Genomic DNA, 72,089 nt, shown 5'->3' with positions numbered 1-72,089 from the left:
TTGATTAAATATTTTAAATAGCGTAATACGTTACTACAGTTCAGAATATTTTAATGTATATTTTTAATAATGATTCTGGTGTTCTCTTGATTTTCTCATATCTCTTTGTTATGGATAACTATTACGCATGTTTTCATATATTGGGTTCAGTTTTCAGTGAGAATGAAATGGAATTTCAAGACATGAGTCTCACAATAGGTCTGTAGAACACAGGAGATAGACCATTAATGAAAGATAATTATTATGAAGAAAATTGTGGAATGAGAATATATGTGCAAACGGTAGAGGTGTAAAACAATAAACGCATACACACTAGATTATATTGTTTACCACAAATTTGTGTGTTAGTAGATCGAACCAAGAGTTTCTTGTACTCGAGCTGATCGCACAATCATTTCTTTTTCTTAATAGCTAACACAATTCAACAGAATTCCCAATACGGTATTATTAGCCTATAACGAAAAGTTGTCCAAAGCTGAGACATATACCAATCATATTGAGATCTTATTGAAGAAAATGGTATGCATTAGTGTAAAATTTCGTGAAAAGTTTTCGCGACAATGGAGGACAGCCAATTATTGATATCGTACGCGAATTGTACTATTTATTGAGATGAAACGAATGCTTCAATATATTTTCATTAACAAGGTACGTAATTAATTTTCTATTTACTTTATGCAATATGATTATGTACTATGCATTTTCTTCATTGAGGAAAGAAGTATTTCAGGGTTTATGATTGTATGTACGCGCATATAATGTCACGTCATATTATGATATTAGCAACAATCATTTGTAAATGCAAAAAAGTAATGAAGGACAATGCCTGTAAATTAGCTTATAATGAACATACAAACAGGTTCATGAATGAAGAGTGCTAAACACTATGTTTCAAGAAAAGTATATAGGGAATTAATCAACTTGGATTTCGGGGTTTCAAAAGTCCTCCATGTGTGTCCTGCAAATATATAGGACTGAGTGCTTGTTGACCTATTGATGAAATTCTGCGTACGTCGCTGCCACAAGAACATTTGAAAAAGAAACATTTCCTTCCTTAGAAGTGAAGATCAGTCTAGTATTTTATCTTATATTTAGAACGTTCTGGTAATATTAAACTGGTATATTATAGAATATAAAAGAACTTGTGTTAATAGGATGTAAGGTGATGTACTACTTCCCATCTTCTCTATTGTAAACATATCCGGCTGGTCGAGTTTGATTGCTAGGACCAAGAAGACCAAATACAAGCCTGAATCTAAAAACGAGTTGGTAATATATTTTGATAACTGCAATATCCAGTATCATCAAACAACAAATTTTATTGACAGATCTCAGTCAAAATGACAAAACCGCGGAAAAGATGCCTTGAAGTTGTGTTTTTTGTAACAATGAGAAGATGGCTTATTGTGAAAATTTATAGCAAAGTTGATGAAATCTGAAGTCGGGACTTAAAAATGAATTTATCATAGGATAAAAGAGGAATATTATTGCATAAAAAATGTTTTATGTATTACAACTTAATAATATAAGTAGTATGGATCTAATAACAAATGTCAAACGAGCTCACTACATTATATATATAAATACTAGTTTGCAACAAATATTTATAATTACACTGGTTGGTATTATATTGAAAACAACACTACCCAACGCACATTTGGTAGAATTTTGGGGAATGGCTGATTCTGATTGTGTTCTCTTTCCTGATATCTGAAAACATTGTAGAAATTTTCTGGTATCTAAACTTTTTCTTTTATTACATGTTACTAGTAGACACCGGCCATTTACTTTACGTTTTGTGGACTGCTATTTATCGTTCGTCCTTGTTCCTCTTTTAATTTTCAGAAGGCCACGATTCATCGTCTAAAAGATGCTGGAATATAGATTTCAATGGTGTAATATTAGTGTCAATTATCCTCTATTAGAAGAAGAAAAGAAAGAAGAAAAATGTTTAAAATTTGGGAAATTAAGAACTTGTCAGAACATGACAACATTGCAGAAAAGAGTGAAACAACAATATTTCACTCATAAATACACTATATATTCATACGTATCGTATTTAGAATTAACCCTTATTATACCGAATTATTATTTTTTTCGTGAATTGTGTTTACGTACTTTTCTAACAACATAATACAAAAAATAACGTTTTTCATTTGTTACTTGTTCATTTATTAGTTAAGGAATTAGATTTTATTAGTTAATGAACAAGGCAAATGAGCAGATATTTAGCGTTGGTTTTCTGAACCTTGTTTCTCGTTGCCATATGGCATCAGGGGGATAAAACGGGTTAAAACAAACAGGCATTATACATTGTAAGAAAAAAGAGCAATGTTCAAGAAACCTTGATGGATTTTAAAATTTTGGAATCCCACCCCACAATGTGCCACTTGTTTGCTCTACCCTTATTCCCATTCTAACTATCACAATGCCATTAGCATGCACAGTTTGCGAATCTTGATTTCGTTGGTGTAACATGTGTGCCCATTTTATCCTATTTGTAAGAAACAAAGACAAATTTCAAGAAAGTGAAAATTCACTCGTACGACATAAAAATGTACGTATCCAGAAAACGTAACTTTGTCTCATACAATAAATATGGAAAGAAACTCATATAATCTGTTAGGGTATTCCATTGCTATTACTCATGTCAACTATTATTATTGTGAATCATTTTGAGTACTAGATAGAGGTCTAAAAAATGACTCGTACCACTTATGTATCAAACATTGTGTGTGCTGTATGCAAAGCACTCACAGTGTTCTATATGTGTTGTACTTATTTTTATGTCTATAGAACAGTGACTAGTACTGAAACAATAATCTAGTGTGTGCACTGCTCTCCCAAGTCCTAGGTGGCGTTACCAGATTTATTTGTAACCATAACAGTGAGAGTTATTGTTGTGAGATTAAATTGTCTTTTCTGTTAGTGATTTTTCGTAGTAGCATGAAGAAGAAAAGAGGGAGACGTGGTAAATATTAACCTAATAGTTACTGTCATGCTAGTGCATCATTTGTTCCAAAATCACAGAAAAGACCTATCCGACGAACTATTAAAACAGCTTACAGACTGCACTTCGGTTGTAAAGCTTGTGACCAAGATAAAGACAGGGAACCTTACTTTTGCTGTAAGATGTGTGAGGTCAATGTATCAACGTGATTTCATGGCAATAAAAACGTAAAATGGCATTTACTGTCCCTGCAAATTGACAAGAACATACCAGTCGTTATAATGTACTATTTTTGTATGATATATTGTAAATACTTAAATGATCCTATGGTTAAACGCAGTTAATTTCCACTTAAATTTTGCAATCAGCAAAACATTTAAGTTTGAAATAATAACTCTTTCGGAACACCAAATGAGGGGATAAATACCAAATGTATGATATAACTTTTATGACATCCTGTGGATAAATAAGGGTGACGTGATAAGACCAAATTATTTGATTTTTAGACTTAGCGAGTGGAAATCCTTCAAGAACACTCATCTCTGTGACTTCTTCGTAAAAAAGGTAAAATTAATTGAATAGTGTAATTTAAAATGTTTTTTCCAATTATTTTTTTTGGTTATTCGTTAATATTTTATGAGGTATACATGGCGCCCGTTTCATAAAACTTAGTTGATGAGTACTTCAAATTATATGCCCATAGCCAATCTACCTCTATAAAAATTCTTATGGAAATACCGAAGGATTCTGAAACATATATTTTTGGATAGCGCACGTATTAGTTCCTAAGTGAAGTCTTGACCCGACTACGATAGGTGCCATAGTATTGGAACTATGGACCTTTAAAGTTCATATTTCATGTTTTCGGCAGCCTAAAACTCCGAAAGGAAGCATTTGTGCATCTAGGTTGGTCTATACTTTTTGTCTTATCTTCGTGTCAGGAATCATTTCCAAAATTTTGTCGGTGTTGTTTTGAAACACCCTGTATATATAAATGTAATTACGATATACAAATAATTTGATGTTCTTAGTTAAAAGAATTTATATTTCTATTTTTCCTGTATACATGTATTTCCATTTTACATTCTTTCCAAAGACAGCGCCTGTCAGTAACCATGTTCTACAATGTACTAATATGTTATGGCTACACCTTAATAGCTAACGTATATTTATCTAGTAATATATTTACCTGGCAGGTATCGGCTAATTTCCCAGCACAAAAGTTTCCTTTCTCAAGCTCGTCGTCAGTGTATTGATATGACCAAAGACATTCGTGCCTGCTGATTACTAATATATCTGCTGTTTGTAGTTCATCTCTGATTTCTTTTACCGGTATCATTTTTGTGGTATTCATTTTAGCAGCATATCCCCATCCTACAACCTCTACTGTTGTCTTTGAAATACCTCTAGCTGCAATAAATAGTAAACATATTACACTTTAGACTAAAACATAGAATTATGTATGCACGCGAACAAAAGTACATTCACACTTCAATTTTTTTCATCTTTTAACGGTAAACAACCAGAATTTCACAGAAGATTGATCGGTTGAAATGAAAAATGAAATTTATGAGTTTTATGTCCCACGGTTATGCCGGTTAGGCTAAAGGAGACGGTGATGATGAGTAATGAATGAAATGGTGGAATGAAGAAAGTGGGAGGAAACGGGAGAACCCCGAGAAAACCCACGCACACGGTGTTTGTCCACCACAAAATTCACTTGGCGGGAGCAGGGTTTGAACCCGAGACCCTTTTTGATCGGTTGAGTAAGGCGTTCTACAATAGATCAAGTTTGTTAAAGAAATCAGTGGAGCAAAACTGCAAAGAAAGTGGATTAGAATCAAAGCCTCAGCAAGGAATAAAAATCGAGAAGAAGACATCGTTTCATATCTACAGAGTAATTGATAATTGACATCATGGGAAATTTACAAAGTGATTTTATTTAACCTTAGACATAAAAATCAATGTTGTTCAACGTTCAATTTGTTTCACATGATACAGTCTGTATTTTATAAAATGTCTAAATGTTTTAACTTATTCGTTTCATCGTTACCTACAATTGTGTTGTTTTCCAGTATTAATATCTCTACTGAAACTGTATGAAAAGAAATAAATATATCACGTAGTGTGGGGTGATTTCACTCCCATCCTTGTTTTCTGAGACAAATATCTGCAAAACCACCGTACTTTTCATTTACAAAAGAAAGAACTATTATTATGTGTCGTTTATACATTAAATCAAACTAGAATAAAGCCCGGTGTTATATTATTCGTTTCCAGTGTGTTCGAAAAATGCATTAGAAAAACAAAACAACAACGCAAGAAAGTGAGAACAAGATGTGCCGTGAGTGACAGTTTCATTTGTGAAAACCATTATATCAACAGAAAACAAGTCATACGTTTGAAATATGACAAATAGTAAAAAATGGTATATCTTTAAGTATTTTGAGCACATAACATGAATTTGTGTAATTTCATCTTCATTTTATAATATAAGCGAGTCTCGAGTAGATGCATTTACGATTTGAAAGAAAAACTAGTTCTATCTTGTAGAATGCCGGGAAAAAGTAGTCACTATCCCTTGCTGTATTCTAAGTAACCGAGAACTGTAATTTCGTAAGGAAGAATAAACCGAAATGAACGATGACATTATCTAATATGAATATGAATAACTGTTCCTGATAATATTTTAATAAGATCTATCTCCACTCTCTGTTGGTTAATATGTGTATGATTATTACATCTCATGTTATTATGGAGAACTTTGGGCAAAGATGATTTACAATTCATCTTGTAAGAAGAAATTGGATTTAACAGTATCATTTGGATGTAGAATGGTTTCGAACTAAGAATCATGAGATTATTAAAACCAGAACCTACTACACCTCGACTACTCTTCTCCTACTGGCGATTTCTTCTAACTAAATAGTTGTCTTCATAAAATGAAGGTTAGTGAGAGAACAATGTTTGAGTGAAAAGAAAACGGAAGTAACATACTAGATAGGGGACACTTGGAGCTGTTTTTTCTACTGCGCATGCGCAAACTCTGCACGCTGATTGGCTGGCGCAGGTCACGTGACCCCGCCCCTTGACCACGGCCCTTAACTCTGATTGGCTGGCCACGCCCCTTGACGCTGATTGGCCGGCGCCAGACCAACCCTTTCACGCTGATTGGCTGGCATCAGCCACGCCCCTTCACGCTGATTGGTTGGCCATATCCACACTCTTTTACGACCTTCATTTTAGGAGTATCTACTGCGCTGACTGCCTGGCGCGGGACCCCGTTCCCCTTCACGCTGATTGGCTGGCACGGGACCACACCCCTTGACGCTGATTGGTTGGCCACGCGCCCTTGACGCTGATTGGTTGGCCATACCCACGCTCTTTTACGACCTCCATTTTAGGAGTATCTACTGCGCCGACTGGCTGACCCTGGACTCCGCTTATTGGCTGGCGCCGGACCCCCACATGCCACATACCATAGCAGATAATACATAAGATTCGTTCCCTTTTATGAGCACTTTACGAACACATAGCAGAGCAGATAAAACTTTGTCTATACACCTATTTAACATAACATAGCAGGGGTGTACTCGTTCCCTTTTATGAGCACTTTAGGAACACATAGCAGAGCAGATAACACATTCTCCATCCACCTATTTAACATAGCACATATAACATAGCAGAGCTAATAAAAGAGTATGGCTTATTTGAACATAACAGAGATTATTTTCTTTTACGGGGGTAACAACCCCCAACCCTCCTACTTTCTCATCCAGAGCTCGGGACCGGCAATGGCGGAGTTTAAAAAAATAACATCATCATACTCTCATAAATGAATAAAGCATAATATCATTAGCACCAATAGTGGTGAGTGAGAATTTGTTTAAGAAATCGTGCAGTGAATAACCAGATGCACGACATGCTACATATAGAAAACAGTAATGTCCAGAAAATTGAGACAAATCACCTTGAATACATCTATTATTCCATGTATAATACAGACAGTTACGTTTTAAAAACCTTATATGATGTTGTATATAGGGAGGTATACCACAGCTATCGAAATACTCCCCTACACGCATATTAGTTACATTAACCGCAACCCAATGTTCACCAGACTTATCACTAGAATGTGTATTTATAATTATGGCGGATGGAAATGTATGAATAAACAGAGGTAACTCATCTGCAGCATATACTCCAATAAAATGATTTTAGGCAGATTTTGTTGTAGTGCCTCACAATGTTCAATTGTATTTAACATTTTTTTTAAAAAATTAATTGATATATATTTTTCTCTGGAAATCAATTTCTAATTCTGAAGAGAATTCACCATAAATAATTGTTGTTACAGGAAATTGCTGTGCTTCTTTAAAATGAACCTCTAGGCGTACATTTCCTTGCCGTTGTGGACTAGTATGAAATGCAGCACTAGCACTAGAATCGGGAGTTAAATCAAACACCAGTAGAGTATAACCATTAGGATATTTGGCGAGTGAAATATTATTACCTTGATTAGAATAATAAATACCTGAACCTGTAAATAACGTGGAATATGCTTGTATATATAGCTTATTATCAAAATCAGGTTGTAGTGCTTTGGATAGCACAGGCGTTCCATCAACATACAATGTAAAATATGGCATATTAAAATGCTGAAAATTGAACGGATTTGTCTGATAAGTACCATTAAAAGCAGTATTACTAACAAACCCAATAATGATACGTTTAGGCACTATGCCTTAAAACAGATCTGGATGTGTACTATCCATAATTCCTTGTGGCAGAGTTTCTGTCTTCACCTGCACTTTTGTTATAGATATTTTATTCTAAATTTAGGATTTTGTAATACTTTATTTTGTGCTATTTTAACGGCTGGTGATACATCAACCTTTTTCACAAGCAATGTTGTATCTGTAATTACAACTTTTCCATCAGTATTTGCGTCACCCATTAGACAAAATGTAGGTTTAGCTGGAATTAGTTTAATACCCAGTTGTACACCATACAGTAAACATTTCTCCTGATTAAATATATCAGCATGAATATAACCCAATAATTCAAATGACTGACTTAAAGTAGTGAGAAGAAAACGCTGTTGAAATCCTACATTACTATCGGCCACACTGTCCATATGCCCTGCAGTATCTTTAAACCATATTGATGTTTGAAGATGCGTTGATTTAACTTCAGCATTATAATTTAGTAGTTTTTTAATATACGATCGATATGGATGTGTATGTGAAGAGTAGGAAATAAGTTGATTGTTTAAATATAATTGCAATTCACTGAGCATTGCATTGAGAAAATCATTTACAGGGCCGATTTTCTTATCAGTAGAAGTTAAATTAGAACCATCTGATTTAGTAATTTTACCTTTAATATAAAACATTGTGTGCGGTAAGTCTATATAGTCATCCCCATGGCCGGGGACAACAAATTCTATTGGCGCATTATCAGTTATCGAAGCCACAGGCTTATATGGAGCTATTTTATTAATTATAATACTGGTTTGATTGGGTAAACCAGCAAATAAATCTAATTCTGATTTCATACACTCACACTGCATTTTTCTTACTATTAATACTCACACATGGTAAAATTTATAATACCGTATTACGTTTGCGAAAATGTAATTTTACACATACACTGTCATGTTGGAAAGGAAGTGGATTGCCTGTACTATCTCTTGAATCAATAATAATTTGATCAAAAAGGTTTACGTTGCACGGAGACATAATGACGATTGTCAAAAATATGTACATTATTAATACCATACTCTGTAATATTTGTATTTATAATACGTAACAATGGAGCTATGGTGTCACCCACCATTTGTGGTTCTACAATATCGCTGTAAATATACATAAGTGTAGATATCGATTTTTGTAAATCAGGTGGATAACGAGCATGATGCACAACTGCAATATCTTCTTGTTGTATGTGAACAAAGCCTAGTATTCTGGCTAGTTCAGGAGATAGACGTACTTTTATATGCTTCTCTTGATCTATTATTACTCTACTGACTTCAATTCGTTTTACTGATGCTTCAACTTTTAATTGTAAATTTAAAATATCACTTTTATGATTAATTTGAAATAGAATATCATCAACATTATAATAGTGTCCTGGTAAGATTTTAGTTATGTTCCAGCTTTTTGTATTCATGAGACGGTAATAAATATTATTAGTATATTGGAAACATTCTGAAATGAATTTGTAGAATGTACTTCAACAACTGGCGTCTCCCACTCACCTTTCTCTAGCACCAATGGATGATATAATTTGGTAGTATAACATGACAAAGTATCTTGTGGAAAATACTCCATAGAACTGTTACTCGGTAATGTAAGATAAAAGCTAGTAGTACTCTGTTCCATATTAATCAAAAATATCACTCTCCCACTTCCTTTTCTTTTTACCACCAGTCTTTGCAAAATGAACTTTTTTCTTTTTCTTCCAGATCCTTCCAATACTTGATTTATTTTATTTTGAGCTTTAGTTTTTAAATTATTTTTAGCTTCTTGCCAACGTGATGTTAAAGCTTCGTCAACAGGTCTATTATCACCTAATACATCTCCAGCTACATTAATTCCTGTACGTAACAATGCTTTACCAACAGTTTTTGCTCCTTGTTTAATTAATGGAAATACACTTCGAAATAAACCACCTAAAAAACTTCCAATACCATAACCTTCTTGATATGGTGCACCCCTATACACGTTATAACCACCTCCTGCTTGATGCGTATAGTATTTAAAGTATGGATCATTCATTATTATTTTTTCCTATATTCACAAATATAACAGTCGTTTATAATATTGTATTGTGGCTAAATGTTTTTTAAATGCGACACAGAAATCCATGAATTAAAGGAAGGGGGTATCCCCACCAACGAACAAGTACACGTTTACCTTTAACTTCTAAAATTTCGTCTATTTCATAAAGTTTCGGCAGAGGCACTCCTTGTAATTCCTCTTCGTAAAATGTACCCTCAATTACTTCACCATTTAAGTCCTCCAACACATAAACCACTTTCTTTTCCTTATGTTTCACCTGTTTTATTTTAAATATTTCTACAGTCTACTTTTCTTTGTACCGTTTTTCAAAATACCGTTTTGCTTTAGTAATGCGTACAGTATCACCTTTTTTATATTTTGCAATGCTAGTCTGTTGCAGCGGTTTCATTAATTTATTCCAAACTTGTTCAAAAGTGTCCTGGTTCACACTGGCGGGTGGTAATTGATGAGCTCTATGTGGTCTAGAATTATATGCCTGAACAAGTTTCGATAGCACATCTATGTATCAGTAAGTCTTCTTTGCTGTAAAATATTTCCACATTCGTTCTTTAAGAGTTCGATTGAAACGTTCCACTACACTTGCCTTAATATCGGAGTTTTGTGTTGTGAAGAATTTAATATTTTGCTTCTTTAAGTATAACTGAAATGGTTTATTAACAAACTCTGTACCTTTATCTGTTTGTAGACGTAAGGGTCTACGACGGGAAGATGCAAATATTTGCTTAAATGCTTTTATAATGTTTTCACCATTTTTTGTACGTACAGGCACTGCCCATGCATAACGACTAAACAAATCAATCACTGTTAAAGTATACCTGTAACCATCATTATACTTTTGCAGTCTTTGCATATCGTTTAAATCAGCCTTCCACTGATCGTCAATGTTGAACACTAAATAGGGATTACGTGGAAACTTTTTACGTACTGGCTTACGCAGAGCATAAGTCGGCTGTTCTTTTACCCACTGTTGCACCTTGTGTAAAGGAATTGATTTCTTCACAGCTCTCCATAATGTCGTAGCAGTTGAAAACGAGGCAGGGTGTGAAGGGTTATAATAAATATCGGACAGCTTCTTCATATTTTATAATCACGCCATCTGTTGACAACTTTACGTTTACGTGGTGGCTCCTCTTCTTCTTCCTGTTTTGGATCAGCAGCTGCGGCAGATGATAATGTCAGCTTACGAATATATTCTATACGCTGTGGGTTACCTATATACTCTAAAGTTATATTGAACTTTGCTTACAGTACAGCAAAGGGTTCCCAACCTGTAGGAGGAATGTAGGGGGAATATTTTTCTTGCGATACCTGACAAAATCTGCTATTAGATCTACTATATTAGCACCAGGAATTAATTTATTATAAATATTAAAATTATAATTGTCATCCCAATGAATGTTGGAATTTTGTTTTAATTTACGTAATAAAGGTCTTGCTTTACGCAGACAATTTTCGGGGAGAGTAGATAGTATTTCATCCTCCTCCTTCTTAGTACCAACACTAGTTGATGTTGTTGCAATAGGTTTTTGCACAATGTGTAAATATCCTTGTAACACCTCTTTATAGCGTATCCATTTTTCTTCAACACTCATATTTTTATTATTTAAAATATTTTTCATCTCATCATCTAAATTAGATATAGTTTGATATTGGTGCAATTTTCTGGCGCAATTAAAACAAGCTTTTGTGCATGCTGCATAATTATTTAATTAAACTAGATAGTATACCTCCAATAATAGGTGCAAGCAAAACAGTAACAAACCCACCTTTTTGTACAATTATTCGTTTTTTCTTTTGTTTTAATGATGGACCGTTTTTCATTAAATACCTCAATTCCTTTCTAGATCTTTTAAATCTATTATTCTCTTTTTTATTTTACGGAACATTTTCTTGTAATACGTTGTAGGACATTCACAAATAGAGCGAATTAATTCGGGATCAGCATTTTGTAAAATCCCTTGGCGTACTTTAGGTTTTGCCGTTGCTAAAAGTTTTAGTAAATGTGCACTCTCTTTGCTAATAATTTTTTTGTACCTGTTATACTAAAATTGAGTATCAAAATATAAAAGTTATGGAGATTATTTTTTTTACTGGTACATAAACATAATTGTAAGAATCTGAGGGGTAAATTTTTGTTCGAACACGATGTTCGTCGGAAGTGCCCTGTTTTAAATCAAAAACCAAATAACTATGAGGATCTCGTGTTGCGTCCTGATAGGCCTCCTGCACAAATTTTGTGTTACCAGGATATAATTGGCGTGCTAGATAATTAATTTGAGCCTGGTTCTTGGGGTTTTTTAAACATATTATATAAAGGCAATTTAATGATATGTCACGCATACCTTTAGCTTGGTGAAAAATATTTTGCGTTATAAAAATAACACTTAAATTTAGGTGGTGGCTACCTTTAGTAAAAAAGTCAACAACTCGTGTATCACATTCTCGCATTAAGTCATCAATAATTACAAGATGTGGTCCAGCTTGTGCTGAAAAATCATCTATTTTGGGGAGCCCTTCTTTAAGTGTACAGCCTGAGAATAGAGTTTCATACAGAGGTTGCCACTCACCATAACACCATACTATATTTTTCCATTTTTCGGCATAATGTTTTAAAAACTCTTTTACAAAATATGATTTACCACATCCTGTGGGGAAGGCTATAATACAAGTAAATGGATGTTGAAACTCCATATTCTGAGACAACACAAAATAATTATGAATATAATAACCTATTATTATTATTACGATTCAAAAATGTGAATACTTCTAGTGCAATACGTTCAGACGGTAGATTGGTAGTAGTAGTAGTAAATTCTGGAATGGTATTAGTACTCTCTTTCAGACATGTTGAGCATACTTTGTTACTTCTTTACATAATTGAGAACAAGTAATGTTACTCTCACTTTGTTACTCTCACTACTTTAAGTCAGTCATTTGAATTATTGGGTTATATTCATGCTGATATATTTAATCAGGAGAAATGTTTACTGAATGGTGTACAACTGCGTATTAAACTAATTCCAGCTAAACCTACATTTTGTCTAATGGGTGACGCAGATGCTGATGGAAAAGTTGTAATTACAGATGCAACATTGCTTGTGAAAAAGGTTGATGTATCACCAGCCGTAAAAATAGCACAAAATAAAGTATTACAAAATCTTAAATTTAGAAAAAATATCTATAACAAAAGTGCAGGTGAAGACAGAAACTCTGCCACAAGGAATTATGAATAGTACACCTCCAGATCTGTTTTCATGCATAGTGCCTAAACGTATTATTATTGGGTTTGTTAGTAATACTGCTTTTAATGGTACTTATCAGAAAAACCCGTTCAATTTTCAGCATTTTAATATGTCATTTTTTACATTGTATGTTGATGGAACGCCTGTGCCATCCAAAGCACTACAACCTGATTTTGATAATAAGCTATATATACAAGGATATTCTACGTTATTTACAGGTTCAGGTATTTATTATTCTAATCAAGGTAATAATATTTCACTCGCCAAATATCCTAATGGTTATACTCTACTGGTGTTTGATTTAACTCCCGATTCTAGTGCTAGTGCTGCATTTCAAACTAGTCCACAACGGCAAGGAAATGTACGCCTAGAGGTTCATTTTAAAGAAGCACTGCAATCTCCTGTAACAACAATTATTTATGGTGAATTCTCTTCAGAATTAAAAATTGATTTCCAGAGAAAAATATATATCAATTAATTTTTTAAAAAATGTTAGATACAATTGAACTTTATGAGGCACTACAACAAAATCTGCCTAAAAATCATCAATTGGAGTATATGCTGCAGATGAGTTACCTCTGTTTATTCATACATTTCCATTCGCCATAATTATAAATACACATTCTAGTGATAAGTCAGGTGAACATTGGGTTGCTGTTTATATAACTAATATGCGTGTAGGGGAGTATTTCGATAGCTATGGTATACCTCCCTATATACAACATCATATAAGGTTTTTAAAACGAAACTGTCTGTATTATACATGGAATAATAGACATATTCAAAGTGATTTATCTCAATTTTGTGGACATTACTGTTTTCTATATCTAGCATGTCGTGCATCTGGTTATTCACTGCACGATTTCTTAAACAAATTCTCACTCACCACTATTGATGCTAATGATATTATGCTTTATTCATTTATGAGAGTATGATGATGTTTTTTTTTAAACTCCGCCATTGCCGGTCCCAAGCCCTGGAGGAGAAAGGAGGAGGGTTGGGGGTTGTTACCCCCGTAAAAGAAAATAACCTCTGTTATGTTCAAATAAGCCATACTCTTTTATTAGCTCTGCTATGTTATATGTGCTATGTTAAATAGGTGGATGGAGAATGTGTTATCTGCTCTGCTATGTGTTCGTAAAGTGCTCATAAAAGGGAACGAGTACATCCCTGCTATGTTATGTTAAATAGGTGTATAGACAAAGTTTTATCTGGTCTGCTATGTGTTCGTAAAGTGCTCATAAAAGGGAACGAATCTTATGTATTATCTGCTATGGTATGTGACATGTGGGGGCCCGGCGCCAGCCAATCAGCGGAGTCCAGGGCCAGCCAGTCGGCGCAGTAGATACTCCTAAAATGGAGGTCGTAAAAGAGCGTGGGTATGGCCAACCAATCAGCTTCAGGGGGCGTGGCCAGCCAATCAGCGTCAAGGGGCGTGGTCCGGTGCCAGCCAAACAGCGTGAATGGGGGTGGTCCGGCGCCGGCCAATCTGCGTCAAGGGGCGTGGCCGGAGGCATGGCCAGCCAATCAGCGTCAAGGGGCGTGGTCACGTGACCTGCGCCTGCCAATCAGCGTGCAGAGTTTGCGTATGCGCAGTATGAAAAAAACATCTCCAAGTGTCCTCTATCTACTCATATAAACGTTTGATTTGCCGAATAGAGGTTAAAATAGCCAAGTCTCATTTAGCACAACGTTTTTTTTTTAAAAAAAACTTGTGGATTACTACTAAACGAGCAGTAATTCGTACTTCCCTCGTTTTATTCATACTTCCCTCTTTTGACCTATTAGGTAAGGAGAAAATTGTCATTTTTTTCACAAACTACTCGGTTTCTTTTGTAGAAAAAACATGAAGTATGTTTACAAGCTTTATAACTCTAAAACAGTCTGTTTCATTCATTGTTCTGAAATGCCTTTGTAGAACCTGAATAAAAGGTAATAGAGCCACAAAATGTTCCCACTGCTTCATAAACAATTTTATTTGCGTTCTTTCTTTTTTTCAAAGACGGCATATCTATCGAACTATGAAGACACTCCTTGTCAAATGTGTGGAAATTTTCAATCACGGAAGCAGACTTTGTGCTTCCGAAAGTCTGTAATTCGGACGCAGAGCTATAAAACCCATTGACAGAAATGAGTGTTATTCAATGATTGATTTCATTTTGTTTCCCACTAACTATAAGCAAATTTTCGAGGGGCGTCGTTTAGGAAGGGCAGGAGGGTGTAATTCTTCGCTCCCTTAGTGTACATATTGCTTGAACAAATGTATAGTAAAATATTGATATAAAATGTGAAACTCTTATGTCGGCGGGGAATCCTCGCAGAATAAAATCTAAAATGACGCTGCTCTTAGCAACAAACCTATAGAGTTACAATATCACATTGCTAGAATGCTTACATTTAGTTTCAAGAACTTTTGGAATTCACAGTATGAGCATAACTGAAAGAAAAAAATAAGAACGATTGCGATTCGAACCTAGCACTATCAAAGTACGAGTTATTTATACTAACCATTCCTCTAACACATCATATCGTAAACGCGCTATTTTTTAAAGTTCTGAGTTTGGACCCAAATGACACACGCTCCATTCCTTTGTTTTCTTGTAACTTATTCTTTTCAAAAGTCTAACATATTTACTACGATTTGTCCCATTTTCTCCTAGTGCTCCGCAAAAGGTTATTTATGTCTGAGTATTTGAATAAAATAATCGAAAACAACCAATATTAGTGTAGACTCAATAGTCGCTCTGATGAATAGCAACATTCCCGACGCAGTTAATATTTAAGTCCACCCAGATTAGTACCCCTGATGCTTTGGGAAATGGTGGCATGAGGAAAATAATCAAAACGATTGATACTAGTATCGAATCCATAGTTTACGCCACTCCCTATATCATTTAAATCTACTTCTTCCATTACTACCTCTGGGGTTGTGAGAAGGGTTTGACAAGTAAAAATAGTCAAAACAACCTATATTAATATCGAATCCATAATTCTTGATGTCGCTAAGATTAATAATTACAATCTCGACCGTGTTAAAATCCAAGTTCAATCCCCATCAGTATGAGCGTAGAAGATGGGTGAAAAATATTTCAAATGCCTAAAATTAGTGTCGAATTCATAGCTTGAGTTTGTCATGCTATTAGACTTCAATTGCAATTACATTTAATTCAAATTTGGCTTAGGAATTTTCAGAGGCAATGCCGCAGGTGTTGTTTGCATAGCTATAAATATTTGTATGAATGTGTATGAACATATATTCCAGCGAAACTCTGGAATGTCTCGATCAACTTTACCGAAAATGACAGACATGATTTTCAATGTGAAAGAAAGAAATGCTGTAGTATAAACACACTCCAATGGATGGGAGTCGGAGGGAGTGACATGTAAAAATAAATGCTGCAATACATCTGATATTAATCAGCGATCCATAGATTTTTTAGGTCGCTGAAATGAAATGTGAGGTTCTCAATAGATTTTAAGTTCAAGTTCATTATTATATGGGGAGGATGTGCGGAACAACAATAGCACTCGAGCGATGTGATTTGCATGAAATGATCTATTACGACTATAAGTACAGTTTAACCCAATAGCATTACCAGGATCGTTTAGAAAATTATCTCGAGAACTCTGCTCATTCACGCGTAATCTTCCAAAATCGGAATTTAAATATTGCTGATAAAGCCTGAGAGATGAGCTTTGGACGCCCTAGCACCGTATTTAAGGATGAAAATGTCGCAGCGTTAAGAAATTTTGTGAAAGAGTATCACTGTATCACACGCGAGCAAATGGAGTCAATTTTCAAGACTTCATCGACTGCAGCCCAGACGATAATAATAAATCATTATCTCGGTCTTCAAAACCGTTGCAATCGCTGGGTCTAATATGCACATACGCATGAGCAAAAAGATGACTGCTTGAGTGGTGCCGCTATATGCTTAAAAGAGTTTCGCAGGGAGAAAGAAAAGACGTTTATAATAACGTTACAGGTGAAGAAACATGGATTTACAACTATGACTTCGAAAGAAAACAGCAGTCGACAATATTGTGTTTTCAAACTGAAACTCCACTTTCGGAAGTTATATGCGGACGTAGCGTGGGTAAAGTTATGGTGGCATCTTTTTCTCTAAGACTGACCATGTAGCACTATACAGTTAGCTAATCGACGTATATTGACAGCATAGCGGTGCATTAGTTTCCGAGTAACTTTGAAAATCAGTAATCTGTCGTCCAAAAGTATCTATTGTGTCACTATCTTCTTCTTCACGATAATGCCTAACCCCACACAGCAGAGTAAACTTCGGAATTTATTTTGGAAATTGGAGACGGTATTTTACCACACCAAGCTTATTCCCTAGATTTAGCTCCATGCGACTTTTTCCTTCTCAAACCTCGAAAGCATCGAGAACGCTCCTTTCAAACAAGTGAAATATGTATCGCAACCGATAATAATGAAATTTCTGATGTTCCAAAAAAAAAAAAAAAAACGAATTTTTAAACATATTTGGCTCGTGGTGGTTTTCAAGAATGCAAAAATTGTTGATGTTTTAGGAAATATTTTGAGAAATTGTAAAAGGTATTATGCAAAAAAAAAAAAAAAAAAAAAAAAACGATTTTTCAAAGAGTAAGTGAAACTTCCTCTTATATAGTTATCTGATATTATAACCAATCTCCTTTCATTCTAGTTAATTAATTACATTATTGACTATTTAACAAATCTGACGGTGACGATGGCTCCTACATATTATGGTAAACTTAGCTCCGAACAACTGTTAAAATTAAGGCCTATTTACGGGGTATACCTTCTGAATAGAATGCTTACTAACACTCACAGTAAAGGAGGGTAGGAACTACAGGGTGACCCAAAAGTAGGTATAAACCTCTGCAATGATCAAGTATAATATTCTAGTTTATGGGTTTATTTGCTTCGGCTCCGAGCTTAAGATGTAAGTAAAATACATTAGGAACAAATAATAAAGGAACTAAGTCTACCTGATAGATAACAATAAGAAATTATATAAAATGCAATGAGCTGATCAGTAAGGTACTGTATACCTACTTTTGGGCCACCCTGTATTTAATTTGAGTAACCTAGAGCTCCACTTCGATGCTTTAATCTTATTTCCTTATATATGACAGTGTTAGGGTCACAAGAACTAAAACTTGTCATTATTGTCCTAAAGGGTGTCAAGTTTGATATTCGTTAGGAACACAAATGTTTCCACGTTGAACTGATGGTTCCAAACTTAGAAGTTCAAAACTTCCTCTGAATGGAACACCTGTCATAATCATATTATTAGCAAAATTAACTAGTGTGCTCACCATTGCGTTGTTTCGCTGCTTAATGCATATTTCCAAGCGTCAGAATTGGATAATCGGCTGCTTTCCTCACTTATTTCACGCAATTAACCGGGATGCAGCGGCACACTAGTAAGTCTGATTGGCTGTTCAAAGCCACGAATCTAAAGTCATTAATTGTCAATCTGCTGACTAATATGAGCACACCAATGAAAATTCCCGCGTAGTTATCTCTTCTAACATGAAAATAGGTCTGAAGACTATTGCACAGTTTAACAGAAATCCTTTGATGATTATACTCTTTCGACTATACTGCCTTCCAGTCTTCTCTATTACAAATTGATATAATTCCCTCAGGGATACTTGTGAGCTTGAAAGCAAACTTACGGGCGTTAGGGGCGCCCCAAAACTAATAGAGTGCCTTCCACTACTAGGTTTTTAATAGCAAATCTCGAATGTTCAACGCATTCGATATAAACGGAATATTCCTACAATATTCTGTGGTATGTGTGTAGTTAAGGCACCATCATGGAGAACGTCATTCAAGATGAAGGGCAGCAGGTAATACCAATTCGGAGACGAAGCCATTAGACCACAGGGTCAGGATAGTACGGTTTGATCTTTTAATGCATATGCGGTTTATTAAAGATTCAACTCTTTAATAAATTTGATTTTTCAATGGTAGTTTGTTACATATTTGTTTCAATGATAGAGAACCATGCAATCTTAAGGCTGCTGAACCATTTGCACCTTAACCGTAGAATTTGAATGTAACTTTTATGTTCTTTAGGCAACATTTGCTCTGGCGGGAAAGATGATGAAGTGATGAATGGGAGGAATTAATATGTTAATGAAAACGGGAGAACCGTGGGGAAACTCACGAACACGGTTTTTTTCACACGAAGTCCACACGCCATGAGCAGGGATCAAACCGACAACCCATAACACCAAGTGTCAGTTGTACTACTGACACTATACAGTAATAGGCCATATACAGTAATCATCTGCAATCTTAACGATTCTGATAGAAGTTAGAATATATTTGTGTCTTATTGACTAGCAGGAAATATACTTAAAAGAACCAGAACTCGACCTTGTAGTACTACTTCAGAAACCAATTGCCTTACCGATGAGTTATTTTTATAACCGAAGTCATATGGCTAAGATTTGTCTTTATAGAACACCATTAGATTGAGTAACGCTAAATGAATAATTTTATTATATATAAGAAAAAATAGATTAGTTGAGGTTAGTAGTAATGAAACAAACTTACTGAATGAGTAGGGAAGAATTTTGATTTCCATCTTTCATTTTCATAACAGAACAAGCATGTGGATACTTTTTCAAGTTTAAATCTAGAATGTATAGTTTTATACGTTTAAAAGCAGTATAACAATTTACTTTAATAAAACAATTTCTTTCATGTCACAAAATCTCAGGTTGGAAGTGTTTAGCGAAATATAAATTACGTATGTCTCGGTTTCCCGCGTAAAGTGTAGGTGGGAATGCTAATAAATTTAAAAGAGTAGGGCATACAGCTTTACTCAAATTATACAACAAATAGTGCATTTTACTCTGCATAGTTGTGGTCATGTACTAGATAAGCATTTCCCAACCTGGAGATACGCCCTCCAGAGGTGTGAATAATGAGCAAGAGGATGCAAGCTGTGATGGAAATAAAATGTGAAATTATGAATAAAACACAACTTGTAATAAGTATTTCGCTTTAGCTTTCGCAAAGTTCAAAACCTATATATTTGTTATTTTCTCCTTCCTATCACTATGCAAGATTTCTACTTTGTTTAAAACCAAATAATTATGCAAATTATATTATTATTATTATTATTATTATTATTATTATTATTATTATTATTATTATTATTATTATTATTTACAAAATTATTATGAGTACAAAATGCTATTAAAGTGTATAAAATGGAGTTCAAAATTTTATCCTGTAAGGATAGAGGAAAAATTCAATGTGATTGCTGATATTGATTTTCCTTTACAAGTTTCTTGACATTCGGTAATACATTCGATAAATATAAGTATGTTTGTGTTTCTACCTTTGTGTTTGAGATTTGGACTATTTAATATTTGAAGACACACATAAGAAAAAAGAGGTAAGGCAAGAAATGACCGAAAATGAGATAACAGCAGAATAATGTAACCTGAAAGGTATAGTTTGCATAGACTAAATCCCTCAGTTAGAAGAAGGCTAGTTCCTGAGAAATTTAATGCTAAAGCGTTTCCGTAGAGGCGAAGAAGTAGGTAAATCAGTGTGAAACAGGGCAATTGTATAAAGTTATAAAAATCTGACTTGCCTTCTTTTTCCCCCAGTAGTCTTCATTTCAAGAATGCAATTAAGATATAAAAGTCAAAATACAAATATCTAATTAGTAATAGAAATATGAAGTTCACCTTTTCCAACACTTAAGAAAAATCTGTCTTAAACTCCTACAGCCTCTTAACATATTACCTTTCGAAAACCAACAAACTTTGGAATGGAAAAGTAAAATTTTGCATTGTACAAGCTTTACTTTAGTAGACTTAAATCCGATTTAAAGTACTCGCTGATCAAAATAATACGTTTGTTGTACAAATTATTAACGTGTAACAGTTTCGTCAAAATACCCATTTGGCTTCATCAGTCACTGTAAATACACAGGTAATCTGTATTTGAAATATTTATGTATATTACATCGACTTGTATTTTATTTACCAATGTGCAATAGGTGAAGTCTGTAATATTATTTAAAGTTGTTACAATTGACTTGTCCCTTTAAAAACCAAGTTGAAACTCATTTAAGATATTTCTTACATTAAAATATGTGTTTATATGTACAATTAGTTGAAATATCTTCGAGAATGCATCGACAAGAACTATTGACCTGTAGTTCTCGGCTTCTGTCTATCATCTGATTTATATATCGGAACAACTTATACTTGCTTCCACATTGAAGGATATAGACCTGTACGTAAAGAAACTTTAAATATATTTGCCAAACTAGTTAAAAGAACAGTTGCACAAGCTTTTATTACACAGTAAGGAATATTATCGGGACCTGGAGTGATGTTCAGTTTAATTAGTTTAATTGCTTCCATTACATCTAATTCAGTAACGGGAGGAATTCCGATTAGGGCACTGTTACTAATGATATTTTCAGTCGATACATCTTGACGTATGTCTAAGTTAAAAGCTTCGTAAAGTACATTCTTAAATGCCTCAGAAATTTCCATAGGTCTTGCATTAGCGTTGCTTTGGGACTTGTTACAGTCAGACTTTTCAAAAATGTTCCAAAAATATGAGCTGGTCTTAAAAATACTATTTTCTAGCTTGAATATCTGTAATACCATACATCATCATTTGTTGTGGCTTTAACAGAATATATATATATATATATATATATATATATATATATATATATATATATATATATATATATATATATATATATATATATATATATATATATATATATATATATATATATATATATATATTTCCTCAGTGTTTTCAACTCTCGCATCATCCTTGGATCCTTATAGTCAATAGCTTCTTTGAGACTGTTACAACAATAACTTTTTGCGTTAATTAGGAAATCAGAAAAGAAAATCAATACGATGCTATAAAATTTGAGAAAGAGTTGTGAAGAATATGGGATAAAATTAAGTATTAAAAAGACAAGAGCCTTGATGATTGGAACGAAGGAGTCGGTGTCAAATGAACGAAATGAAATCCAATAAACGAAATTGTGAAAAAAAGAAACAGAGTGGCCGTGTCATTGTTTCCATTTACCATATATAGAAATAAATCTTTTGAGCTCTAAAAGAAGTTCTAGGTAAAGATCCTGAAAATAATAATAATAATTATTATTATCAGGATCCCATCTAGGTTCGCTATTATTTCTTCTTGTAATTAATGATATTTCAACCTATGTTAAAAACTCTCACTTTCTCTTGTTTGCCGATGATCTCAAATTATATTCTAAAATAAGCACAATAGATGACTGCACACAACTCGAGCAGGATTTACAGGGTGTTGGGCAGTGGTGTGACAAAAACAAACTTTCATTGAATATCTCTAAATGCAAGTCTTTATCGTTCTCAAGGAAAGAAACTCCCATCAATTATCCGTATATAATTAATGGCATATCTCTGTGTAAGCCAAATTCAGTTAAAGATTTAGGAGTAATTTTTGATTCAAAATGGACATTCTCTCATCACATCGATGCAATCTCTGACGCTGCATTCAGAAACCTGGGTTTTTTCTATAGAATGGGTAAAGAGTTTAGAAACGAGTCAACATTCATTAAACTTTATAATGTTTTCATAAAGTCCCGATTAGAATATGCGTGCGTTATTTGGACACCGAATGTAAATAAATTCTTACAAGCAATAGGAAACATACAATTTAAATTTCTAAAAATGCTTACATACAAGAAAACAGCTTTCTATCCCACACAGATTCCCTACGTGGACTTAGTAAGGAGTTTGAATTTCCTAACATTGACGAATCGACGAAAGATGATTGATTTACTATTTTTATATAAAGTATTAAATAATAAAATTGACTGTCCAGAGCTACTCACGAAAATATATCTGAGCGTTGCAACAGGCAGAACAAGACCAGGGAATACTGGTATATTTTTCTGTGAAAGAGCACGAACAAATATTCTCAGCAAATCTCCGCTGTGGAGAATGTCTGACTCCTACAATGAATTAAATCATAAAACTGATGTATTAGATATATTCAGTATGTCAGAATATGTATTTAGAAAGAGGATTATTTCCGAGTACCTGACACTCGAAGTGAATTGATTAATTGTACGGGCAAATGTATATATGTCTATGTATGTATTATACGACACTATAATTAGGCATTAAGCCTGTTGTGTTGTTTTCTAAATAAATAAATTGGCAGGCAGGTCACTTGCCACAACAGAGAATATTTCATGCTTCACGGTCTTCTGGTAATCTCTTCGTCTTCATGTACAACTTTTCTGGATTTTTCTCGATTTTTTGATATCGTTCATTAATTGTAGTCTCCTTCGCCCCCTCCCTCTCTCGCCTGCCATTATACTCTCTATCACGTCATTCATGATATAGTTCCTGCTTAGGCAAATATTTAAAAATGTTCTTTTTGCCCATCATTCTCCTATTCGTTTACAGCTCGAACCATCTAATTTTCTCCATTCTTCTCCATACCCACATTTCGAAAGCTTCCGACAGTTTTTCATCTTTCTTGCATAATGTGGATGTTTCAGTCGCACAGAGTACAAACCTCCACACGAAGCATTTTATGAATCTTTTCCTCAACTCTTCATTGAAGGTCCCAAAGAAAATAGCATTTTCTTACTCAGAATGCTTCTTCCGCCATTCATATTTTTGGTTTTATTTCACGTTCAGCTTTATACCATTACAAATAATGCTACCCAGGTATCAAAAACTTGTCATCTGTTCTATTTTCTCAGACCTTACTCGTATATTTGACAGCGACTGCTTCCTTCTAATCACCATGGCTTTTGTCTTCCTAACATTTATTTTCATTCCGTATTACTCACAGCCCTTCCTCACGTTTTCTAACACATTATTCATGTTCTCCTCAGATTCCGTCATATCATCTGCAAATCGAATCATTCTACCTCCTACTTAAATGCCGTCCTTCATTTTGTAGGCTCTTTCTCCCTATATATTCTACACAGATCTTAAATATTTTTGGCGAGAGACAGCATACCTTTCGAACTCTCCTTCCAATTGCATTCTTTGTCGTTTCGTCCCCTAATCTAACATATTCTTGTTGGTTCATTTACACATTTCTTATGAGTCTTCGAGCTTTCCATTCCGACCCAACCTTATTTAGAACTTCCAATAACAATTCACAATTCACGAGGGAAAAGCCTTTCCTAGATCAATAAATACAATATACACCTCTTTCCCTTTTTCTATAAACCTTTCACTGATTACCTTTAATAAGCCAATCCCATCTTTTGTGGACCTACCTCTCCTGTACCCGAACTGTTCCTCCTAACTTTTGCATTTGTTTTTCCATACAATCTTCTGTTCAGCATTCGAAGCAATACTTTTGCTGTATAAAACATGAGACTACTATCCATTTCATAAAGATAGGCCCCTGACTTCGCGGTGCTGCCGTGACGTCCAGTCAAAACTTATACTGCATTGTCGTACCTCGTTGGAATTGTTGGAATGTTGTCTTTTCAATACTTAAGACATACAAATTTTCTTTGTACTGTGTAGTGAGAAAAAAATAGAAATTAATGAAAAAGTGCGTATTTTTTCGTACTTTTTTGGTAAATCAATGTTTATAGGACTATATCTCGGAAATGAGATAACATGAAATAATTTCCTGTGCACGATATGTAGGTGCATCTATTACCTGTAAGTTCTGAAAATTTCATTACTCAACACGTAGTAATTTTCTTGTTATTCAGTAAAAAGTGAGACATCATTATCTCTGAATTGCTGCGGTGTATTAACAATCTGAAAAAACTTCTAGAAAGATCTTAAAATAGCTTTTTCAACCAAACTGTTTTGACTTGTTTTAAAAGATAAACAATCACAAATATGACATTATGATTATTTCTGCTTTGCGCCCTTCGCTATCGCAGTTTATACGGAGTGCTACGTTGCCACATTTTCCTGGCGCGTATAGACTCTCAGCCGGACGGGTATTTAAACTTGTCACGCACACTGTCCGGCACTTTTTAGAGATATTTTTAAAATGTAATGTCTCCACAGATTTTAAACCAATTTCTTAGAAATTAACAGGATATACAGTAAATGTACCAAGTGTTCAAAGTTAGAAAAGCAAACTCTTACCTTGTTTGGATTTGCATGTGATGGTCCTCGAAAATTTGTTGCTTTTTGTCAGTTTTTCACTTATTGCACGCAGTACAAAATACACTTGCACAGAAACAAGAACATGCACAAAGTTTATTATATGATACAACCTTAGTTGATATGTAATATTGAGTTTACACTTCACAGAAAATCTGTTTTCAGATCTAAGAGCTCCAAGCTACATTAGAATCTGCCTTTGAATAGGAATGACTCGTTTTTTTTTTTCGGCACAGCTTCAGGTTTACTTGAAACAGAGTTACTATCTTGTTCACTCCCGGATACGCCACTGAGCACAGAATAATCAATGTCCTTACTATTAATTACTAACTCATAACCGTCTGAGTCGGAGTCATTCATCAGTTCTGTAATTTCATTATCGCTAAACATTTTGCCTCTTCTTTTTGTAACATCGCCGCTCGTGAAGGAATATCCATTTTTTTTTCAATCAAAAAGCACAAGATATACTCACAAAAATATAAATGCCCATTCGTCCGTTTCTTTGCAATGAACCCACATGATGTGAGTGTGTGTGGAAGTTTTTGACGCCTACGAACCGAAGGGAAGTGTTTAAGATTTAATCAGTGCGACGTGATTAGACGCAAATACAGCCCTCGTCACCTACTCATTGCATTGTTTACTTTCGTTGAAAGCAAACAAAGGACTCATTCTATGTTACATTCGGCAGGGGAATTGATCGCAGAACTTGGGTGAACACATGATTGCCAACATTTCTTTTTAACCTTTAACATGTTCGTAAGCTGTAGAGTGTGTATGCTGATAAATCTTGAGGTAGAAATGGAGCCATTGTTTATAAATATTAGGGAAGATAGCAGGAGCAGCGATGAGTCAACAAAGCCATGACGAAAGTGAATGAAGTAAGTAGATTAAGAGATGAGTTTTTGGATGTGTTTCTTCAACGTTTTATTTCGATTACATTGAGATGTGTACACTCATGTCCAAAATTATTGTCGCATATCTATAACTGTCTTCTTGTAAGAATATAATTTGATAATGATTTTGCAGGGTACTTTTAATACTGATACTATATGTAGAGTCGGGAAATGTATATTTGTAATAAATTTCATAGGAAAAGAATACGAAAATTAGCATGAGTAAAACAAAATGTTCCTAAATGGGTAAGAAAATTTTATTTTCGTTTTATTGTTCTTATTTACTGCTCTTTTGACATGAAATTTGCCACATACATGTCTTTGCCGATTATACACATACTAACATTATAAGAAATACCAGGCGAATTCGTTATCAAATTATATTCCTACAATAACATATTTATAGACATGCGACAATAATTTTCGACATAAGTGTGCATGCATTAATATTTTTATGATGTTGTGAAAGGTTATAATAAATACTTTTCCTATTACATTCGTATGAAGTAGGCTTCACGCTACAAGCTTCCTGAACGCGACAACAGTGCACGACAGCGTTGTCACACTTCCATTTACTGTATGCTGTTTCTTCATATAAGCGCGGGGAATTTAAAGATTGGGTTGCAACATGGCTCACCGCTTAACGCAGAGAATATGTTGAAGTAAACATTTTTTTTAAAAAAAAATAAATACTCTACCAACTAAACCCTTTTTTGTTTATAGTTCCAAATATTTGGAACACTAGACTTCCAAATTTTCGAACAGTGTTTTGTACGTTTCTCTACCTACCATGGTAAAGGAGATCAGAGCGTCGTACATTTGTTTTAATTACACAAAAAATATCAAGTGATGAAAACTGAACTTTTCACATCTTACAGTTAATGGATGCATCTACATACTGTACACAGGAAATTATTTCACATGATCTTTTTTCTGAGATATAGCTCTATAAACATTGATCTACCAAAAAGTACGAAAAAATACGCACTTTTTCATTAATTTTTATTTTTTTCTCACTACATAGTACAAAGAAAATTTTTATATCTTAAGTACTGAAAAGACAACATTCCAACAATTCCAATGAGGTATGACAATGAAATATAAGTTTTGACTGGACGTCACGGCAGCACCGCGAAGTCAGGGGCCTATCTTTATGAAATGGATAGTAATCTATATTATAAAATTGAAAGTGAGTATGTGACTCTTAATCTCTTGAACCGCCCGACCGATCTCGACCAAATTTTCAACGTAGATGCGGTTCTGGCCTGGAAATGTTTTTAGCTATTTACTTTGACGGTGCAACTTAGGGGAGGGGAAGGAGGGGGACATAGAAAAAATAAGTAAAACTTAATAACTCTTGAACCACCACATCGATCTTGATCAAATTTTCAGTGTAGATGAGGTTCAAGACTGGGATTATTTTTATGATTTCTCTTTGACCGAGCAACATAGGGGAGGGGGTGGAGGGGAGATATACAAAAATCAATAAATATAAAAATAAAAGTGACTATGTGCGTGAAATTATTACTTTTGGACCACCCGATCGATCCCAATTAAATTTTAAACATTTATGAAGTTCAAACCTGGGAAGATTTATCATTTCATTTTGGCAGTAGATCTTGGGGAAGGGGGAGGGGAAATATGAAAATGAAAATGAAAATATATGAAAATTAATAACACTTAATAAATCTTGAACCATCCGATCAAATCTCGATCAAACTTTCAACATGGATAAGGTTCGGGCCTGGGATGTTTTCTTCATTTCACTTTTACAGTGCAACGAAGGGGGGGGGGCGGAGGGAGGAGATATATGTCAAAAAGGTAAAAATAAAAGTGACTGTCTTTGTGACTTCATCATGTTTAAACCACCCGACCGATCTTTAAAAAAAATCAACATAAATGAGGTTCGGACCTGAGGTACTTTTTATCATATCACTTTTACGGTAGAACTTAGGGGAGGGGACAGATATATAAAAATAAATAAAACTTAATAACCTTTGAACCACCCAACCGATCTCGACCAAATTTTCCACATATATGAGGTTCGGGCCTGAGATGGTATTTATCTATTCACTTCGACGATAGAAATTAGGGGAGGAGGTAGGAGTGGTAGAAATATAAAAATAAATAAAACTTAATCACTCCTGAACCATCGGACCGATCTCGATCAAATTTTCAACCTAGATGAAGTTCGAACATGATATGATTTTTTGTCATATCACTTTGATGATGTAACTGAAACGAGGGGAAAGATATTTACAAATGATCGAAAATGACCGATATTAGAGTTGGATCTATAGTTTTTGAGGTCGCTGAGCTAAAATGACACTTCTGATGCCATTTGAATGGAAATTCAGCCCCGGAAAAATTGTGGGAGGGTATATATATATATATATATATATATATATATATATATATATATATATATATATATATATATATATATATATATAATCAAAATGACCAATATCAAGGAGCGCTTTAGTAATAGTAACAAGTGACTGACTAACGTTGTGACAGTTCTTTTAACCTCATTTGTAATTTGGAGAAGATATGTGTTTGTTCCGTAGCAGTTTTGTATTGTAAACCACCGCTAATTGTTTTATTCTATACACGAGCGCTGGTGAACGATTATTAGTGAGTGAGACTTCGGAGTGTTAGGACGTAAGAAACGCCTGTCCGCTACGTGCAGTTATTGGCATGTTGTTATTTTATTTTAAGTGTCAGTGTTATGTGGTGTTCTTCCAGTATTGAAATCATCAGGACAATTAAATCAGCAGATAAGTACTAAGCTCTTATTTTTATTTTGTGATAGCTTGATTGGCTTAACTACATTCCCTTTTCAACTGACTGATCTTCGTTAGTGAATAGTGAAAAATGGTGCCGAAACCAAAGGAAGGTTATTTCTGGATTAGAAAAACATACCTTTAAGGAGGAAGAATCGAGGGAACATTCAAAAACATTCATATATTAACCTTTAAAGTCATATACTGTGTATTGCTATCGACTGCACGACATTTCACATTTACAGAAAGAAAGAAAAAAAGAACTGCTTGTAACAATTACCTCTATTGTTGAGCTCGCAGTTGAAAAGAAAGAAAGCCGATCTTGCTACTGTATTTTAAGAAGCAGGAAAGTCAAGTTAAAAAAAAATTTCATTATTTAAAGCTTACGTTAACAAAATAGATTATAACATTGAGATATTTATATAATCCTTACTAGTGGAACTTTTTGAGCTTAATAATTGACTGTATTTTATTGTCAGAACTAAAACATTTTAATTAGAAACGGTAAACCTTAATCTCACGCTACATTTCAAATCTTGTTTTTTCATATACGAGGTCAGGTCTATTAACACGCATTCATAATAATCTTAGCCAACTAGTCTATGTTATTTCATTCAGTGTATATTAATTCATTATTGTGTTATTAATGATATTTTATGCAGATATATACATATCTATTGTGTAAAGAGAATAAATTTATATATGCCATAAATCTTGTATGCCGGTTCTCACGAGATCAAAGAAAGTGGAAGCAGAAAACATTCAGAAGTTATTGACAGGACTGAAACAGCAAATGGAGAACATGTCCCTTGAAATGAAAGAGCAACAAGAGAAGACACGAGAAGAAATGAAAGAACAAAAGAAGATACAAGAACAAATAAAAAAGCAACAAGAAGAAATAAGAGAAGAACAAGAGAAAATACGAGAACAAATGAAAGAGCAACAAGAGAAGACACGAGAAGAAATGAAAGAAGAACAAAAGAAGATACAGGAACAAATAAAAAAGCAACAAGAAGAAATAAGAGAAAAACAAGAGAAGACACGAGAAGAAATGAAAGAACAAAAGAAGATACAAGAACAAATAAAACAGCAACAAGAAGAAATAAGAGAAGAACAAGAGAAAATACGAGAACAAATGAAAGAGCAACAAGAGAAGACACGAGAAGAAATGAAAGAAGAACAAAAGAAGATACAGGAACAAATAAAAAAGCAACAAGAAGAAATAAGAGAAGAACAAGAGAAGATACGAGAACAAATGAAGGAACAACAAGAGAAAATACGAGAAGAAGTACAAAATGGAATATATGAGTTGCAAGAAGAGTTAAAGAGAGAGGCCAATAGACAACGTGACGATATGAAACAAGAAATCGATGAACGATTTGAAGTAATAAGGGATGAGATGAAGCAATTAAGTGATAAAATTGAAGACGTGCAAGAGAAGCAAGGTCAACTACACGAAGGATTAAGTGCAGTTAAAGCGCAATGCTATAACACTAATTTGAGGTTGGCTGGAGAAATATTAGCGGTTAAAGAAGAAGTAGGAGATGTGAAACGTGAACTGCAAGTAGAGTGTCAACAGATGAATAGTTCCACATTGGAGCAAGTTTCATATCATCAAGAACAAACGGAGCAACGTATGGCCGCATTGCAGAAAGGATTACAGGACCTACAAAGTAAACAAAACACTATTGAAAAGGATCTTCGTTTATTGCAAGAAACTTCTGAAGAAAATGCTCGGGAAATCCGAACAGAAGCTGAATTGCAAATTCAGAAACTGAGAACTGATATTCGAACAGTAAGATCTCATATTGAGGAGCATCCGGAACAACTCACAAGATTTGATTGTAGGAAGATGAAACAACCATCGTTAGACTTACCAGTAACTTCCATGCCTAAGTTACGAGAAAAAAGAAAATTGAATTATTCCGCTACCAGTACATCTGAAGATGATAGTGATGTTGACCGGCGAAAGGTGAGTGACGAAGAATTATTTTTAAGATCACACCACAGGCAGCGAAAGCATAACCGTCGCCCAATTAGAACGTATAATTTGGGAGATTTGAGACATTTTGTCCGTTATGATGGCTACGTCGGCTCAATGACCGCTCAAAGATTTATCCAAAGATTCGAAGCCCAAGCTCGTATCCAGGGCATTCCGGAAGAAGAATTTTTGAAGATAATACCGTTGTTGCTAGATGGAAGTCCACTTCATTGGTTTGAATTGGAACAAGGTAACTTCTACTCCTATTACGATTTTGTTTCTGCATTTTTGCGTCAGTTTCATAGTGAGACGGCAACTGCACAACAACTTGAAGCCATCCGCAACAGACGATTTAATCCGAAGTTAGATAAGTCGGTTGTTGACTTCTGTATAGAGAAATTTAAACAAATGAAAGAACTTCAACCCGGTTTAAGTGATCCATCTCTTTTAGCAGATTTACGAAGACTCCTACCCTATGAATATCAGAAAGCAATACTCGGAATTCCTTTCCACACGATGAATGACTTTGTCTGTGCAATTCGTAACATTGAAAGCTTCAATATTAATCCATCTAAGTCTACAGGATGGAACAGAGACTGACGTATGATACAAGAAGTAGGTCGACAGCAAGAAAATACCAGCCATGGACGACAAAATTATTGGGTTCGTAATGTAAATACATCTCAACAAACAGATCCAGGTCCCACATCAGGAGAAAGTTCACGGCGTTTCCAAGACTCCAGGAACGATTACTTTCGAGGAGGAGTTACGTCCCAAAGAGGCCGACGTCAGAGAAATAGAAGAGAACGATGGTATAGAAAACGTAAGAACCAGTGGAGGAACTTTAACGCATACCACAACGAGAATCAGCGAGAGCCTGAAGCTGATCAATGGGCACGGAATAACGAGAATGAAGAAGTGCGACATGCGTATCGTGACCCTCAAGAGTTCACACAAGCGACAAGCGAAACTAGAGATGATCCGCCTCTCACAAGAGAGAGATGTAATAGACCCTCACCAAGTCCAAACAGAGTGACATACCAGACAAACCCTCGTTCGGGAAACTAGAGGACTGCGTCCTCAGGGGTCAGAGACACGCAGATGAAGACAGAAATGACCCAAAATATTGTTTCAACATACATTATTGTGGTCTTATCAATGAAGTTATCGCTGATGAATCAGATACATCGATTAATTGTGAAATAAACGACCCGACCACCATAAAGTTTTTGAAGACTCATCTTACTTCATTTATCAATGTAGATGTAAATAATTTACGCCTTAAAGCTATGTTGGATACAGGTGCAGATACATCGTTGCTCAGTTATAAAATTTGGAAGAAACTAACGAAGGGTATTTATGCCGCAAGCTTGGAACAGTGTAATCATATTAACCTGATGGATTTTACTGGTTCGAAGAAGAGGAAGATTCGTGGAAGGACAGAAATACCAGTGAAGATAGGAGAAATCGAAGTATGGGTACCAGTTATTGTGTTGGAGGTAATCAATGAAGACTTGTTACTGGGCATGGATTTCTTGACGCAGATGAGTGCCATATTGAATCTACGTGAAGGTACTGTACAGTTATCTAATCAAAATGTTAAAGTATTGATAGATTTATTAAATAAACATTCCCTCAATTCTATCGATGAAAGTGATGAAGACACCAAGATTCATCAAATTGAATGCGTCTATTCCCAAGAGAAGCAGAGAGTGGATACAAGAACTAGGCACAATACAGCTTCACGTGAAAATCTGATGCCAGATCCAAGATTTAGACTTGATTCCATGACGGGTGGTACAACTCAATCCATGTCAACGGCAAAGGATTATGTGGTCACGGATGATCAATTACAACAAGCGGTAAACGGTGCAACTAAGCTCTCCGCAGATGAGAAGCAGTCACTTTTGAGGCTACTGAAGGAGTACAGAGATGTATTTTCACAAATGCCTGGTAGATGTAATAAATTTAAGTATGACCTACAAGTTAAAACCAACCAACCAATAATCAGGAAAAAATATCCAATACCATTCGCATACCGTGAAGAAATTAATAAGCAGATACAAGAAATGTATAAACAAGGAGTTATTGAATACTCAACTTCCGAACATCATAGTCCAATCTTGGCAGTGCCAAAGCGCAACGGAAAGTTACGAATTTGTGTCGACTACAGGTCCTTGAATCCGTTTATTGAACTACAACAAGTAAAGTCGGAACGAATCACAGATCTACTAAGCTTATTCAGTGGCAAGAAATATGTGACAGGTCTCGATCTCACTCAGTCCTACTGGCAAGTTCCCATTACAGAATCTTTAAAACCCTTCACTTCATTTTCTTTCAATGGACAGTTATTCCAATTTACAGTCGTCCCCTATGGGATAAAAAATGGCTCAACCGCACTAAACGCTTGTTTACAGGTTGTACTAGGTCCTGAGCTAAAGGCGAAAATCATTAATTACGTTGATGACCTGTGCGTAATAGAAGCAACTTTTAGCGAACATTTACAAACTTTACGACAAATATTTGAGAAACTAAGAGATGCCGGAATGACCCTAAATGTGGACAAGTGTGAATTTTGTCGAGAAAATTTTAAGTTCTTAGGAAACTTAATAACACCAGATGGGATCAAGAAAGACCCAAGCGCAGTAGAAGCCATATCAAAATTTCCTGCACCTAATAACGTAAAAGAGGTACAAAGATTCTTGGGATTAGTGAATTGGCATTCTAAGCATGTGGAGAATTTTGCAGTAAAAGCGAAACCCCTATATGATTTACTTCGAAAAGGAAAAAAGTGGTGTTGGACACCAGAGTGCCAAGTTAGCTTCCAGCAGATAAAGGACGATTTGGCTAAAGATGCTATTCTTTCCCATCCTCGTCTAGATCAAACATTTTATGTGCAATGCGACGGAAGTAAAATTGGTCTGGGAAGTGTCTTATATCAAATGGAGAATGGTGAGCGCCGAATAATCGAATACTACAGTCGTACTTTAGCACCTCATGAGAAAAATTATTCTATCTCAGAGATAGAATGCCTTGCTGTAGTAATGTCTATACGAAAATGGAAACAATATTTAACAGGAGTGAAATTCGTCGTAGTTGTGGACCATAAAAATTTGATATGGCTGAAGAAAGTCAGAAGCTGGAACGCACGTTTGCATCGTTGGGCAATAGAACTACAAGCATATGATTTCGAAATCCAGTATTGCAAAGGGCGAGAAAACAATGCAGCAGATGCTTTATCGAGATCTTACGTCACGATGGAGGATAACACGATTAGAGTTAACCTAACTAAAAGTATCAACGGAGAGAAAGACGCAGGAACTCCAGAAGACTTGCGTATCGACCGTGAAGAATTTATTCGGGCTCAACGTAATGATCCAGAATACTCTCCTATTATCAAACATCTAGAAGGAACTCAGGAAGATTGCTTTGAGTCTGGGAGATCATGGAAGAAATATTACAAGATCGAAAAAGATATGCTGATGATTCAAGACTTTCATATTGATAATAGGTGGAAAGTTTGTGTGCCATCCTCATATATTGACTTGATATTGCGTCGGTGCCACAATGGTTTTGGTCATTTCGGTTATACGAAAACACTTGGTATAATTTTACAGTCGTTTCACTGGAAAGGAATGAAAAAACACTTGAAGGACTTCCTCAGGGACTGTCAGTTATGCGCTATAACGAAAGGAGACAGGCATCCACATCAGAAATTACTTCTAAATATTGAACCAGACAAGCCTAGACAAATGTTATTCGTCGACCTGATGGGGCCATATTGTCCAGGAAAAAACAAAGAAAAGTATGTTTTTACAACCCTTGATGCATATACTAGATTTTTGAAAGTATATACTTTAAAGACATCAACATCCCAAGCGGTCTTGAAATGCATTGAACTATATATCCAACATCTTGGGAAACCAGAAATGATCATCTCGGATAATGGTCCACAGTTTCTGAGTAAGATATACATAAGAAGGCTAAACGAACTAGGTATCGAAGCGCGTTATATAACGAAGTACCATCCTCAAAGTAATCTTGTGGAACGGATGCATTCAGAAATTGTACGACTAATCCGTTTATATTGCCACCAAGATCATCGTACCTGGAATATATATATTCACAAGATTCAGGATTTCCTAAATCACACTATTTCAGAATCTCTGGGAATGACTCCGGCAGAACTGTTTCTGAATTTGAAACCATCTAACCCCATTGCTAAAGAGCTAAAAATGGATTCTGAAGGTGCAACAAATACTCCGGATTGGGATGATAAATTAACCATGGCTCACCTAAAACAAGCACAGATAGCTCATAAAAGAAATAGAAGATATAATGAGAGGCAGGTTCAACGACACATGATTGAAGAACATGATCTCGTTTTCCAAAAACAACATAATTTGAGCAGTGCAATTGAAAATAAGGTTGCTAAGTTTTGTATTTTGTATAAAGGACCATTATTCTGTATCAAGAAAATCAACGAAAAAGTAGTGGAACTGGTAGATCCGAAGACAGGAAGGTATGTTGGGTTATGTAATGTTGACAACCTGAAACGATGGAATCCTACTACACAAACCAGACACCAATGGTTGAAGTTGGTACGAAGATATGTGAATGATGAAGTGTGGGCTAAAATAATACAGAATCATCGAGTTCAATATTAGTTTCATAAGATATTCAGTATAGCCGTTATGATGTGTTATCTTGATTCAAGTATTGTTACATTATCGTATATTCATACAAACATTTTATCATAAACTATGTGGATGATAATTATATCATATTCTAACTTAGAAGAATGTTACGTATAAAGGAATTAATGCTAAGTGACTGAAATAGTTACATTTTTCTTTACTTTTAATAAGAAGTTTATTGACTCATTTCATATGTCAGTGTATGTGTAACGGTCATAATATATTGTCTCTTTTGTAGTTTATAATGTAATGTGTACCAGAGTTGATTTACTAGCATATTCGTTTAACTTTCACACATGCCAGAGTTCTCGAATATGACTCAATTTTACAAATGTGAGCATATCCGGTCCCACGTTCGGACGCCAAGTTGTGACAGTTCTTTTAACCTCATTTGTAATTTGGAGAAGATATGTGTTTGTTCCGTAGCAGTTTTGTATTGTAAACCACCGCTAATTGTTTTATTCTATACACGAGCGCTGGTGAACGATTATTAGTGAGTGAGACTTCGGAGTGTTAGGACGTAAGAAACGCCTGTCCGCTACGTGCAGTTATTGGCATGTTGTTATTTTATTTTAAGTGTCAGTGTTATGTGGTGTTCTTCCAGTATTGAAATCATCAGGACAATTAAATCAGCAGATAAGTACTAAGCTCTTATTTTTATTTTGTGATAGCTTGATTGGCTTAACTACATTCCCTTTTCAACTGACTGATCTTCGTTAGTGAATAGTGAAAACGTAACATATTACTATTTTTTTTAAATTTAACTCAGCGAAGCGGGTAATTGATGCTAGTAGTTCTATAATCCTCACATTTCTTTGGGTTCGATTTCTTAACCATTGGTACCATGATCGTCTTCAGAATGTCTTTTGACACTGGCCTGTTTCATATATTTAATGAAGAGTCGTTTGTGACCCTTACTGTTAATGAATTCGAGCTGTGTATTATCTATACGGGTTGTTCTTCCATTCCTAACCTCGGATATAGCTTTTTCAAATTCATTGCGAACAATACTAAACCCTTTATCATCTTCACCTACTTCACCTTCCACTTCAACATTTAGGGCACACGGTGTATCCCTATCCTCAATATATCCTTTTCATACTCCTAAGACTTCACTTATCTCGCTAAACATCTTCCAATTCTTATTTTCAACCCAACCCTTGTTTTCCCCGAAGTTCCATATTTCTCCTCCTTGTACGCTTCCTCATATTTCTCAACGCTTTTTAATTCTTCTATGTTCCCACATTTTCCTTTCAAAACCTTTACCTCTGCTCTCTGTATTTCCCTTTGTAGCTCGATAAGTTCCTGTACATCTTGTTGGCCTCCTTCGTATAAATCTGTTTTCATATCTCCCTTTCCCTCATTTTCCAGAACATCTATTCTGTAACAAATGATTTCTTACTCGTTTTATGTTCGCGGTAACCTTCTACTTCTGGTGTAGCCTGTTGTATGCAATGTATATTACATTCCCACAGACTCTTACTACCCGCATCTATCTTTTCCTCATTTAGACATTTTCCTTCGAATTCTCAACAAAAAGATTTCTTTCTTATTTCCTTATTTTTATTCTTTCACTATTCAATATTTTGTTGCCTATTTTTCTTCTGCCTATACTTTTCAGTTGAATATTCACTTCGGCCAGCAGAAGATTGTGATAAGAGAACATGTCTTCCTCATGTTGTTCTTCACGTTCTTCAACCTATTCGGTTACCTGTCCTGAATCATAACATGGTCTATCTGATATCTTCTGCAGACTATTGGAAATTCCCAAGTATATCTTTTCTTCTCTTGTTCTGATTGAACCACGTATTCCCAAATATTTATTGTTCCTATGAATAGAAATTGCCCAATCACTTTTCCCGTTCATTTCTTTCGCCTCAATCATATTTGCTTACAATACTACTTTAGTGATTTTCTACCACAACTGCATTGAAATCTCTCCTCACAATTACACGTGCACCTCTACTATCCCTATCTATAATATCCTCTATTTCCTAATAATTTCCATCGGCAGATCACTACTAGATCCTTCTTTTATCCTTTAAGTCTTAGCATAATTTAGGATTTAGGACTTAGATTTCTAGGTTTTCAGGATCTATGGCCATTTAGCCCGTCATATTTTGAGGGATGACGTCCCTCGGCGAGCACACTACCAGGGGAAAGGAAGGAAGAAAACGTTGGGGAAAGAAGGAAGCGATCTGGGACCTATATGTTAGGAATCAACCCGGCATTTGCCTGGTTTAAATGAGGAAAACCCAGAAAAAAAACTCATTCAGGATGGCTGGCCTGAAAAGCGTTTTACAATTTTTCAACAGAGTACCCCCATCGGAAATCGAACCCGAGACCGCTTGCACCGAAGGCGAGAGCGTTAGCGACTACGCTACGTGGAACCACACTCTTAGCATAATATTTCTATCATCAACATATTCATCTTTCAGTACTTTATCTTTTAAGTGCAAACCAAGGATTATTCCTATACTATTATGACCGCCCTTTTCATTACCTAAGTAAAACATTGTATATCCTTTGCTGTCGAGCACTCCAATTTCCTTCCCATCAATCTTCACGACCTCCTATTAAATGTAGAATATTTTGTTTTATTTCCTCTTTAAGATTTTCTAATTTAACTTTATGACATGGTAGATATGTTCCATGTCCCTATCCTACAGTTTTTTCTCTTGCTTGTCTTTCTTCCAAGAACTGTTTTCTCTACATAATTACTTTCTCCTTCAATAGATCTTTCCAAGCCAACCCCGTCCCGGAGATCCGAATAGATTCATATTTTACCTCCGGAACTATATTTTGAGCCTCGGAAAATCATTGTATACACGACTCCAAAAGTGCATTACCACCTGCAATTCTCCTTTTCCTGCAATAGCAGGCAACCCAATAGAAGGCATTGGGTTGGTTGCGAATTCGAAAGGCGCTGGACCAAACCTCAATTTTGTAATAAATATATCAGTGTGGCAAACTGCAAATAAGAGAATAAAACAAATTCTTAAAAATGACAATTTTATTATTGTGACGGAGTTGGATGACATTAAAAGTAACAAAATGATCTTACTTCAGCAGTTCAAACAAGGTCAATGGCAAGAAACAGATATCAGAGGAAAGCATTTCTCTCCTAAATACCACCAAAAAAATCATAAAAAAGAAAAAGGAACATAAAGTTACGTAAGTTTTAATATAAAAGTCCCACTCTAATTTGTGAAAGTTGACACCCGAAAGGCAAGAACAACTGAACCAAAGTCAATGAAATTGTGCACAGATATTGCAGACGTAAAACGAAGGAATACGAGTTTCGTATTTTCCTGGAAAAAGGGTTGGGTGAGGCACGGGCCCCTCCAAACCTTTCATCACGAAATATGAAAACTGCTAGTAACAGTATGTCAGAAGTGCGTAAAAGACATCAAGAATTGCAACGAAACTTTTTGTATGGAAAATACGCAAAAAATAAAGAAATACGGGCTTTTTTAATTTTCTGCGGAAAGACGGATTTAGAGACAAAAACTAGCACCCAAAATTTTGAAACTAGACGTCTGAAAGGCAAGAAGAAGTGAATCGAACTGAATGAAATTAAGCACAGATATTGCACACGTAAAATGAGGATACGGGTTTCGTATTTTCCTCGAGAAAACGATTGGGTGGGGCACGGACCCCTCCATATCTTTGATCACGGACAATTAAATGTGTTGGTAACAGCATGTCAGATGTGTGTAAAAGAACATCAAGAATTGAATCAAACTGCGAGTATGGACAATACGCAAAAAATAAAGGAAAATATTTTTTAAAATTTTCTGTGGAAAAACGGTTTTAAGGGGCAAAACTCAAACCCAAAATTTTGAAAGTTGATGCCCGAAAGACAAAAGGAAGTGAACCGAAGTTAATGGAATTTTGCACAGATATTGTATACCAAATTGGGGAATCCGCGTTGCGTATTTTCCTGGAAAAAACGGTTGAGTGGGGCCGGATCCCTCGAAAACTTTGATCACGAAAATTCAAAAGAGCTAGTAACAGTATGTCAGTCACATGTGTGTAAAGGACATGAAATATTGAAACGAAACTTCTTGTATGGATAATACAGAAAAAATAAAGGAATACAGGATTTTCTATGTTCTTCGCAAAGTGTGTTTTAGGGGGCAAAACAACTTACCCCAAAATTTTGAAATTTAGCGACCGAAAGGTAAGAAGAAGTGAGCCTAAGAGCAGGAAATTTTGCACAGATATTGTGAAAATAAAATATGGGAATGCTGGCTCCGTATTTCCTTAAAAAAGCTGTTAGGTGGGCACGGACCCCTCCAAACATTTGATCACGAAATATCAAAAGTGCTAGTAACAGTATATCATATTTGTGTAAAGGACATGAAGAATTCCAACGAAACTTCACGTACGAGCAATACGCAAAAAAATGGAGAAGGGTATTTTCTGCGGAAAAACGGTTTTAGGGGCAAAAGTTCTCACCCAAAATTATGAAACTTGCCGCCGGAAAGGCAAAAAGAAGTGAACCGAAGTGAATGACATTGTGCAAGGACATTGTAGACATAAAATGAGGGTATATGGGTTTGCTAATTTCCTGGAGAAAAGGGTTCGGTGCGGCACGGACCCCCACTATCCTTTGATCACAAAATATCAAAAGTGCTAATAACAGTATGTCAAATGTGTGTCAAGGACATTAAGAATTGCAACATAACTCAGTGTATGGACAATACGCAAAAAGTAAACGAATACGGGTTTTTCTAAGTTCTACGGGAAAACGGTTTTAAGGGGCAAAAACTCCTACACTAAATTTTTGAAAGTTGAGCCCGAAAGGCAAAAAGAAGTTTACCGAAGTGAGTGCAAATGTGCACAGATATTGTAGACATAAAATGTGGATACGGTTTTCATATTTTCCTGGAAAAAATGGTCGTGTAAGGCTCGGACCCCTCCAAACCTTTGATCACAAAAAATTAAAATGCTAATAACAGTATGTCAGAAGTGCATAAAGGACATGAAGAACTGGAACAGAACGTTTTGTATGGATAATACGCCAGAAATAAAGCAATATAGCTTCTTTTATGTTCTGTTGAAGAATGGTATTAGGGGGCAGAAGCTCACACACAAAGTTACGAAAATTGACTCACGAAAGGTAAAAAGAATTGAACCGAAGTGAATGAATCTCTCCACAGATACTGCAGATACTGTAGACGTAAAATGAGGGAATACGGTTTATTATTTTCCTGGAAAGAAGGGTTGGGTGGTACATGGATAATACGTAAAAAATAAAGGAATATACGATTTTCTATGTTCTTCGAAAAGACGGTTTTAGGGGCAAATTTTGCAATTGGACGCCCGAAAGGTAAGAAGAAGTGAACCGAAGTGAAAGAAATGTTGCACAGATATTGTAGAAATAAAATGGGGGAATACGGGTTTAGTATTTTTCTGGAAAAAGCGGTTTGGTGGAGCACTAACCCATCCAAACCTTTGATCATGAAATATCAAAAGTGCTAGTAACCGTATCTGAGATGTGTGTAAAGGACATGAAGAACTGCAACGAAACTTTGTGTATGGACAATACGCAAAAAATAAGTGAATATTGTTTTTCAATTTCCGCGGAAAAACTGTATTAGAGGGAAAAAGCTCTCACCCAAAATTTTGGAAGTTAACACCCGAAAGGCAGAAGAAGTAAACCGAAGTGAATAAAGATTTGCACAGATATTTCATACGTAAAATTAGGATACCAGTTTCGTATTTTCATTGAAAAAAAAAACGGTTGGATGGGGCACGGACCTCTCCAAACCTTTGATAACGAAAAATCAAAAGTGCTAGTCACAATATGTCAGATGTGTGTAAAAGACATGAAGAATTGCAACATAACTCAGTGTATGGACAACACACAAAAAGTAAACGAATACGGGTTTCTCTAAGTTCTGCGAGAAAACGGTTTTAGTGGGCTAAAGCTCCTACACTAAATTTTGAAAGTTGAGCCCGAAAGGCAAAAAGAAGTGAACCTAAATTAGTGCAAATGAGCACAGATATTGCAGACATAAAATATGCAAACGGGTTTCATATTTTCCTGGAGAAAATGGTCGTTTGGGGCACGGACCCCTTCCAAACCTTTGATCAGAGAAAATTAAAATGCTAATAACAATATGTCAGAAGTGTATAAAGGACATAAACAATTGCAACAAAACTTTTTGTATGGATAATACGCCAGAAATAAAGCAATATGGATTCTTTAATGTTCTGCTGAAAAATGGTATTAGGGGGCAAAAGCTCACACACAAAGTTTTGAAAATTGACGCACGAAAGGCAAAAAGAAATGAACCGAAGTGAATGAATCTCTCCAAAGATATTGTAAACGTAAAATGAAGGAATACGGTTTCCTATTTTCCTGGAAAAAGGGGTTGGGAAGTTCATGGACCCCTCCAAACCCTAGATCACGAAATATCAGAAGTGCTACTAACAGTGTGTCAGATGTGTGTAAAAGACATGAAAAATTGCAACGAAACTTTTTGAATTTAAAATACACAAAAAATGAAGGAATACGGGCTTTTTTAATTTTCTGCGGAAAAAGGGATTTAGGGGCAAAAGCTAGCACCCAAAATTTTGAAAGTTGACGTCCGAAAGGCAAGAAGAAGTGAACGGAACTGAATGAAATTAAGCACAGATATTGCAGACGTAAAATGAGGATACGAGTTTCGTATTTTCATGGAAAAAACGGTTGGATGGGGCACGGATCCCTCCAAAATTTTGATCACAAAAAATAAAATGTGCTGGTAACAGTATGTCAGTCAGATGTATGTAAAGGACATGAAATACTGAAACAAAACTTCTTGTATGGATAATACACAAAAAATAAAGTAATACAGGATTTTCTATGTTCTTCGGAAAGACGGTTTTAGGGGGCGAAACAACTTACCCCCAAATTTTGAAATTTGACGCCCGAAAAGGTAAGAAGAAGTGAACCTAAGAGCAAGAAATTTTGCACAGATATTGTAGATATAAAATGGGGGAATACGGGTTTAGTATTTTTCTGGAAAAAACGGTTTGGTGGGGCACCAACCCCTCCAAACCTTTGATGATGAAATATCAAAGGTGCTAGTAATCGTATCTGAGATGTGTGTAAAGGTCATGAAGAATTGCAACATAACTTTTTGTATGGAAAATACACAGAAAGTTAATGAATACAGGTTTTTTCATGTTCGGCGGGAAAACGGTTTTTGGGGGCAAAATCTCCCAAATAAAATTTTGAAAGTTGACTCCCGAAAGGCAAAAAGAAGTTAACCGAATTGAGTGAAATTGTGCACAGATATTATAGACATAAAGTGAGTGAATACGGGTTTCGTATTTTCCTGGAGAAATCGGTTGGGTGGGGCACCGACCCCCCAAACCTTTGATCACAAAAACTGAAAATTGCTAGTAACAGTATGTCAGATGTGTGTAAAGGAGATGAAGAATTGCAACAAGACTTTTTGTATACACAAAAAATAAAGGAATATGTTGTTTTCTTTTTTGCGGAAAGATGGTTTTAGGGGCAAAAAACCCAAAACCAAAATTTCGAAAGTTGACACTTGAAAGGTAAAAAGTGAACTGAAGTGATTGAAATTTGGACAGATATTGTAGACGGTTTGGGGAATACGGTTAGCGTATTAGGGAATACGGTTTACGAAAAAATTAGGGAATACGGTTTGCGTATTTTCCTGGAAAAAACGGTTAGGTGGGGCACGGACTCCTGCAAACCTTTCATCACGAAATATCAAAATATCTAGTAACAGTATATCAGATGTGTGTAACGGACATGAAGAATTGCATCAAACTGTGTGTATGGACAATACGCAAAAATAAACGAATACATTTTTTAATTTTGGTTAATAGCGGTTTTGGGGGGAAAGCCCCCGTCCAAAATTTTGGAATTTGACCACAAAAGATAAGAAGAAGTGGACCGAAGTGAATGAAATGTGCACTAATATTGAAGAGGTAAGGTGAGGGAATACGTGTTTCGTATTTTCCTGAAAGAAAAAAAACTTTTGAGTGAACTGAGGCGTTGAGTTGCGGGAGGAGTGGACCGAAGCGAAAGAAAGATATTGGATATGTAAAATATGGCCTTTCGTGTTTGACAAGTGTCGTGCCTCCATCCGATTTCTTCAAATTTGGCAGATCAAGTAACAACAAACACCAACAGTGTAGCTTATTCTATAGTATTTCAGGAGGCACCTTTAACCCTTGGAATGTTTTTCCGCATAAAGAAAAACACATGTCGATTTATATCCAGTTTGCTATTCATATGCCAAATTTGAAGGAAAACCGATAGGAACACTTGAGAAACACGAGAGTCCTTATTTTACATGTAATATCTACACACAATTTGATTTGCTTGGGTCCACTCCTTCCTGAGCTATATTTCCTTTTTTTCGGATGGGACCTAGGCCCCAACACTGTTTTTTCCGCAAAAATTAAAACATGTTTCATATGTTGTTTTGCAAATAGTCCCTTTACAAAGTTTCGTTGCAATTCTCCATATTCTTTAGGAACTTTTGCGTATGCTTATTTGCACTTTTGATATTCCGTAATGAACAGTTTAGAAGGTCCGTGTCTCACTTAACCGCCTTTTCCAGGGAAATACGAAACCAAATTATCTCATTTTTCGTCTACAATATCTGCGCACAATTCAATTCAATTCGGTGCACTTCTTCTTGCGTTTTGAGCCTCAAATTTCAAAATTTGGGATGGGGGCTTTCGCCCTCTAAAACCGTATTTCCGCAGAAAACAAAAGAAGAACCGTATTCGTTTATTTTATGCGTATTGTCCCTACACAATGTGTCGTTCCAATTCTTCATGTCCTTCAAGCACTTCTGTTATTAGCAGTTTTGATATTTCACGATCAAAGTTCTGGATGGGGTGTGTCCCACCTAAACGGTTTTCTTTTTATCAGGGAAATAAGAAAAAGGTATTCCGTCATTTTATGTCGACAATATCTGTGCACAATTTCATTCACTTCGATTCACTTCCTCTGGCCTTTCGGGCCTTAACTTTCAAAATTTTGGGTGATGGCTTTTGCCCCCTGAAACCGTTTTTCAGCACAAAATAAAAAAACCCGTCTTCCTTTTTTTTGGTATATTGTTCATACACAAAGTTTAGTTGCAATTCTTTGTGTCCTTTACACATATTTGTTATATTGTTACTATCACTTTCAGTATTTCGTGATGAAAGTTTTAGAGGGGTCCGTTCCCTCCTGTTTACCTCCTGTTGATTACCTCCCGTTTTTCCAGGAAAATACGAAACACGTGTTCCCTCATTTTATGTCTGCAATATGTATGTAAAATTTCGTTTACTTCGGTTTACTTGGTTTTACGAATAAGTAAGTAAGCCGAATTGTTTAATTCGGCTTACTTACGAATAAGAAACACGTATTCGTTTATTTCATGTGTAGTATCTACCTCCCAAATTTTATCAAAATCGGAGTGTTAAACTTCAGAAGTGTTGCTTGTTAATAATAATATTTCTTTAAAATTTTATGAAAAAATAGAGGGAATTAAAGCGAAAAATTGGGATCAATTGGAACTTTCGGCTCCTACCAACATTGAAAGAAATGACAGCATAAGTATTTGGATGCAAGGTAGACATGAAATTTGAAACTGATATTTAACTACATTTCTGTCATGATTTTAATGCACACTGCGAAGTTCTTTAATGCTAATTAAGTCAAGATTTTACATCCAAATTAAGTTGCACCATAATAATTCTTGTTAGAAAACGCGCATCGGCAATGCGAATTTAAGATTAGCCGATACTTTAGATAGCATGGGAAAAAGTTGAAGAGTGTAACCTAAGTGTGCTTCACTTGTTACAGATTTTTTTCTCTCACTTCCAAAACTATCCCAGATCTCCCATTTTAAAAAAATAATGTGTAGAATGGCAATTGAAAACAAAGACCAAAGCTATGTATCCAAGTTTTCCCTCTCCCCTTTGTACCGGGATCGACCCCCTGATAGAGTTCTGCAGTTTAGCTACAGTGACTGGATGAAAAGGTTGTGTATTATTGCATTCTTACTTTTCTAGTTTTCCTTAGATTTTTAGAGATGGCAGGAATTTTTCCATTCGATATTTTAACCGTTATTGAACTTGTGGAATGTAGACTTTGCATATGGGATAAGAGAACAGACTCTTTCAAGGACAGAATTGAAAAGCAAGCCTTGCCCATGATTTTGAGTTCATGGACAAAAAGAAACGAGAAACGACAGGTATGTATGCAACAGCGCAAATCTGTCTTCAACATTGGGGGGGGGGACGGGTAAGATCGTTCCCATATTATATAGCCTATATACATATATAACGATGTTCAAAATATTTCTGTTGCCGAGAAACAATGCTGTAGAGGATCAGGGGAGCAGAATTGTCTTCAACATTGGGAGGCGGGCAGATTTGAGGCTTATTCTGAGTGGACATTAATTTCATCTCACTTTCCTTTCTAGCGATCGGACACAAATAATCAAATTTCTCTCCCAAAAAACACATTTCAAATCGGATTATTGGGGAGGACAATCTCCCCAGTTCCAAGATTGGAGGGGACATGTCCCCTTCATTCCCCGGGATTTGCTCCAGTGTATGTATGGACGAATGTAAAACAGAATTACTAATTCGAATTTTATCATTTAATCTACTATAACATTAATGTTAACTACATGGAAAACAAAATAATATATATACATGTGTTTTCATTGGGAAGGCCGATGGGGTCTGAATTTGAACGTAAACACTATCGGGAATGTCACTATACATCTGAGCAATCCCGATAAATATGGATTCGACACAAATATTGGTCATTTTCTACTACTTTTACATATCCCGGTAAACGCCCTCTGAGACCCCCTTGGTTCGAATTGTGAAAAACTCGCCTCTGGCCTCCAGACGATACCGCGAAAATTATGAATGTGACACTAAAATCTGCCATTTTCTACTACTTTTACATATTCCGATAAAAGCCCCTATGATCCTCTGGTTCCAATTTTGAAAAAAAAAAAAAAACACCTCTGGCCAGCAGCCGATGGGGGCAGTATTTGGAAGTCAACTCCTGTGTGAGTATCACCATTCATCTCTTTTTTAAAAAATATTGACAGTGAAAACTATTGGTTTGAGACTAATATCGGTCATTTTCCATTATTTTTACATGTCTCGCAATTCTCCACCCCGGTGACTCCCGGCCCGCATACAATGGTGGCTGAATTAGAAAATCATCGCTAATGAAAGTATCACCATTGATCTCAGCGACCGCGAAAACTATGAAATCGACACTAATATCGGTCATTTTCTACTACTTTTACATGTCTCGGTTAACGCCCTCCTGAGACCACCCTGGTTCGAATTTAGTCAAAAACGCTTCGCCTTGGTCTGGGACCTGAACCAAGGTAACCGTGTCCAAAATTTGGTAACTCTCGGCCAACTTGTCTGGTTCCCAGGCCGGTCCCGGTTAAAAAAAAAAACTCTTTGTCTTGATCTGTAGCCTAGACCAAGCTACCCGCAACCAAATTTTGAAAACTTTCGTCCACTCGTCTGGTCCACGGGCCGCACACAGATAGAGAGGCAGACACTCGAGCAAACTCTATTTTATTTATATTAGAAAGGTCAGATCCATCGTTATTGTAATAGAGCGGTGCTTGAGTGATTGATCGTAGAAATTCAAAATCCAATGAGTGATAATTTCATAGCCTTGATTTATTACAAGTTTAAACTCTTTAGTCAGTAGAGAAGAGGGCATGATTCATGGGTCAGAGTTGATGACAATGTGTTTCGGTGGGTCTTGGGTCACAGTGTGTGACAGTGGTTCATGGTGGGTGGTGGGACAGAGTGGGTCACGGGGGTCATGGGTCACGATGGATGGTGGGTCAGTTGGTCGTGGCTAAAGTTTTCATTGCCCCACACTCTCTTTGAACTACAGTGTTGAGAATTAATCAGTGAAAATCAATTGCAATTGATCAATCAATTGAAAGTAATTGATGTGGAAATCAAAAGTTGCAATTGAATTAATTGCTAATTAATTTCAATTGCAATTGAATGACTAAATTCAATTGCAATTACTTTCCACTGCAATTACTTTCAATCGATTGATTAATTGCAATTGATTCTCCTTTATTAATAGCGAACTGCAATTAACAATTAACCATTACTTTTTTCAATTGTTAATTGCAATTAACAATTAAATTTACAGATTAATTGTTAATTGTCAATTCAATTGAAATTTGACCAACACTGCCACTCTCCTCTTCACTGTCCCGATCCGGCCCTTCAAACTTTTTTTTTCCTTCTATCGAAGCCAGTACTGCCCATTTAGTAAAAGTCTCAATGTAGAGGATTGCTAGTGGTAAAAACGATGCATTCGCCGTTCTGTTGGAAGGGGGGCTGGTGGAATGTGCCCTAAAATTTTACGTTGCCCCCATAGGAAAAAATCTAGATTCGACACTACTAATATATATTTAAATTAATATACAATTAAATTTACAGATTAATTGTTAATTGTCAATTCAATTGAAATTTGACCAACACTGCCACTCTCCTCTTCACTGTCCCGATCCGGCCCTTCAAACTTTTTTTTCCCTTCTATCGAAGCCAGTACTGCCCATTTAGGAAAAGTCTCAATGTAGAGGATTGCTAGTGGTAAAAACGATGCATTCGCCGTTGTGTTGGAAGGGGGGCTGGTGGAATGTGCCCTAAAATTTTACGTTGCCCCCATAGGAAAAAATCTAGATTCGACACTACTAATATATATATATATATATATAATTGAGAAACACTATGTTTGTGACTCTAAATCTCCCGAACCGCCCCACTGATCTTAATCAAATTTGAAACATGGATGAGTTTTACGGCTGGGCTGGTTTTAGGCTATTCACTTTGATGGTAGAACTTAGGGGGGGGGTAAAAATAAATAAAATTTAATAATTCCTGAACCACACGACCGATCTTGATCAAATTTTCAACATAGATGAGACTCAGGTCTGGGATCGTGTTATTTAAGTCTGAGGAAGCAACGTGGGGGCGGAGAAGAAGGAGAGATATACATAAAAATCAATTTATATAAGACTGAAAGCCACTATTTTTGTAACTTAATAACTCTTGAACTATATCTTGAATATCCGACCGATCGCAATCAAATTTTCAAGATATATGAGGTTTGGATCTGGAAACATTTTTGTAATTTCACTTTAACGGTACATCCTAGGGGGGTGGGGAGGGGGACGTATAAATAGAAACTAATAAAACCTAATAACTTTTGAACCACCCAACCAATCTCGATCTAATTTTCAACAAATATAAAGGTCGGGCCTTGGGTGTTTTTTTTTATCGTTTCACTTTGACGAGCCAACGTAGGGGAGGGAGAGGGGGCAGATATATGTAAAAAAAAAAAATAAAAATAAAAATAAAAATGTCTGGCTCTGTGACTTCATTACTCTTGAACCACCCGACCGATCTAAATCAAATTTTCAATATACATGAGTTTAGAGGCAGGGATTACTTTAGGCTATTCACTTTGACGAAGCAACGTAGGGGAAGGCGAGAGAGAGAGAAATTTAAAAATGATCAAAAATGACCGATATTACTGTTAAATCCATAGTTTTCGGGCCCGATGAGACAAAGAGTGACACTTCTGATCTGCCGTGTCGTGACAAAACGCTGTAACTTTGGCGAAGAAGTTTTGCGAAAATGAGCCTTAAAGTTTTCATCCGAAAATGTGATTTGTATCGTATAGAACCAGTGTATTTTGACTTTTGAAACACATGGTCACATGTAATGTTACGTAAATGCATGTTGTGTGATTAAATTTGGCGAAAATTGATTGGTTGACCAATATTGTCTAGTTACACTGGTTCTACACGATACAGATCACATTTTCGGATGAAAACTTTAAGGCTCATTTTCGCAAAACTTTTTCGCCAAAGTTACATCGTTTTGTCATGACACGGCAGTGATGCTGTTTCAAACCACGTTCAGCCCTAATAGTTGGGAAAAGGGAGGGTACAATGGAGGAGAGGGGGATAAACGTTTAAAAATGATCGAAACTGAGTAATACTAGTGTCGAATCAATAGTTTTAGGAGAAGCTGAGATTAACAGTGACAATTCTGATTTCGTGCGCCGCAGCACGGGGGAGAGAGATCTATATATAATAATAATAATAATAATAATAATCGAAAATGACCAATATTAGTGCCTAATCCATAGTTTTCGGGATCATTCTGATGAACTGTGACATTTTCGATCCGGTTTAAATGCAAAATCAGCTCCGCCACTTGCGGGAAGGGGAGAAAGTGGTATATAAAATGATCTATAATGGCCACTATCAGTGTCAAATTTATAGTTTTCTGGGTCGCTTAGATGAACAGTGGTACTTTCGATCATGTTTAAATTCAAATTCAACCCCACCACTTGGGGGAAAGGGAGGAAGAGATATTTAAAGATCTTTCCGATGCTGTTTAAATCGATGCCATTAAAAACGAAAACAGCATATTTCACGGGTACTAAACACATGAAATACGGAGTTGTGCTTTTAAATTTTCATTTTAACTTAGCAAAGCGGGTAATATATACTAGTAATACTAATAAAGCTCAGGTACTGTCCTTTCTCTATTTCAAAACCACCTATTTTTTAAATCTCTTTGCTATAATATCTATTACTGGAGCTATCAGTATATTTTTGTTTTTCGTCCTTATACAACACCAAGGTTATAAAGGAAGGTCTTTTTAATGTGGGTTCGGAACTTGAATCTGATAGGTCGTTCCCAACCATACTATCTCGCCTCCAGAAAAACTGGATTACAGGGCAAAGTCTAAAGCTAGAAATTTCTCTCTCTTTTGCTAAAAAAAAACTTTAGTTCGCATACTAGTCATAGCACATGTTTAGAGGTTTTTCAACGAATCTGTATGAGACGAGACCTGCAAATGACACAGGACTGAAAGTTGAGATTACACCAGGAGTCGAATCTGGTATCATCCTAAAACAAAAAAATCCTAATGGCTGACTACTTTAATGCTCATAAATCATTCTAATGTAAAAATTTTGGGTGAGCCCGGCCCCCTTGACTCCCCGTGGATACGAACTTGTGGGACCCCCCACCCTCGAACACAATTTTCTGGAAGAAAGCCTCTATTCTTCCTTTTGTCTGTCTAGTTTACTGAAAACATGAAAAGCAAACTAGGTCACAGAGCATAGAGTTGGAAATGATTGACATCTTGCATTGCAGACATATTTCGTACCGTTGATGATTTTGGGAGGTTTTCCAGGGACAAAATTCCCCTCGGAGTTATATCTCCTATGATGCTCAATATGAGTTGAGTTGATTTTGTCGTCCCTTTCAGCAGCGAGGCTTTATAAGACGGGACCTACTGATTAATTGAGAAACCCGAACTACATGAGCTCTCACCGGAATCGAACCCGGGTCTCTCACGCCAAAGGCACATACGCTAACCACTTAGCCACGAAGAAGCTCGGAGCTCATATTAGAAAAGAAGAAAGCACATTATGGGAATTTCAGTGCAGACAACTAAGTACGACGACTGTTAAAAGAATATTTTTCATCTTGAATATATTGTAATAATGGTCAATCTTATTCGATAATGTCATTTTTTAAAAAATAGCATTCTCTTTTCTGTAACTTACTACAGTATACAAGTTAAATTTCACAGTGTGTAAAAGAGGGGAAGGGATTACAACGTACGATGGGCTTCGTTCGCTTCCTATCCGATGGACAAAACCTTTCTTGTAAAATTCAGCGTTTCAAAGAACCTGTGTGGTTGACTGATAGCTACACATAAATTGACAGAATTTTAGTATTGTCTGCCTGAGGCAAAGTCTTAGTACTGAAGCTGCCTGAGGCAAAAAAGCAAGCACACCGCAGGTGTGGTGGCTTCTGTGCCTCGTAACATTGTGTTTAAAAAAACAGACACAAGATCACTTGTCAGTGCTTAGTTCCTTGTAAAGCCTGATAAGGCTTTTTTTCTTTTATACAAATCATATTGTTGTTTGAATCTTCTTTATTCCTTACAAAAACAATGTAACCAGATTCATGGGAACCCACAGCAATTGTAATAAAAGTTGAAAAAATATCTGTATCATTCAGATACTTTATTATTATTATTATTATTATTATTATTATTATTATTATTATTATTATTACATGATATTTTTCGTTAGTCCTCACAGCAATTAATACTTAGCAGAAGGGGTTAAAGTGCGAGGGAACGCGGGGGACCCTATCCCCACCCCCAAAAAACTGTGAACGCCGTCCTTCCCACTTCCTAAGCAATTACAATGGGCAAAGATAGGCATGGGGGATGGCGTGACGTCATGCCGCTACCTACCGTACCTCTACCTTTTCAGATGATTCCACCCCATCTAGCCTAATCCCACCTCGCCTAACAATTTATCAGCCACTTATATCTCCAAAATAAGAATGTCTACCATTTTAGGCGAGATGGGAATTCCCATCTTACTTAATCCTATCTCGCCTAAAATGGCGGTAGGATGCAAGGAGGTAATTTCTGCACTGAAGAGGGAATTCCTCTAATAGAATTTTAACCAGATATTTCAATCAATATTGGCAATCTCTGTCAATTACAATATAAATATATAATAAGTACTATACAAGAATAAAGCATAAGGGGAAGGCGTACAACAACTCACCAAAGGTAGTCGTCAACCCTGGTTCGGCTAATAATATATGTAAATCTTTAGTGGCAGTAATCGTTTACACCTTAAAATATCTTCCGTAATTATATTCACTAGTATTATCACCTTTTCTATTGAAATTACAAGTCCATGATAAGTGTTAGATGATTTATTCGTTGATTCTCTTTTAACGTATATTCACACAAACTGTCTTGCAATCATACATGTTAATTAAGTATCTATAAACAACTACATAGCAACCAACTATACAATAATAATGTATATTTCTTACATATATTAAAAACATTCTTCTTTTGTCATCTTTAGTTAACATTATATCAGGTATAGTGCTTGTGTAGAAGCACTTTCTGCCCAAGATACAAGTAATTATCAACCGATACAAAGTATCTCGTTGTAGGCGATTTAGTGAATTTAGTTCACTTTTTGTTTGTTTTGGGAATACTGGAAATTGATTGGCAAAGATAAGCTAATCCGAAACAGGATAGAAATATAGAGGGTGTTTCAAAACAACACTTACAACGTTTGAGAGCTCATTCCTGACACCATGATAAGACAACCTGGGTGCACAATGCTTCCTTTTGGCGTTATGACCAGCCAAAAACCAGTCGGAAAAATGCCCAAAACAGCAATAACTCGAGAACAAAATGTCGGATTGAAGTCGGGGGAAAGGAAATGTATATTATTTTTAGCCATGGCTTCCATTAATGCACAACCCGATATGGTACAGAGGCAGCACAAAGGTCACCTCAAATAAATTGAAGAATTATGGGGATATTTTATGAAACGTTGACCGAGGCAAGTTAACTACAATTAAATACGATATTTCAACTAACAGGAATCTTAGAACACGGTCAAAGTAACAAGAACATCATTAAGATTATAAAAAAGCTAAGATGGACACATTTGATTGATCTACTTTGTCTCAGTATAGAATTGGCTATCGAGGAAGAACTGAAATTATTTGAAGTCCATAAAGTTTAAATGTTATGCCTTATAGGCCATGAAGACAGAGAGATCACGCATGGCTATGGGGTAGCGTCTGCGACTTTCGCATAGGAGACCCGGTTCCAATTCGCGGCGGGAGCGCAAGCAGTTCGTATCTCACGTTAATCCGTAGCTCCATATCTCATGTAATTTTGCTACCGAAGGGATGCTAAACTGAAATCCGATCCAATAATAAAGAGAGGTAATAGATGGAAGCTAATTTTTGGGAAATAATTTGTGAAATGAGAATGTAGGAAAAAACAGGATAATTCCGAGAAATCTCACGGGTACGATGGCATCCACTACAAATTTTATAGTCTGGGATCGAACGAGGTTCATCCCACACCAGAAGCGCTCTATCACTAAGTCACCCTGCCCCTACTTTGGAGGAAACACTGTGATTCTGACAGATGTATCGATATACTAAATAATGTGTGTGATAAACCAACATACAAGAAGTACAAACGGTCAGAATGTGGGATTCGTGGAGTATGAAAATGGTAAGTACGTTTTTCTATGTCAGTTATTCTTAACTGGATGCCCGCGTCTCTTAGGGATTGGGGGAAGACAAGGTGACTCAGTGGTAAACACTTGTCTCTGGTACGTGGGGCCTCTAGTTCGATCCTCAGCCAAGAAATTTTGTGGTGGACACCATCGTATCGTGTGTGGGTTTTCTTGGGATACTTCAATTTCCTTCCACATTCTCATTCCATCATATCTTCCATCAACATTCACTTGCCTTAATCATTGTCTCCCTTAGCCTAAAGAGCATAATCGTGGTTCGTTAAAATGAAATACTTCATTTCATTTTACAGGGGTTGCTTACAGTTTGTCGGTGGGTTACCGTTAATATAATTTTTAATAGGTTGTATTATTGATACTAATATTTGTAAGAAAGAAGGAGTCTATGAGGCTCATAATTTTCGAAAGGCTAAGAACTACAATTGTACGTTGATTGTAAGAAATGCTAAAGATACGAACTAAATTTGATTTGTGAGTCTTTTAGCATTATTAGTCGTATTATGGACAAGAAATAACTCACATATCTACAAACCAAGAAAACTAACAGTGAAATTTGATATTCGACAGTGAAATATAATAATATACAACTTGGATATCAAATTTCGAGGTTAATTTTCTTGGCTTTGGACATGTTCAACTTACATGTGTTTTCGTGATGATCCAAACTTTCAACATACGAGTATCAGTCTCCTAGATTTTCGTAAATAACTATGAAGATTATCCTAAATCTAACAAATAAGTACAGATTACGATCACTAAAGTTCATAATTGACTTTTGAGAGCATGCTAGCCCTAATTGATATATCACGTCACTACCTTTCCATTTCCAAAATTATCACAGATTTCAAAATGACGGATTTCAAGGTGCCGCCAGAGGTTCGTGATCTACTCTCCCCATTCTTCTTCTGTCAATATGTGAAACTATCACCGTTTGCATTGTCTATCTTCACTATTTTCATGATACAACAGTTTATTTGATGTATTTCAATAACATAGCATAGCTTTCCTACCCATCAATTTTGACCCCCTCCATTTCTTGTGACGTTCAGCCCTTATAATTTTGCAAATATACATATTTCCATATCCTCTATCAGTCGCACTACGTCTCATCCCGCAACTCGATCCATCCATTTGGACCCTTTACTTGTCAGACAATTTTTATTGATGGAGAAACAAGGAAAATAGTTCTACAATGACTGACAAGTAACACGTCCCAAGTGGAACACTCCGATTTTGATAAAATTTGGTAGGTCGATACTACACATAAAATAAACGAATACGTGTATTTTTATTTTCTGTGGTAAAGCTGTTTTAGGGAGCGAAAACCCAGACCCAAAATTTTGAAAGTTGACGCCCGAAAGGTAATAACAAGTGGACCGAAGTGAAATTGTGCACAGATATTGTAGACATAAAATTAGGGAATACGGGTTTCGTATTTTCCTGGAAAAAACGGTTAGTTGGGCCACGGACCTCTCCAAATCTTTGATCACGAAATATCAAAAGTGCTAATAACAGTATACCAGAAGTGCCTAAAGAACATGAAGAATTGCAACGAAATTTTGTGTAGTGAAAATATGCAAAAATCTAATGCGTTTTCTATTATCTGTGGAAAAGCGGTAAAGGGGAAAAGGCCCCCACCCAAAATTTTGAAAATTACGCCCAAAAGGCAAAAACAAGTGAACCGAAGTGAATGCAATTGTGCACAAATATTGTAGAGGTAAGATGAACGAATACGTATTTCGTATTTTGCTGCAAAGAAGAAACTTTTGGGTGGACCGAGGCGTCTGGTGGCGGAAGAAGTGGACAGAAGCGAAAGAAATCGAGTGTAGATATTGGATATGTAAAATGAGACCTTCCGTGTTTCACAGGTGTATCCATCCGATTTTTCAAGTTTAGAAGATCAACAGTAAGCACAAACAGTACATGTACTATTTTATAATATTTCAGGAGGCAGCTTTAACGCTTACAATGTTTTCGTGATTAAATGTTTGGAGGGCTCCGTGCCCCACCCAACCGTATTTTTCTAGGACAATACGAAATCCATATTCCCTTATTTTGTGTGTAAAATATCTCTGCACAATTTCATTCTCTTCGGTTCACTTCTTGTCTTTCGGGCGTAATCTTTCAAAATTTTGGGTGATAGCTTTTGCCCTCTAAAACCGTTTTCCACAGAAAATAAAAACCCGCATTCATTTATTTTTTGCGTATTGTCAGCACGTAAAGTTTCGCAGCAATTCTCCATGTCCTTTACACACATTTGACCTAGTGTTACTAACACTTTTCATATTTCGTGATCAAAGGTTTGGAGAGGTCCGTTCACCACCCAATCGTTTTTTCCATGAAAATACGAAACCCGTACCCTCTTTTTACGTCTGCGATATCTGTTCACAATTCCATTCAGTTCGGTTATCTTCTATTTGCCTTTCGGGCGTCAACTTTCAAACTTTTCGGTGCGAGCTTTTGCTCCCTAAAACCGTTTTTCCGCAGAAAATTAAAAACTCGTATTCGTCTATTTTTCGCGTATTGTCCATACACAAACTTTCGCTGCAATTCGTCATGTCCTTTTACACATCTGACATACAGATACCAGTGTTGGGCAAATTTCAATTGAATTAACAATTAACAATTAATCTGTAAATTTAATTGTTAATTGCAATTAACAATTGAAAAAAGTAATGGTTAATTGTTAATTGCAGTTGGCCATTAATAAAGGAAAATCAATTGCAATTGATCAATCGATTGAAAGTAATTGCAGTGGAAAGTAATTGCAATTGAATTCTGTAATTCCATGTAAAAATAATGGAAAGTGACCGATATTAGTGTCAAATCCATAGTTTTCGCTGTCGCTGAGATGAATGGTGATACTTCCACAGGCGTTGACTTCCAAATACAGCCCCCATCGGCTGTGGGCCAGAGGCATTGTTTTTTCAAAATTGGAACCAGAGGATTATAGGGACTTTTACCGGCATATGTAAAAAGTAGTAGAAAATGGCAGATGTTAGTTTCACATTCATAGTTTTCGCGGTATTGGTTGGGGGTTGGTGGGGGCCAGAGGGGATTTTTTCACAATACGAACCAAGGGGGTCTGAGGGGGTTCACCGGGACATGTAAAAGTAGTAGAATTTGTGTCGAATCCATATTTATTGGAGTTGCTCAGACGTATAGTGACACCCCCGATAGAGTTTACGTTCGAATTCATCCCCCATCGGCCTTCCCAATGAAAACACATGTACGTTGTTGGATATATATTCACACAAAATATATACAATTTCAGAAATGTTTCTTAATTGTTCTCCCGTTGTTCAGTTTGTTTACATTGATATTTTATCTGATCCATGCGAAGAACGGGCATAACAGCTAGTACGAAATGGCAAAGTGTTTGTTATGGAACAAATTACAATGAATTCAATTATATAGATAATAATTATAATTAATAATTATTTTCTTGTTGAATTATATATACTTTTCAGTGGAAAACTGAATAAAATTTAAAAGTCCCAAATCAACGTAAAGTAGACCAACGTAAAGGAAAAATGTATAAAACTTTCCATATAATTAAGCTTACAAACTTAAATGGAAATTTAGCTTAATTACATGGACATTTTTTGTGTCGTTTTGTGCGCCTATTTCCTCGTTTTCTGCGTAACCGGAAATGGGTCAATGTTATCCTACAAATATGGCGGAACAAGTTAATGCTGTTCCGTCAGGAACGATTTCGAGGTCGTTTCCTTCACATCATCTTGTGCGTGTTTTCTACCGTTTTGTAAGCCTATTTCCACGTTTTGTGAATCAATGGTAGGGGACCAAAATGGGCATTCAATGTGGGAAGAAAAATGATCCACTCTCCCACCAGTATCGAATTTCAAGGTCGTTTTTTCGCATTGTTTAGTGCATGTTTTTATCGTTTCTGCGCATATTTTCACATTTTGTAGGCCAACGAAAGTGGGTCAAAGACGACCTAAAAATATGGCAGAAAAAGAAATATTCATTCCATTTTTAAGGTTCATTTTGACCCTCTCCCACTTATGCACAAAGCGACACAAATCATGCATTAAAAATGTGAAGGAAACGACCTCGACATTCGATGGTGACGGAACAGCATTAAGTTATTCCGCTATACTTGTAGGCCATTTTGATCCAATTTCGTTGTCGCACTAAAGTGGAAATAGGAGCACAAAACAGTACAAAGCAGGCACTATACGATGCGAAAGAAACGACCTCCAAATTCGATATTGGCGGAACAATGGCTCTATTTCCTCACACATTGATAGACCATTTTGACGCATTTCTGGTGATGCTCAAAACGTGGAAGTAGGCGAACAGAACGGTACAAAATACACACTAAACGATGCCAAAGAACCAACCCCGAAATTCGATAGTGGCGGAACAGTGAGCAATTTAACTCCCACTTTAAAGCCCCGTTTAACTCACCTCGGGTGATGCACAAGACGAGAAATAGGTGCAGAAAACTTAAAAAAAAAGCACTAAACGATGCGAAAGTAACGATCTAGAAATTCGATAGTGTCGGAACAGTGGGTCATTTTCGTCACACCTTGGAGGTTCATCTTGACACACTTCTGGTGACGAACAAACCATGGAAATAGGGGCACAAAACGTAACAAAACAGGCACTAGTCAATGCGAAAGGAAGGACCTCGAAATTCGGTAGTGGCGGAGGAGTGAGTAATTTTTGTCACACTTTGGAGGCCCGTTTTGACACACTTCTGGTGACGCGCAAAACGTGGAAATAAGGGCACGAAACGGCACGAAACATTCACTAGTCGATGCGAAAGGAAGGACCATGAAATTCGGCAGTGACGGAGAAGTTGGTCATTTCCGTCACACTTTGGAAGCCCATTTTGACACACTTCTGGTGACGCACAAAACGTACAAAACAGGCACTAAACGATGCGAAAGAACCGACCCCGAAATTCGATAGTGGCGGAACAGTAAGCCATTTAACTCCCACTTTAAAGGCCTGTTTAACTCACTTCCGGTGACGCACCAGACGAGGAAGTAAGTACAGAAAACTTTTTTAAAAAAATAGGCACTAAACGATGCGAAAGAAACGACCTAGAAATTCGATAGTGTCGGAACAATGGGTCATTTTGGTCACACTTTGAAGGCCCATTTTGACACACTTCTGGTGATGCGAAAAACGTGGAAATAAGGGCACGAAACGGCACGAAACATTCACTAGTTGATGCGAAAGGAAGGACTACGAAATTCGGTAGTGGCGGAGCAGTGGGTCATTTTCGTCCCACCTTCGAGGCCCATTTTGACCGTCTTCCAGTGACGCACAAAACGTCGAAATAGGCGCACAAAAGGGTACGCGATGTGAAATTAACGACCTCGAAATTCGATAATAGCGGAACTCTTGGTCATTTTCGTCCCATCTTGGAAGCCCATTTTGATCCACTTCCCATGACGCACAAAATGGAAGTAGACGCACAAAACGACACAAATCGATGTGAAGGAAACGACCTCGAAATTCATTGGTGGCGGAAGAGCAATAATTTGTTCCGCCATATTTGTAGGCCCATTTTGACCCACTTCCGGTGATGCACAAAATGTGGGAATAGGCGCACAAAGCGACATAAAACACACACAAAAGATGCAAAACAAAGTACCTCGAAATTCGTTGGTGGTGGAACAAGTTAATTGCGCCGTATATAGTATAGTTCTTACCAGGGAGCGCGGTGGGTCAGTGGTAGAGCGTTCACCTCCGGTGCTTGAGGTCCCTGGTTCGATCCCAGCTCGTGCAGTTTGGACTTTGTGGTGGACAAACACCGTGCTCGTGGATTTTCTCGGGGTTCTCCCGTTTCCTCCACTTTCTTCATTTCATTCATTTCCCATCATCACCGTCTCCTTTAGCCTAACCGGCATAAGCGTGGGACGTAAAACTAAAGATTTCATAACATTTTTTGTAGTTCTTACCATCAAGGCTGAGAACTGCACGGTCCAATTTTTTAGCCAAAGTAGAAGCCCAACCGGAATAGTGATGTCAACCGGCCCGGCTCGGTTCAACTGAGCGTACAGCTTGAGCTGGCTTGGTTGGGATTACCCATCGACTGGGCTCAATTGAGCCAATGGCTTGAACCGACTCGGTAAAGACGAGTTATCGACTCGGCTCGATTGGAACCAATGGCTCGAACCAGCTCCGTTGAAACGAGTCCATAGACTGGGTTCGAGTCAGCTTAACTGTGCCAATGGCTTGAACCGGCTCGGTTGGGGTAAGCAATCAGCTCGGTTCGGTTCGGCTCGTGTGAGCCATCGGCTCGAACTAGCTCGGTTGGATGAGCTGTTGGCTAGGCTCACTTCTCGGTTCGGCTCGATAAGTGAATGAGCTGTGAGCGAGCCGCTTGAGTCGTTGACAACCCTAAACCCGGGTCGAGCAGTTTTAAATATGTTTGGCTGGAATCCCATAACTTCTAACAATTTTTGGCTCGAGCCCGAATACTTGCTCCACCTGAACTCAAACCAAGAACCTCGTGACCGATGTCCTTGCCTCCTGAAGATTTCTTGACTACCGAGATCGACAGTCAACTAATTTTTAGTATTCCGATACAAACCGCCTATATTCCATGTTTATACAGGTACACTGTGTTATAATAATAATTAGTTATAGTAGTAGTAGTATCATTGATAATTATAATGTCTATGTTGGATACTTGAAGATAGTAGTACTTGGAACTACACAAAGGATTTAGCTCGAATTGGCTCGACTCGACTGGAAACTCGATCCGAATTCGATTCGAGTTGGGGGAAATTTTTCGAGCCGAGATCTCTAGTTGAACTCAAATATGTCTGCTTCGAGTCGAGTCGAGTTTTAAAGAAAACTCGCTCGAACTCGCTCGTGCTCATTCCTATTGTATGCATGACGGGCATATAGAGTTCTTTCGAGGGGGATAGAACCATAAACATAATATATTTAAACAATACTTAGTTTCACGACTTTCTTCCCAGGGGGGATAGGGATGGTAAGTATCCAGCATTTCTTTTAAGTACCTTATTTGAAATATGTAAAACAGTAACAAGTGGACAATACAATATACACACATCTGCTTATCTTCAGTTTTAATTGCTGATTTCAATTGCAATTAATAATTACAATTAACAATTACAAGTTTCAATTGTCAATTGCAATTAACAATTGAATGTTTCAATTGCACCCTTTGCAATTGACAATTAACAATTAAAAGTTTCAATTGCCTGGTGACCAATTAACAATTAACAATTGACGAAAATTTAATTGCAAATTTTATGATTGAATTCAATTGCAATTGAAATTAATTGTCAATTACAAATTGAAATCAATTCCAATTGAAATCAATTGCAATTGATTTTCAGAGCAATTACTTTCAATTGATTGATAAATTGCAATTGATTTCAATTGATTTTGCCCAACACTGACAGATACTAGCACTTTTGATATTTCTTGTTCAAATGTTTGGAGGTTTCCGTGCCCCACCCAACCGTTTCTTCCAGGAAAATACGAAACCCGTATTCTTTAATTAGATGACTGCAATATCTTCTCGCAATTTCATTCACTTCGGGCTACTTCTTCTTGCCTTTCGGGCGTAAAATTTCAACATTTTTTGGGGGGGAGCTTTTGCAACCTAAAATCGTTTTTTTCCACTGAATATAAAAACCCGTATTCATTTATTTTTGCGTGTTGTCCATACACAAAGTTTCGTTGTAATTCTTCATGTCCTTTACACACATCTGACATACTGTTACTATCACTTTTGATATTTCCTAGTCAAAGGTTTGGAGGGGTCCGTGCACCACCTAACCGTCTTTTCCAGGTAAATACGAAACCCGCATAAGCACATTTTATGTCTACAATATGTGCAAAATTTCATTCACTTTGGTTCACTTCTTATCTTTCGGGCGTAAATTTTCAAAAGTCTGCGGTGGGTACTTTTGCCTCCTGAAACCACTTTTCCGTAGAAAGTTAAAAAAAACAATATTCCTTTGCTTTTTGCGTATGGTTCATACACGAAGTTATGTTGCAATTCTTGATGTTGTTACACACATCTGACACACTGTTACTAGAACTTTTGATATTTCGTGATCAAATGTTTGGGGGGTTCGTGCCCCACCTAACCGTCTTTTTCAGGTAAATACGAAACCCGTATACTCACATTTTATGCCTACAATATCTGTGCAATATTTCATTCATTTTGATTCACTTCTTCTTATCTTTCGGGCGTCAACTTTCAAAAGCTTGGGGTGGGGTCTATTGGCCCTGAAAGAATAGTTCCGCAGAAAATAAAAAAAACATATTCCTTTTTTTCGCGTATTGTCTATACGTAAATTTCGTTCCAATTTTTCATGTTCTTTACTCACATTTGACATAATGTTACTAGTACTTCTCATATTTCGTGATCAAAGGTTTGGAAGAGTTCGTGCCCCATACAACATTTTTATCAGGAAAATACGAAACCCGTATCCTCATTTTACGTCTGCAATATCTGTTCACAATTTAATTCACTACGGTTCACTTCTTCTTGATTTTCGTGCGTCAGCTTTAAAAATTTTGCGTGGGGACTTTCGCCCCGTAAAATCGTTCTTCCACAGAACATAAAAACCCGTATTCGTTTATTTTTTGCGTATTGTCCATACAGAAAGCTACGTTGCAATTCTTCATGTCGTTTCACACATCTGACATACTTTTACCAGAACTTTTGATATTTCGTGATCAAATGATTGGAGGGGTCCGTGCCCCACCTAACCGTCTTTTTCAGGTAAATACGAAACCCGTATACTAATATTTTATGTCTACAATATGCGTGCAAAATTTCTTTCATTTCGGTTCACTTCTTTTTATCTTTCAGGCGTCAACTTTCAAAAGTTTGGGGTGGGTACTTTTGCCTCCTAAAACCGCTTTTCCGTAGAATGTAAAAAAACAATATTACTTTGTTTTTTTGCGTATAATCCATACACGAAGTTATGTTGCAATTCTTGATGTCGTTACACACATCTGACATACTGTTACTAGAACTTTTGATATTTCGTGATCAAAGGTTTGGAGGGGTCCGTACCCCACACAACCTTTTTTTCAGGAAAATACGAAGCCAGTATCCTCATTTTACGTCTGCAATCTGTTCAGAATTTCATTCAGTTAGGTTCACTTCTTCTTGCCTTTCGTGCGTCAGCTTTCAAAATGTTGCGTGGGGACGTTTGACCCCTAAAATCATTTTTCTACCGAAAATAAAAAACAATTCCTTTTTTTGCGTATGGTCCATACACGAAGTTATGTTCCAATTCTTGATGTCGTTACACACATGTGAAGTACTGTTACTAGAACTTTTGATATTTCGTGATCAAAATTTGGGGGGTCCGTGCCCCACCTAACCGTCTTTTCCAGGTAAATACGAAGCCCGTATACTCACATTTTATGCCTACAATATCTGTGCAAAATTTCATTCATTTTGATTCACTTCTTCTTATCTTTCGAGCCTAAGCTTTCAAAAGTTTGGGGTGGGTTCTTTTGCCCCTGAAACCGTTTTTCCGCAGAAAATAAAAAAACGTATTCTTTGCTTCTTCTTCTTCATGTCTTTTACACACATTTGACATAGTGTTACTAGCGCTTTTCATATTCCGTGATCAACTGTTTGGAGGGGTCCATGCCCCACCCAACATTTTGTTTTCAAGAAAATACGAAACCCAATCCTCATTTTAGGTCTGCAATCTCTGTTCACAATTTCATTCACTTTGATTTACTTCTTCTTACCTTTCGGGCGTCAGCTTTAAAAATTTTGCGTGGGGACTTTTGCTCTTTAAAATAGTTTTTTTACGGAACATAAAAACCTGTATTCCTTTATTTCGTGCGTATTGTCCATACACAAAGTTTCGTTGCAATTCTTCATGCCCTTTACACACATTTTACATACAGTTACTGTCACTTTTGATATTTCATGATCAAATGATTGGAGGGGCAGTGTCCCACGAAATCCGTATATCCACATTTTATGTCTACAATATGTGTTCAAAATTTCATTCACTTCGGTTCACTTCTTACCTTTCGGGCGTTAATTTTCAAAAGTTTGGGGTGGGTTCTTTAGCCCCCTGAAAGCGTTTTTCCGCAGAAAATCAAAAACCCTATTCCTTTGTTTTTTGCATATTGTCTATAGCTAAAGTTTCGTTGGAATTCTTCATGTCCTTTACAACCATTTGACATAGTATTACTAGCACTTTTCGTATTTCGTGATCAAAGGTTTGGAGGGGGCCATGCCCCACCCAACATTTTTTTCAAGAAAATTCGAAACCCGTATCTTCATTTTACGTCTGCAATCTCTGTTCACAATTTCATTCACTTCGATTTACTTCTTCTTACCTTTCGTGCGTCAGCTTTAAAAATTTTGCGTGGGGACTTTCACCACCTAAAATCGTTTTTCCACAGAATATAAAAGCCCATATTGCTTTATTTTTGGCCTATTGTCCATACACAAAGTTTCGTTACAATTCTTCATGCCCTTTACACACATTTGACATAGTGTTACTAGCACTTTTCATATTTCGTGATCAAAGGTTTGGAGGGGCACGTGTCCCACGCAACTTTTTTTTTTTTTACAAAAATACGAAAACCGTATTCTCATTTTACGTCTGCAATATCTATGCACAATTCATTCATATGCACTTCGGTTCAGTTGTTGTTGCCTTTCCGTCGTCAACTTTCAAAATATTTGGTGAGGCTTTTATATTAAACCTTCACATTATGTAACTATTTTCTTTTTTATGAGATTATTTTTTGTTGCGGGGGGAGGAGATAAATGCTTTCCTGTGATGTGTTTCTTTCCATTCATCTTGTTTGAACTGCTTAACTAAGATCATGTTGTAACTTTTGATGTCATCCAACTCCGCCACGATAATAAAATTGTCATTTTTAATGATTCGTTTTATTCTGTTATTTGCAGTTTGCCACACTGATATATTTGTTACAAAATTGAGGTTTGGTCCAACGCCTTTCGAATTCGCAACCAACCCAATCGCCGAGCTTTTTGGGTTGCCTGCTATTGCAGGAAAAGGAGAATCGCAGGTGGTAATGCACTTTTGGAGTCGTGTATACATATATTATACTTCTGCTGTCAGTAAATTAAGGAAAAATAGAGTAGTAATGTCCCGTTGCCTTTCGCCCTATATTATCCCAGCCGTTGAAGTCACTCTGACCATGCCTGGAACCAACGTCCAAGTTCGTGTACCAATCACTGTAATTTCCGCTAACTCGTATACTGCAAAATACTGCCTTCTCTCGGAACACCCTTCCTCTGACTACTCCATTTACGACAATTTGGTTCAGATGGTCCTTCAGATAGTGAACCACCACCGACATAGCTCTAAATTTCACTGTAGTCCGCAATCCTCCCCACCATAACATAAGTGTAAGTCCAAATGTCCAACACTGGACTAAATTTGATTGTGCAGTGAACACGTCATTTGAGTCTTTACAATAATTAGCATATCGAAAATCTTAATAGTATCATGAGATTATTCGCTGGAAAATTGAAACTTAGTGATGTTAGTTTACTATTGTATGTTATATATAAATATTGCTAACTTACTTGGTGGAGGAAGACAAATAGGCAAGAACTGCTCTGAAAATGAAATTGCAGTGTCCATGCGAACTAGAACAATATCATCTACATAGTGCTCGTATTTCCGTTCTGGTTCCTTGTACAAAATTATATCTTGAATATATTTTAACATTCCAAGAGAAACATTTTGCTGCTTTGGAATATTGTGTTCTAAAGATCGCGTTTTCTTCTTTTGTGGTTGTACAGTAGTTTTAGCCGGATCTGTAGTAGTTTTAGTATGTTTTGTAGTGTGTGTAGCTAGTTTCAAATATAGGGAATATCTTCCTTTCATGTTATAAACTTCTTTTCTGCTTCTTAGTCCAAATACTAAATCATAGCCTTCAAATTTCCTGAGAAAATACAAAAATTAGAATATTTAGAAGTGTTTGTTGGAACTTACAGGAATAAAATATTGTCAGTAAGTCTGTGAGGTAGTGTTACAAGGGTACATATTCTCCTTTACTAGTAATTATGTTTCAGGAAATATTAGTATAACGCTCTTTCCTTGTAATCACATAGTAGGAAATATCCACAGAAGATGAGAGATTTGTACCGAGTTTGTGTCACTTCACAAGTGTAAATAGCTCGGTGTTCTCCTTAAATAATTGAGAGAAATAATTTTAAACCGAATGAACACTGTGTACATGCAAGTGTAGGGGAAAACGAAAAAGTTAATTGATGTATTTAATATTGTCGGTGAAGGAAACAAGAGTTCAATTAATTCTAAGTAACAATTAAAGGATAGCATTCAAATAATTTAATTATTATTTTTGAACATTTAATTTGATTTAGAATTTTTTTATTGCGCCTATAAATATGTTCCCATTGCGTTTTACTACACGATCTTTAATATGTTGAAGTAATTGGAGTGGTGTCCCAGTTTAGGTAAAGGAAGATTTGTAAAATTTACGAAAGAAACATATTTTCATGTATTTATGATGCCCAATATATAAACATTTAAAATATATATCCGAATCTTCCCTGTAACTTATAAACATTAATGTATAATAAAGTAGAAATACAAGAAACAAATTTTGCTTTTTTAACAAGTAGTATTCCATAAACAAGCCATAATGAAGGGAGTGATATGCGAAGACAATGTACAAAGTGATCATAGAAAGTGTCGTAAAGCAGCACCATATGTAAAGTATGTGCTTTTATGCCACATAAAGGGGTTTTGTGCCATATGAATTTTTTCGTTATCCCCTTTATGAGCAAACATATTGTTTAATATATGATATGTTATTTCCTATATTCTTGACTTATAAGAATGATTCTTTGATATGATATAGTGGTTAGTATCATTTACTCTTGATAACAGTTTATCGTTATTTCGGTAGTATGTTTGAAAGCAAAGAATTTCAATAAATAGATTTATTACAAAGGTTTCAATAACATTATTACATGTAAGCAGACTTGTTGCGATTAACAACTGTATATTAATTCCTTAATTTAATGTGCTCAAATTAGTGTGCAAATTACAAACATTATTAAATTGACAAGAAATGATAATACAAGCTTTAAGAGCTGTTGTCACGGAAGCCTTTGCAGGAGACTGCCATTGAAGAAATTACTTCTTCTGAGACTAAATATTCAAAGAAAGGTCAAAATTTACATATTATAATCGGAGATCTCTCTCTGATCTCGATGTAGCTTGAACTAAAAATAATCATCGTTGGCGCTTCGAAAGAGTTCAGATCTGAGATCCAAGACGACGTAGATGCAAGATGCAAGAAGATGGAGATCCAAGATACCAATGTTCTGAATTTGCAAGCTTATATACTAGTTTGTCAGGGAAAATAATGTGAAAAACAACCTATACGTAATAAGTCCTTGTGGCTTATTTTCGTGTTGGATTTTTCTGAAAAGTTATTTGTCTTCTGGCGCTTTTAGCTATTTTCTTTCTGTACTACAGTGATGAAATGTTCGTGATTGTTCATTCATATGCAAAGTTTATTTTTAATATTCCAACAATTAAATTAAATAACCATAACATAGCCTGTCCTGCGAAAATTGTTCTCTTATCTGAATGCAGTCATAAAATTAGAAAAGACAGCAATAATAAAAAAATAATATATTCCAATAAGTAGCACGGAATAGTGAGTGTTTACTGTATATGGTCAGTGTAACGGATACAGAGACACTGAAAATTATAGTATCACTTTCACTTTTTGTGTAGCATAACACAGGTGTTTATAAAGAAAGAAGCGTGGTGGTTTTCGTTGTCCTGAAACCCAAGTTCATTGTCGTGGAGAAAGTTGAGCTTGACAGTGAAGATACAGCAGTTGGGTCATAGGAGAAGGAATGTCTTCTTGGGATGATAAGCTGCGATGAGCGCTGAGTGGGTAAGATGGAGGATCTGGTGAGATAAATCCGCGGGCAGGAGCGTACTGATTCTCATGACGGTACCTTTCACAGAATCACGCTGAGTGGATCAGGCAGGGTCGATTTTTTTCTGAAGAGGAAAACAAAATTTTGAAGGAGATAAAATAAAGTTGAAGAAATGATAACTTTCTAAATTCCTTTTTGATAATGTTTTATAACCTAAACTATTTCGGCCTAACTTTTCAAAATCCTTGAACCAAATTCCTTTTAGACCAAACACCCATAAAACTTGCCAGTTAAACTCTGTTTACTGAGTCGTAGTACATATTGTCGTGGTATCTAGTGAGTGTGGAACAGACTCAAAAATGGAGTGCGTACTATAGCGACATTCGGTTAGTGCTAATATACAAAATTGGGAGGTAAGTGGAAAAGTTTAGGTGGGTGGGTGATTTATACATCTAAGTGTAACCTACAGTAGTAATATAATCAATGAATAAATAAATATCTCTTAAAAGTATATACAATAATGTATATACACTAAGGTAATACTGATAATTCAATAAATATACAGTAAACAACAATAAAGAGAAGGCTATGGTTGATTACCATGGTTAAACCTTGAAGAATGTAATTTAAAATATGTAATTATACTTAAACCAAATGATTGAGATATATTAAATATGTTTGACCAACACCTTTATATATATATATATATATATATATATATATATATATATATATATATATATATATATATATATATATATGCAGAAACTAAATATATTCTCTCATCTCAACCTAAAGGAAATATTAAACATTTCTATGACGAAAAAAACAATTGTAGTATATGTGAGAACTACTTGTAGTAAAAAAGAGAGAATTCTCTAATATATAGAAATGGGATTATTTAAAGGCATTACGGGCCATGAATTTGAGATATTTCGCCTGTAAAACAGGATGTGGTGATGTGTCATGGATGTAGATTTTTAAACGATCTATTGCTATGGGCTGTAATGTGTCATTAATGTCTATAATACATTCATTGCCATGATACGATTTGGCTTTGACCGTATGAGGTCCAGTGTATAATTTCGACATTGATGGATAATTTCTTGACCATCACCTGACTACCTAGTGGATAATATTTCGGGTTGTTTTGTGCTTTTGCCTTTAATTGCTGAAATTCTCTATGCTTATGGAAGTGAACTTAAGGAGTGTTCATTGATTTTCAACAATCTGTCATCCTGTTCTGTGGAGGAACTTGTAATATATTGTCTATGGTAAATCGAAATTGTTGCCCATAAAGCAGTGTAAAAGGGGCGGTACCTGATTGTGTCAGAGACGTATTGTGTCATACAATAACTGCTTGTTGTACATATCGGGACCATGGTGAATTATCTAATTTTGAAAGGAATCGTATGGCGGATTGAAGTTTAGAAATTGATGCCTCGACCGAGCTTATGGATCGGTGGGATACTGGTAAGGCATATTTAGTTTGAGTATTAAGAGTTTTGAAAAATTCTTGAGCTTTGATAGCTGTGTGGTTTGGAGTCTTATCCATATGTATGCATTTTAATGCCCCATATTGCAAAATATTTTCATAAATAAATTGCAAGAACGTGTCCGTGGTCATATCATTCACAGGTCTCGCTACCACATAGAAAGTTACTGCTTCTATAGCAATATAAATGAAATTGTAGCCATTAGAGGTAGGAAGCTTGCCAATGACATCCACAAACCACGTGTCAAAGAGGACCGATGGTGAGTGTGTTTAGATATGTATGTCATTAGAGCGATAATTTCGTTTATATTTGTTGCATTCTATGCAGCCATTTATTTTTGCTCGGAGCCAATTTTGCAGGTTGGGAATGTAATATCTATCTTTGATAAGAAATTTAATTTTATGAAAACCTGGATGAGTGAAAGAATGAAATTCTAGGAAAACTGTGTCTCTTAAAGATTCAGGAATACTTAAACGTAATCTGTTCTCTGCCGGAGAATATATTATCCTGTATAATTTATGAATTTGCAATACATATTGCTTGGACCAAAATGCATACTTGGGATGGTTAGTTTCTTGATTTTGTAATACGCTGTATACATTAGAGAATTTGGGATCTAAACGGGGGCTGTAATTCTGCTATGTCAGTGTTGCCATCTAATACCAGAAGAACATATGTGTGTTCTTCTGGTTCTATCTCCTCATATTCTTCTGGAGATAAAGTCAAAGGATGTCTTGAGAGATAATCGTAGAGAGAGTTTTGTTTGGATTTTATATGGCGGATGGTAAAATCAAAGATTTGTATGTAGCTGAGCTACCTGGCCATATGTGCGGTAAGATTGGTTGTCTTCTTAACGGCAACTAACGCTAAGTTATCTGTTAGAATAGTAAAATATCCTCCTACTAAGTATCTATAAAATTTCCGTAACGCGAAGAAAACAGCAAATAATTCTGCATAATAAATGGGATAGGCCTTTACACGAGGTGGAAGGGTAGCACTGGCAAATTGAACTACATACCAATGTTTTTCATTGGGTAATTTTTGTAGCAAAGTAGCCACACAGCCAACGGAACTCGCATCCGTGACAAACATGTGTTCAGCAGAGGGATTATAAACTTGTAAAATTGGAGCTGATGTTACCATTTGTTTTAGTTTCTCAAAAATCTCAGTTAGTTCAGGGGTCCATTTTAGAATTTTGTCTTTTGAAGCTGCAAATTTGTGTAACAGGTCTGCAACTATAGAAAGCTTATTATAAAACATTCTGTTATATTGTAAGGCTGCTAAAAACGCTTTTAATTGTTTAGAAGTACGTGGTCGTTCAAGGGATGTTAACGCTTTAACCTTGTCAGGGTCCTGTGAAATGTGGCCCTGATTTACTATGTTGCCTAAAAATTTAAATTTTTGAATACCAAATTGGTCTTATTAAGACTAAATAAAGGACCAAAAATTTCTGCTGTTTGTAATGCTTTTTCCAATACTCTAAGCATGTCAACGAACGTTCTATTAAAAATATCAAATAATCCACATACGAGAGAAATTCCTTTGGTGAAAAGTCTCTAAACATATCTTTGACAATTCTATGAAGAATTAAAGTGGACGTGTGGAAGCCGTGCGGTAGTGTTCATTTTAAAAAGACTATGTGGAAAACCTAATTGATGAACGCTGAAACTAGTTAGTTATTGGTCTGCTTCATCTAATCTAACTTGGTGAAAGCTTTGCTCCATGTCTGTCTTTACACAATATTCAGACTGTGCTGGTTGGTCGAAAATATCTTGTACACCTGGAGATAAATCATTTACGGGTTTTGAGCGAGCCGAATATTCCCTCAAATCCAAGACCATCCTAACTTTGTTCGAATCCATTTTTTGAATGGCAATAAGATTATTTCTATAAAAACTATCAGATTTAGAGATTATACAGTTATCAATCATCTCTTGTATTTTCTCTTTTACTTTATAACGTAGATTAAATGAAATCATGTATGTGAGAAGTGTCCAAGGTTCTCTATCAACCACATTAAGAGTAGCCGAATAACAATAAATGATTTGGAAATCTTTCTTATGCAAAGAAAAACACATCGTGTGTCTTTTCACTACTGCTAGCAATTTATCTTTCTGTTCTTGAGTTACGTCCGGGTTTATGTTAAATTTAGTTTAATCTATATATGGCTTGATCTTTTCTAAGCGTGTGGCAACCTTACGTCGTATTTGCTTTTTTGTAGGCTTATAAAGTTTCCGAATGAGATACATATGTGCAGTTTGTGTATCTTTTGGTAACAAACCACCCTAAGCAATATGAATACCTTTTTGTAAATAGCGCTTAGAATTGCCAGGATTAATTATGGGTAGATACATGTTGTTAGAATTTACTGTCGTTTGGATAAAAGCACAACCTCGCATATTTCTTAAGGTAGGTGATTGGATAATAAACTCTGTATTTGAAACTGCAGTGTCAGGAGTTAGGGATACATATCTAATTGAGTTCGGAAGTATCGCTGTGACTTGACGAACATAAATATTAAATTTACAATTTCTACTAACTTTCGCTGATAATGAAGTTTCTTGATCACTCTCCCGGGGAAATCAATGGCTATCCCCATAATGGGCAAGAGTGATTGTGTTCTCCTGATATGAAATATTAGCCACGTGATTTCTTAAAAATTTCTTCGAAAGGTGAATGGGAATGTAAGCAATGGGTGGAATACTAAAGAGAACCTAAAAGGTTTTTTCCGGAAATAACAATGGGAATATATGCGGCCTTTGTAAAGGTGTAGAACTTACTCCATATACTTTAGTAGTTAGTGGGAATATCTTGCAATTTCTCGGTACTAATGTATAATGAATTAAAAGTCATAGCACCTGTGTAAGTAAGAAATTATATTGTTGGTTTAGAATAGTACCAATTACATAGGGGAGTTGATTCTTAAATATCAGTGACACTGTTACCATTGTAGGTGTTTGTGTAGTTAAAATTGTACGGTGAGGAATGGCAGGTAACTCATATTGAGTGCCAATT

This window comes from Thermobia domestica, chromosome 5 (genome assembly GCF_964235325.1).
Source record: "Thermobia domestica chromosome 5, izTheDome1.hap1.1, whole genome shotgun sequence".
Lineage (NCBI taxonomy): Eukaryota > Metazoa > Arthropoda > Insecta > Zygentoma > Lepismatidae > Thermobia > Thermobia domestica.
This window is presented reverse-complemented; position numbering follows the sequence as displayed.